Below are 72089 nucleotides of genomic sequence, written 5' to 3' on the forward strand. Positions count from 1 at the left end.
AAATGTTAACAGTAAACTCGGCATTTGAGACTTGTTTCAACCTATGTTCACTGTATTTTTATTCCCCGGTTTGTAATAAGGTTCTTTTGACTTGTTATTCAAGTGTTCCATTTACATCACAGAAACATTCCAATGTTTATGATTGTGAATTCTTAGAACAGTAACCACATTGACAGAGTGTTCTGAGATCAAATTTCTTATATTCTGAAGGATTCTAAGTACTTTCTTTAAACACGCCATCACAATGACGGGGATTGTAATTTTAAATAGTAAACTAACCATTACAGAGTTATCTGAACGTGTGTTCAGTGTATTTTTGTTCCCCGTTTTGTAATAAGGTTCTTTTGACTTGTTATTCAAGTGTTCCATTTACATCACAGAACAATTCCAGTGTGTATTATTGTGAATTCTTAGAACAGTAACCGCATTTACACAGAGTTCTGAGCTCTTTTAACTTATATACTTTAGTATTCTAAGGAGTTTCTTTTAAAACGCCATCTGAATGACGGGAATTGGAAATGTAAACAGTAAACTCGGCATTTGAGACCTGTTTGAACCTATGTTCACTGTATATTTATTCCTGGGTTTGTAATAAGGTTCTTTTGACTTGTTATTCAAGTGTTCCATTTACATCACAGAACAATTCCAGTGTTTATTATTGTGAATTCTTAGAACAGTAACCACATTTAGAGAGTGTTCTGAGCACTTTTAACTTATATACTTTAGTATTCTAAGGAGTTTCTTTTGAAACGCCATCAGAATGACGGGAATAGGAAATATAAACAGTAAACTCGGCATTTGAGACCTGTTTCAACCTATGTCCACTGCATTTTTACTCCCTGATTTGTAATAAGGTTCTTTTGACTTGTTATTCAAGTGTTCCATTTACATCACAGAAACATTCCAATGTTTATGATTGTGAAATCTTAGAACAGTAACCACAGTTAGAGAGTGTTCTGTGCTCTTTTAACTTATATACTTTAGTATTCTAAGGAGTTTCTTTAAAAACACCATCAGAGTGACGGGAATAGGAAATGTTAACAGTAAACTCGGCATTTGAGACTTGTTTCAACCTATGTTCACTGTATTTTTATTCCCCGGTTTGTAATAAGGTTCTTTTGACTTGTTATTCAAGTGTTCCATTTACATCACAGAAACATTCCAATGTTTATGATTGTGAATTCTTAGAACAGTAACCACATTGACAGAGTGTTCTGAGATCAAATTTCTTATATTCTGAAGGATTCTAAGTACTTTCTTTAAACACGCCATCAGAATGACGGGGATTATAATTTTAAATAGTAAACTCACCATTACAGAGATATCTGAACGTGTGTTCAGTGTATTTTTGTTCCCCGTTTTGTAATAAGGTTCTTTTGACTTGTTATTCAAGTGTTCCATTTACATCCCAGAACAATTCCAGTGTGTATTATTGTTAATTCTTAGAACAGTAACCGCATTTACACAGTGTTCTGAGCTCTTTTAACTCATATTCTTTGGTATTCTAAGGAGTTTCTTTAAAAACACCATCAGAATGACGGGAATAGGAAATGTAAACAGTGAACTCGGCATTTCAGAGTAATCTGAACGTTTGTTCAGTGTATTTTTGTTCCCCGTTGTGTAATAAGGTTCTTTTGACTTGTTATTCAAGTGTTCCATTTACATCACAGAACAATTCCAGTGTTTATTATTGTGAATTCTTAGAACAGTAACCACATTTAGAGAGTGTTCTGAGCACTTTTAACTTATATACTATAGTATTCTAAGGAGTTTCTTTTGAAACGCCATCAGAATGACGGGAATAGGAAATATAAACAGTAAACTCGGCATTTGAGACCTGTTTCAACCTATGTTCACTGTATTTTTAGTCCCCGGTTTGTAATAAGGTTCTTTTGACTTGTTATTCAAGTGTTCCATTTACATCACAGAAACATTCCAATGTTTATGATTGTGAATTCTTAGAACAGTAACCACAGTTAGAGAGTGTTCTGTGCTCTTTTAACTTATATACTTTAGTATTCTAAGGAGTTTCTTTAAAAACACCATCAGAGTGACGGGAATAGGAAATGTTAACAGTAAACTCGGCATTTGAGACTTGTTTCAACCTATGTTCACTGTATTTTTATTCCCCGGTTTGTAATAAGGTTCTTTTGACTTGTTATTCAAGTGTTCCATTTACATCACAGAAACATTCCAATGTTTATGATTGTGAATTCTTAGAACAGTAACCACATTGACAGAGTGTTCTGAGATCAAATTTCTTATATTCTGAAGGATTCTAAGTACTTTCTTTAAACACGCCATCAGAATGACGGGGATTGTAATTTTAAATAGTAAACTAACCATTACAGAGTTATCTGAACGTGTGTTCAGTGTATTTTTGTTCCCCGTTTTGTAATAAGGTTCTTTTGACTTGTTATTCAAGTGTTCCATTTACATCACAGAACAATTCCAGTGTGTATTATTGTGAATTCTTAGAACAGTAACCGCATTTACACAGTGTTCTGAGCTCTTTTAACTTATATACTTTAGTATTCTAAGGAGTTTCTTTTAAAACGCCATCTGAATGACGGGAATTGGAAATGTAAACAGTAAACTCGGCATTTGAGACCTGTTTGAACCTATGTTCACTGTATATTTATTCCTGGGTTTGTAATAAGGTTCTTTTGACTTGTTATTCAAGTGTTCCATTTACATCACAGAACAATTCCAGTGTTTATTATTGTGAATTCTTAGAACAGTAACCACATTTAGAGAGTGTTCTGAGCACTTTTAACTTATATACTTTAGTATTCTAAGGAGTTTCTTTTGAAACGCCATCAGAATGACGGGAATAGGAAATATAAACAGTAAACTCGGCATTTGAGACCTGTTTCAACCTATGTCCACTGCATTTTTACTCCCTGATTTGTAATAAGGTTCTTTTGACTTGTTATTCAAGTGTTCCATTTACATCACAGAAACATTCCAATGTTTATGATTGTGAAATCTTAGAACAGTAACCACAGTTAGAGAGTGTTCTGTGCTCTTTTAACTTATATACTTTAGTATTCTAAGGAGTTTCTTTAAAAACACCATCAGAGTGACGGGAATAGGAAATGTTAACAGTAAACTCGGCATTTGAGACTTGTTTCAACCTATGTTCACTGTATTTTTATTCCCCGGTTTGTAATAAGGTTCTTTTGACTTGTTATTCAAGTGTTCCATTTACATCACAGAAACATTCCAATGTTTATGATTGTGAATTCTTAGAACAGTAACCACATTGACAGAGTGTTCTGAGATCAAATTTCTTATATTCTGAAGGATTCTAAGTACTTTCTTTAAACACGCCATCAGAATGACGGGGATTATAATTTTAAATAGTAAACTCACCATTACAGAGATATCTGAACGTGTGTTCAGTGTATTTTTGTTCCCCGTTTTGTAATAAGGTTCTTTTGACTTGTTATTCAAGTGTTCCATTTACATCCCAGAACAATTCCAGTGTGTATTATTGTTAATTCTTAGAACAGTAACCGCATTTACACAGTGTTCTGAGCTCTTTTAACTCATATTCTTTGGTATTCTAAGGAGTTTCTTTAAAAACACCATCAGAATGACGGGAATAGGAAATGTAAACAGTGAACTCGGCATTTCAGAGTAATCTGACCGTTTGTTCAGTGTATTTTTGTTCCCCGTTGTGTAATAAGGTTCTTTTGACTTGTTATTCATGTGTTCCATTTACATCACAGAACAATTCCAGTGTTTATTATTGTGAACTCTTAGAACGGTAACCACATTTACAGAGTGTTCTGAGCTCTTTTAACTTATATTCTTTAGTATTCTAAGGAGTTTCTTTAAAAACGCCATCAGAATGACGGGAATTGGAAATGTAAACAGTAAACTCGGCATTTTAGACCTGTTTGAACCTATTTTCACTGTATTTTTATTCCCCGGTTTGTAATAAGGTTCTTTTGACTTGTTATTCAAGTGTTCCATTTACATCACAGAACAATTCCAGTGTGTATTATTGTGAATTCTTAGAACAGTAACCGCATTTACACAGTGTTCTGAGCTCTTTTAACTCATATTCTTTGGTATTCTAAGGATTTTCTTTAAAAACACCATCAGAATGACGGGAATAGGAAATGTAAACAGTGAACTCGGCATTTCAGAGTAATCTGAACGTTTGTTCAGTGTATTTTTGTTCCCCGTTGTGTAATAAGGTTCTTTTGACTTGTTATTCAAGTGTTCCATTTACATCACAGAACAATTCCAGTGTTTATTATTGTGAATTCTTAGAACAGTAACCACATTTAGAGAGTGTTCTGAGCACTTTTAACTTATATACTATAGTATTCTAAGGAGTTTCTTTTGAAACGCCATCAGAATGACGGGAATAGGAAATATAAACAGTAAACTCGGCATTTGAGACCTGTTTCAACCTATGTTCACTGTATTTTTAGTCCCCGGTTTGTAATAAGGTTCTTTTGACTTGTTATTCAAGTGTTCCATTTACATCACAGAAACATTCCAATGTTTATGATTGTGAATTCTTAGAACAGTAACCACAGTTAGAGAGTGTTCTGCGCTCTTTTAACTTATATACTTTAGTATTCTAAGGAGTTTCTTTAAAAACACCATCAGAGTGACGGGAATAGGAAATGTTAACAGTAAACTCGGCATTTGAGACTTGTTTCAACCTATGTTCACTGTATTTTTATTCCCCGGTTTGTAATAAGGTTCTTTTGACTTGTTATTCAAGTGTTCCATTTACATCACAGAAACATTCCAATGTTTATGATTGTGAATTCTTAGAACAGTAACCACATTGACAGAGTGTTCTGAGATCAAATTTCTTATATTCTGAAGGATTCTAAGTACTTTCTTTAAACACGCCATCAGAATGACGGGGATTGTAATTTTAAATAGTAAACTAACCATTACAGAGTTATCTGAACGTGTGTTCAGTGTATTTTTGTTCCCCGTTTTGTAATAAGGTTCTTTTGACTTGTTATTCAAGTGTTCCATTTACATCACAGAACAATTCCAGTGTGTATTATTGTGAATTCTTAGAACAGTAACCGCATTTACACAGTGTTCTGAGCTCTTTTAACTTATATACTTTAGTATTCTAAGGAGTTTCTTTTAAAACGCCATCTGAATGACGGGAATTGGAAATGTAAACAGTAAACTCGGCATTTGAGACCTGTTTGAACCTATGTTCACTGTATATTTATTCCTGGGTTTGTAATAAGGTTCTTTTGACTTGTTATTCAAGTGTTCCATTTACATCACAGAACAATTCCAGTGTTTATTATTGTGAATTCTTAGAACAGTAACCACATTTAGAGAGTGTTCTGAGCACTTTTAACTTATATACTTTAGTATTCTAAGGAGTTTCTTTTGAAACGCCATCAGAATGACGGGAATAGGAAATATAAACAGTAAACTCGGCATTTGAGACCTGTTTCAACCTATGTCCACTGCATTTTTACTCCCTGATTTGTAATAAGGTTCTTTTGACTTGTTATTCAAGTGTTCCATTTACATCACAGAAACATTCCAATGTTTATGATTGTGAAATCTTAGAACAGTAACCACAGTTAGAGAGTGTTCTGTGCTCTTTTAACTTATATACTTTAGTATTCTAAGGAGTTTCTTTTAAAACACCATCAGAGTGACGGGAATAGGAAATGTTAACAGTAAACTCGGCATTTGAGACTTGTTTCAACCTATGTTCACTGTATTTTTATTCCCCGGTTTGTAATAAGGTTCTTTTGACTTGTTATTCAAGTGTTCCATTTACATCACAGAAACATTCCAATGTTTATGATTGTGAATTCTTAGAACAGTAACCACATTGACAGAGTGTTCTGAGATCAAATTTCTTATATTCTGAAGGATTCTAAGTACTTTCTTTAAACACGCCATCAGAATGACGGGGATTATAATTTTAAATAGTAAACTCACCATTACAGAGTTATCTGAACGTGTGTTCAGTGTATTTTTGTTCCCCGTTTTGTAATAAGGTTCTTTTGACTTGTTATTCAAGTGTTCCATTTACATCCCAGAACAATTCCAGTGTGTATTATTGTTAATTCTTAGAACAGTAACCGCATTTACACAGTGTTCTGAGCTCTTTTAACTCATATTCTTTGGTATTCTAAGGAATTTCTTTAAAAACACCATCAGAATGACGGGAATAGGAAATGTAAACAGTGAACTCGGCATTTCAGAGTAATCTCACCGTTTGTTCAGTGTATTTTTGTTCCCCGTTGTGTAATAAGGTTCTTTTGACTTGTTATTCAAGTGTTCCATTTACATCACAGAACAATTCCAGTGTTTATTATTGTGAACTCTTAGAACGGTAACCACATTTACAGAGTGTTCTGAGCTCTTTTAACTTATATTCTTTAGTATTCTAAGGAGTTTCTTTAAAAACGCCATCAGAATGACGGGAATTGGAAATGTAAACAGTAAACTCGGCATTTTAGACCTGTTTGAACCTATTTTCACTGTATTTTTATTCCCCGGTTTGTAATAAGGTTCTTTTGACTTGTTTTTCAAGTGTTCCATTTACATCACAGAACAATTCCAGTGTGTATTATTGTGAATTCTTAGAACAGTAACCGCATTTACACAGTGTTCTGAGCTCTTTTAACTCATATTCTTTGGTATTCTAAGGATTTTCTTTAAAAACACCATCAGAATGACGGGAATAGGAAATGTAAACAGTGAACTCGGCATTTCAGAGTAATCTGACCCTTTGTTCAGTGTATTTTTGTTCCCCGTTGTGTAATAAGGTTCTTTTGACTTGTTATTCAAGTGTTCCATTTACATCACAGAACAATTCCAGTGTTTATTATTGTGAATTCTTAGAACAGTAACCACATTTAGAGAGTGTTCTGAGCACTTTTTACTGATATACTTTAGTATTCTAAGGAGTTTCTTTTGAAACGCCATCAGAATGATGGGAATAGGAAATATAAACAGTAAACTCGGCATTTGAGACCTGTTTCAACCTATGTTCACTGTATTTTTATTCCCCGGTTTGTAATAAGGTTCTTTTGACTTGTTATTCAAGTGTTCCATTTACATCACAGAAACATTCCAATGTTTATGATTGTGAATTCTTAGAACAGTAACCACATTGACAGAGTGTTCTGAGATCAAATTTCTTATATTCTGAAGGATTCTAAGTACTTTCTTTAAACACGCCATCAGAATGACGGGGATTGTAATTTTAAATAGTAAACTCACCATTACAGAGTTATCTGAACGTGTGTTCAGTGTATTTTTGTTCCCCGTTTTGTAATAAGGTTCTTTTGACTTGTTATTCAAGTGTTCCATTTACATCACAGAACAATTCCAGTGTGTATTATTGTGAATTCTTAGAACAGTAACCGCATTTACACAGTGTTCTGAGCTCTTTTAACTCATATTCTTTGGTATTCTAATGAGTTTCTTTAAAAACGCCATCAGAATGACGGGAATAGGAAATGTAATCCGTAAACTCAGCATTTAAGACCTGTTTGAACCTATGTTCACTGTATTTTTATTCCCCGGTTTGTAATAAGGTTCTTTTGACTTGTTATTCAAGTGTTCCATTTACATCACAGAACAATTCCAGTGTTTATTATTGTGAATTCTTAGAACAGTAACCACATTTAGAGAGTGTTCTGAGCACTCTTAACTTATATACTTTAGTATTCTAAGGAGTTTCTTTTGAAACGCCATCAGAATGATGGGAATAGGAAATATAAACAGTAAACTCGGCATTTGAGACCTGTTTCAACCTATGTTCACTGTATTTTTATTCCCCGGTTTGTAATAAGGTTCTTTTGACTTGTTATTCAAGTGTTCCATTTACATCACAGAAACATTCCAATGTTTATGATTGTGAAATCTTAGAACAGTAACCACAGTTAGAGAGTGTTCTGTGCTCTTTTAACTTATATACTTTAAGATTCTTAGGAGTTTCTTTAAAAACACCATCAGAGTGACGGGAATAGGAAATGTTAACAGTAAACTCGGCATTTGAGACTTGTTTCAACCTATGTTCACTGTATTTTTATTCCCCGGTTTGTAATAAGGTTCTTTTGACTTGTTATTCAAGTGTTCCATTTACATCACAGAAACATTCCAATGTTTATGATTGTGAATTCTTAGAACAGTAACCACATTGACAGAGTGTTCTGAGATCAAATTTCTTATATTCTGAAGGATTCTAAGTACTTTCTTTAAACACGCCATCAGAATGACGGGGATTATAATTTTAAATAGTAAACTCACCATTACAGAGTTATCTGAACGTGTGTTCAGTGTATTTTTGTTCCCCGTTTTGTAATAAGGTTCTTTTGACTTGTTATTCAAGTGTTCCATTTACATCCCAGAACAATTCCAGTGTGTATTATTGTGAATTCTTAGAACAGTAACCGCATTTACACAGTGTTCTGAGCTCTTTTAACTCATATTCTTTGGTATTCTAAGGAGTTTCTTTAAAAACACCATCAGAATGACGGGAATAGGAAATGTAAACAGTGAACTCGGCATTTCAGAGTAATCTGACCGTTTGTTCAGTGTATTTTTGTTCCCCGTTGTGTAATAAGGTTCTTTTGACTTGTTATTCAAGTGTTCCATTTACATCACAGAACAATTCCAGTGTTTATTATTGTGAATTCTTAGAACAGTAACCACATTTAGAGAGTGTTCTGAGCACTTTTAACTTATATACTTTAGTATTCTAAGGAGTTTCTTTTGAAACGCCATCAGAATGACGGGAATAGGAAATATAAACAGTAAACTCGACATTTGAGACCTGTTTCAACCTATGTTCACTGTATTTTTATTCCCCGGTTTGTAATAAGGTTCTTTTCACTTGTTATTCAAGTATTCCATTTACATCACAGAAACATTCCAATGTTTATGATTGTTAATTCTTAGAACAGTAACCACATTTAGAGAGTGTTCTGAGCTCTTTTAACTTATATACTTTAGTATTCTAAGGAGTTTCTTTTAAAACGCCATCAGAATGAAGGGAATAGGAAATGTAAACAGTAAACTCGGCATTTGAGACCTGTTTCAACCTATGTTCACTGTATTATTATTCCCCGGTTTTTAATAAGGTTCTTTTGACTTATTATTCAAGTGTTCCATTTACATCACAGAAACATTCCAATGTTTATGATTGTGAATTCTTAGAACAGTAACCACATTTAGAGAGTGTTCTGAGCTCTTTTAAATTATATACTTTAGTATTCTAAGGAGTTTCTTTTAAAACACCATCAGAATGACGGGAATGGGAAATGTAAATAGTAAACTCGGCATTTGAGACCTGTTTCAACCTATGTTCACTGTATTTTTATTCCTCGGTTTGTAATAAGGTTCTTTTGACTTGTTATTCAAGTGTTCCATTTACATCACAGAAACATTCCAATGTTTATGATTGTGAATTCTTAGAACAGTAACCACATTTAGAGAGTGTTCTGAGCTCTTTTAAATTATATACTTTAGTATTCTAAGGAGTTTCTTTTAAAACACCATCAGAATGACGGGAATAGGAAATGTAAATAGTAAACTCGGCATTTGAGACCTGTTTCAACCTATGTTCACTGTATTTTTATTCCTCGGTTTGTAATAAGGTTCTTTTGACTTGTTATTCAAGTGTTCCATTTACATCACAGAAACATTCCAATGTTTATGATTGTGAATTCTTAGAACAGTAACCACAGTTAGAGAGTGTTCTGTGCTCTTTTAACTTATATACTTTAAGATTCTTAGGAGTTTCTTTAAAAACACCATCAGAGTGACGGGAATAGGAAATGTTAATAGTAAACTCGGCATTTGAGACTTGTTTCAACCTATGTTCACTGTATTTTTATTCCCCGGTTTGTAATAAGGTTCTTTTGACTTGTTATTCAAGTGTTCCATTTACATTACAGAAACATTCCAGTGTTTATGATTGTGAATTCTTCGAACAGTAACCACATTGACAGTGTTCTGAGATCTAATTTCTTATATTCTGAAGGATTCTAAGTACTTTCTTTAAACACGCCATCAGAATGACGGGGATTGTAATTGTAAAGAGTAAACTCACCATTACAGAGTTATCTGAACGTGTGTTCAGTGTATTTTTGTTCCCCGTTTTGTAATAAGGTTCTTTTGACTTGTTATTCAAGTGTTCCATTTACATCACAGAACAATTCCAGTGTGTATTATTGTGAATTCTTAGAACAGTAACCGCACTTACACAGTGTTCTGAGCTCTTTTAACCTATATTCTTTAGTATTCTAAGGAGTTTCTTTAAAAACGTCATCAGAATGACGGGAATTGGAAATGTAAACAGTAAACTCGGCATTTTAGACCTGTTTGAACCTATGTTCACTGTAATTTTATTCCCCGGTTTGTAATAAGGTTCTTTTGACTTGTTATTCAAGTGTTCCATTTACATCACAGATCAATTCCAGTGTTTATTATTGTGAATTCTTAGAACAGTAACCACATTTAGAGAGTGTTCTGAGCTCTTTTAACTTATATACTTTAGTATTCTAAGGAGTTTCTTTTAAAACGCCATCAGAATGACGGGAATTGGATATGTAAACAGTAAACTCGGCATTTGAGACCTGTTTCAACCTATGTTCACTGTATTTTTATTCCCCGGTTTGTAATAAGGTTCTTTTGACTTGTTATTCAAGTGTTCCATTTACATCACAGAAACATTCCAATGTTTATGATTGTGAATTCTTAGAACAGTAACCACATTTAGAGAGTGTTCTGAGCACTTTTAACTTATATACTTTAGTATTCTAAGGAGTTTCTTTTAAAACGCCATCAGAATGACGGGAATAGGAAATGTAAACATTAAACTCGGCATTTGAGACCTGTTTCAACCTATGTTCACTGTATTTTTATTCCACGGTTTGTAATAAGGTTCTTTTGAATTGTTATTCAAGTGTTCCATTTACATCACAGAAACATTCCAATGTTTATGATTGTGAATTCTTAGAACAGTCACCACATTGACAGAGTGTTCTGAGATCAAATTTCTTATATTCTGAAGGATTCTAAGTACTTTCTTTAAACACGCCATCAGAATGACGGGGATTGTAATTTTAAATAGTAAACTCACCATTACAGAGTTATCTGAACGTGTGTTCAGTGTATTTTTTTTCCCCGTTTTGTAATAAGGTTCTTTTGACTTGTTATTCAAGTGTTCCATTTACATCACAGAACAATTCCAGTGTGTTTTATTGTGAATTCTTAGAACAGTAACCGCATTTACACAGTGTTCTGAGCTCTTTTAACTCATATTCTTTGGTATTCTAATGAGTTTCTTTAAAAACGCCATCAGAATGACGGGAATAGGAAATGTAATCCGTAAACTCAGCATTTAAGACCTGTTTGAACCTATGTTCACTGTATTTTTATTCCCCGGTTTGTAATAAGGTTCTTTTGACTTGTTATTCAAGTGTTCCATTTACATCACAGAACAATTCCAGTGTTTATTATTGTGAATTCTTAGAACAGTAACCACATTTAGAGAGTGTTCTGAGCACTCTTAACTTATATACTTTAGTATTCTAAGGAGTTTCTTTTGAAACGCCATCAGAATGATGGGAATAGGAAATATAAACAGTAAACTCGGCATTTGAGACCTGTTTCAACCTATGTTCACTGTATTTTTATTCCCCGGTTTGTAATAAGGTTCTTTTGACTTGTTATTCAAGTGTTCCATTTACATCACAGAAACATTCCAATGTTTATGATTGTGAAATCTTAGAACAGTAACCACAGTTAGAGAGTGTTCTGTGCTCTTTTAACTTATATACTTTAAGATTCTTAGGAGTTTCTTTAAAAACACCATCAGAGTGACGGGAATAGGAAATGTTAACAGTAAACTCGGCATTTGAGACTTGTTTCAACCTATGTTCACTGTATTTTTATTCCCCGGTTTGTAATAAGGTTCTTTTGACTTGTTATTCAAGTGTTCCATTTACATCACAGAAACATTCCAATGTTTATGATTGTGAATTCTTAGAACAGTAACCACATTGACAGAGTGTTCTGAGATCAAATTTCTTATATTCTGAAGGATTCTAAGTACTTTCTTTAAACACGCCATCAGAATGACGGGGATTATAATTTTAAATAGTAAACTCACCATTACAGAGTTATCTGAACGTGTGTTCAGTGTATTTTTGTTCCCCGTTTTGTAATAAGGTTCTTTTGACTTGTTATTCAAGTGTTCCATTTACATCCCAGAACAATTCCAGTGTGTATTATTGTGAATTCTTAGAACAGTAACCGCATTTACACAGTGTTCTGAGCTCTTTTAACTCATATTCTTTGGTATTCTAAGGAGTTTCTTTAAAAACACCATCAGAATGACGGGAATAGGAAATGTAAACAGTGAACTCGGCATTTCAGAGTAATCTGACCGTTTGTTCAGTGTATTTTTGTTCCCCGTTGTGTAATAAGGTTCTTTTGACTTGTTATTCAAGTGTTCCATTTACATCACAGAACAATTCCAGTGTTTATTATTGTGAATTCTTAGAACAGTAACCACATTTAGAGAGTGTTCTGAGCACTTTTAACTTATATACTTTAGTATTCTAAGGAGTTTCTTTTGAAACGCCATCAGAATGACGGGAATAGGAAATATAAACAGTAAACTCGACATTTGAGACCTGTTTCAACCTATGTTCACTGTATTTTTATTCCCCGGTTTGTAATAAGGTTCTTTTCACTTGTTATTCAAGTATTCCATTTACATCACAGAAACATTCCAATGTTTATGATTGTTAATTCTTAGAACAGTAACCACATTTAGAGAGTGTTCTGAGCTCTTTTAACTTATATACTTTAGTATTCTAAGGAGTTTCTTTTAAAACGCCATCAGAATGAAGGGAATAGGAAATGTAAACAGTAAACTCGGCATTTGAGACCTGTTTCAACCTATGTTCACTGTATTATTATTCCCCGGTTTTTAATAAGGTTCTTTTGACTTATTATTCAAGTGTTCCATTTACATCACAGAAACATTCCAATGTTTATGATTGTGAATTCTTAGAACAGTAACCACATTTAGAGAGTGTTCTGAGCTCTTTTAAATTATATACTTTAGTATTCTAAGGAGTTTCTTTTAAAACACCATCAGAATGACGGGAATGGGAAATGTAAATAGTAAACTCGGCATTTGAGACCTGTTTCAACCTATGTTCACTGTATTTTTATTCCTCGGTTTGTAATAAGGTTCTTTTGACTTGTTATTCAAGTGTTCCATTTACATCACAGAAACATTCCAATGTTTATGATTGTGAATTCTTAGAACAGTAACCACATTTAGAGAGTGTTCTGAGCTCTTTTAAATTATATACTTTAGTATTCTAAGGAGTTTCTTTTAAAACACCATCAGAATGACGGGAATAGGAAATGTAAATAGTAAACTCGGCATTTGAGACCTGTTTCAACCTATGTTCACTGTATTTTTATTCCTCGGTTTGTAATAAGGTTCTTTTGACTTGTTATTCAAGTGTTCCATTTACATCACAGAAACATTCCAATGTTTATGATTGTGAATTCTTAGAACAGTAACCACAGTTAGAGAGTGTTCTGTGCTCTTTTAACTTATATACTTTAAGATTCTTAGGAGTTTCTTTAAAAACACCATCAGAGTGACGGGAATAGGAAATGTTAATAGTAAACTCGGCATTTGAGACTTGTTTCAACCTATGTTCACTGTATTTTTATTCCCCGGTTTGTAATAAGGTTCTTTTGACTTGTTATTCAAGTGTTCCATTTACATTACAGAAACATTCCAGTGTTTATGATTGTGAATTCTTCGAACAGTAACCACATTGACAGTGTTCTGAGATCTAATTTCTTATATTCTGAAGGATTCTAAGTACTTTCTTTAAACACGCCATCAGAATGACGGGGATTGTAATTGTAAAGAGTAAACTCACCATTACAGAGTTATCTGAACGTGTGTTCAGTGTATTTTTGTTCCCCGTTTTGTAATAAGGTTCTTTTGACTTGTTATTCAAGTGTTCCATTTACATCACAGAACAATTCCAGTGTGTATTATTGTGAATTCTTAGAACAGTAACCGCACTTACACAGTGTTCTGAGCTCTTTTAACCTATATTCTTTAGTATTCTAAGGAGTTTCTTTAAAAACGTCATCAGAATGACGGGAATTGGAAATGTAAACAGTAAACTCGGCATTTTAGACCTGTTTGAACCTATGTTCACTGTAATTTTATTCCCCGGTTTGTAATAAGGTTCTTTTGACTTGTTATTCAAGTGTTCCATTTACATCACAGATCAATTCCAGTGTTTATTATTGTGAATTCTTAGAACAGTAACCACATTTAGAGAGTGTTCTGAGCTCTTTTAACTTATATACTTTAGTATTCTAAGGAGTTTCTTTTAAAACGCCATCAGAATGACGGGAATTGGATATGTAAACAGTAAACTCGGCATTTGAGACCTGTTTCAACCTATGTTCACTGTATTTTTATTCCCCGGTTTGTAATAAGGTTCTTTTGACTTGTTATTCAAGTGTTCCATTTACATCACAGAAACATTCCAATGTTTATGATTGTGAATTCTTAGAACAGTAACCACATTTAGAGAGTGTTCTGAGCACTTTTAACTTATATACTTTAGTATTCTAAGGAGTTTCTTTTAAAACGCCATCAGAATGACGGGAATAGGAAATGTAAACATTAAACTCGGCATTTGAGACCTGTTTCAACCTATGTTCACTGTATTTTTATTCCACGGTTTGTAATAAGGTTCTTTTGAATTGTTATTCAAGTGTTCCATTTACATCACAGAAACATTCCAATGTTTATGATTGTGAATTCTTAGAACAGTCACCACATTGACAGAGTGTTCTGAGATCAAATTTCTTATATTCTGAAGGATTCTAAGTACTTTCTTTAAACACGCCATCAGAATGACGGGGATTGTAATTTTAAATAGTAAACTCACCATTACAGAGTTATCTGAACGTGTGTTCAGTGTATTTTTTTTCCCCGTTTTGTAATAAGGTTCTTTTGACTTGTTATTCAAGTGTTCCATTTACATCACAGAACAATTCCAGTGTGTTTTATTGTGAATTCTTAGAACAGTAACCGCATTTACACAGTGTTCTGAGCTCTTTTAACTCATATTCTTTGGTATTCTAAGGAGTTTCTTTAAAAACACCATCAGAATGACGGGAATAGGAAATGTAAACAGTGAACTCGGCATTTCAGAGTAATCTGACCGTTTGTTCAGTGTATTTTTGTTCCCTGTTGTGTAATAAGGTTCTTTTGACTTGTTATTCAAGTGTTCCATTTACATCACAGAACAATTCCAGTGTTTATTATTGTGAATTCTTAGAACAGTAACCACATTTAGAGAGTGTTCTGAGCACTTTTAACTTATATACTTTAGTATTCTAAGGAGTTTCTTTTGAAACGCCATGAGAATGACGGGAATAGGAAATATAAACAGTAAACTCGGCATTTGAGACCTGTTTCAACCTATGTTCACTGTATTTTTATTCCCCGGTTTGTAATAAGGTTCTTTTGACTTGTTATTCAAGTGTTCCATTTACATCACAGAAACATTCCAATGTTTTTGATTGTGAAATCTTAGAACAGTAACCACAGTTAGAGAGTGTTCTGTGCTCTTTTAACTTATATACTTTAGTATTCTAAGGAGTTTCTTTTGAAACGCCATCAGAATGACGGGAATAGGAAATATAAACAGTAAACTCGACATTTGAGACCTGTTTCAACCTATGTTCACTGTATTTTTATTCCCCGGTTTGTGATAAGGTTCTTTTCACTTGTTATTCAAGTGTTCCATTTACATCACAGAAACATTCCAATGTTTATGATTGTTAATTCTTAGAACAGTAACCACATTTAGAGAGTGTTCTGAGCTCTTTTAACTTATATACTTTAGTATTCTAAGGAGGTTCTTTTAAAACGCCATCAGAATGAAGGGAATAGGAAATGTAAACAGTAAACTCGGCATTTGAGACCTGTTTCAACCTATGTTCACTGTATTTTTATTCCCCGGTTTTTAATAAGGTTCTTTTGACTTATTATTAAAGTGTTCCATTTACATCACAGAAACATTCCAATGTTTATGATTGTGAATTCTTAGAACAGTAACCACATTTAGAGAGTGTTCTGAGCTCTTTTAAATTATATACTTTAGTATTCTAAGGAGTTTCTTTTAAAACACCATCAGAATGACGGGAATAGGAAATGTAAATAGTAAACTCGGCATTTGAGACCTGTTTCAACCTATGTTCACTGTATTTTTATTCCTCGGTTTGTAATAAGGTTCTTTTGACTTGTTATTCAAGTGTTCCATTTACATCACAGAAACATTCCAATGTTTATGATTGTGAATTCTTAGAACAGTAACCACAGTTAGAGAGTGTTCTGTGCTCTTTTAACTTATATACTTTAGTATTCTTAGGAGTTTCTTTAAAAACACCATCAGAGTGACGGGAATAGGAAATGTTAATAGTAAACTCGGCATTTGAGACTTGTTTCAACCTATGTTCACTGTATTTTTATTCCCCGGTTTGTAATAAGGTTCTTTTGACTTGTTATTCAAGTGTTCCATTTACATTACAGAAACATTCCAGTGTTTATGATTGTGAATTCTTCGAACAGTAACCACATTGACAGTGTTCTGAGATCTAATTTCTTATATTCTGAAGGATTCTAAGTACTTTCTTTAAACACGCCATCAGAATGACGGGGATTGTAATTGTAAAGAGTAAACTCACCATTACAGAGTTATCTGAACGTGTGTTCAGTGTATTTTTGTTCCCCGTTTTGTAATAAGGTTCTTTTGACTTGTTATTCAAGTGTTCCATTTACATCACAGAACAATTCCAGTGTGTATTATTGTGAATTCTTAGAACAGTAACCGCACTTACACAGTGTTCTGAGCTCTTTTAACCTATATTCTTTAGTATTCTAAGGAGTTTCTTTAAAAACGTCATCAGAATGACGGGAATTGGAAATGTAAACAGTAAACTCGGCATTTGAGACCTGTTTCAACCTATGTTCACTGTATTTTTATTCCCCGGTTTGTAATAAGGTTCTTTTGACTTGTTATTCAATTGTTCCATTTACATCACAGAAACATTCCAATGTTTATGATTGTGAATTCTTAGAACAGTAACCACATTTAGAGAGTGTCCTGAGCTCTTTTAACTTATATACTTTAGTATTCTAAGGAGTTTCTTTTAAAACGCCATCAGAATGACGGGAATAGGAAATGTAAACAGTAAACTCGGCATTTGAGACCTGTTTGAACCTATGTTCAGTGTATTTTTATTCCCCGGTTTGTAATAAGGTTCTTTTGACTTGTTATTCAAGTGTTCCATTTACATCAAAGAAACATTCCAGTGTTTATGATTGTGAATTCTAGAACAGTAACCACATTTAGAGAGTGTTCTGTGCTCTTTTAACTTATATACTTTAGTATTCTAAGGAGTTTCTTTAAAAACACCATCGGAGTGACGGGAATAGGAAATGTTAACAGTAAACTCGGCATTTGAGACTTGTTTCAACCTATGTTCACTGTATTTTTATTCCCCGGTTTGTAATAAGGTTCTTTTGACTTGTTATTCAAGTGTTCCATTTACATCACAGAAACATTCCAATGTTTATGATTGTGAATTCTTAGAACAGTAACCACATTGACAGAGTGTTCTGAGATCAAATTTCTTATATTCTGAAGGATTCTAAGTACTTTCTTTAAACACGCCATCAGAATGACGGGGATTATAATTTTAAATAGTAAACTCACCATTACAGAGTTATCTGAACGTGTGTTCAGTGTATTTTTGTTCCCCGTTTTGTAATAAGGTTCTTTTGACTTGTTATTCAAGTGTTCCATTTACATCCCAGAACAATTCCAGTGTGTATTATTGTGAATTCTTAGAACAGTAACCGCATTTACACAGTGTTCTGAGCTCTTTTAACTCATATTCTTTGGTATTCTAAGGAGTTTCTTTAAAAACACCATCAGAATGACGGGAATAGGAAATGTAAACAGTGAACTCGGCATTTCAGAGTAATCTGACCGTTTGTTCAGTGTATTTTTGTTCCCCGTTGTGTAATAAGGTTCTTTTGACTTGTTATTCAAGTGTTCCATTTACATCACAGAACAATTCCAGTGTTTATTATTGTGAATTCTTAGAACAGTAACCACATTTAGAGAGTGTTCTGAGCACTTTTAACTTATATACTTTAGTATTCTAAGGAGTTTCTTTTGAAACGCCATCAGAATGACGGGAATAGGAAATATAAACAGTAAACTCGGCATTTGAGACCTGTTTCAACCTATGTTCACTGTATTTTTATTCCCCGGTTTGTAATAAGGTTCTTTTGACTTGTTATTCAAGTGTTCCATTTACATCACAGAAACATTCCAATGTTTTTGATTGTGAAATCTTAGAACAGTAACCACAGTTAGAGAGTGTTCTGTGCTCTTTTAACTTATATACTTTAGTATTCTAAGGAGTTTCTTTTGAAACGCCATCAGAATGACGGGAATAGGAAATATAAACAGTAAACTCGACATTTGAGACCTGTTTCAACCTATGTTCACTGTATTTTTATTCCCCGGTTTGTAATAAGGTTCTTTTCAATTGTTATTCAAGTGTTCCATTTACATCACAGAAACATTCCAATGTTTATGATTGTTAATTCTTAGAACAGTAACCACATTTAGAGAGTGTTCTGAGCTCTTTTAACTTATATACTTTAGTATTCTAAGGAGTTTCTTTTAAAACGCCATCAGAATGAAGGGAATAGGAAATGTAAACAGTAAACTCGGCATTTGAGACCTGTTTCAACCTATGTTCACTGTATTTTTATTCCCCGGTTTTTAATAAGGTTCTTTTGACTTATTATTCAAGTGTTCCATTTACATCACAGAAACATTCCAATGTTTATGATTGTGAATTCTTAGAACAGTAACCACATTTAGAGAGTGTTCTGAGCTCTTTTAACTTATATACTTTAGTATTCTAAGGAGTTTCTTTTAAAACGCCATCAGAATGACGGGAATAGGAAATGTAAACAGTAAACTCGGCATTTGAGACCTGTTTGAACCTATGTTCACTGTATTTTTATTCCCCGGTTTGTAATAAGGTTCTTTTGACTTGTTATTCAAGTGTTCCATTTACATCAAAGAAACATTCCAGTGTTTATGATTGTGAATTCTAGAACAGTAACCACATTTAGAGAGTGTTCTGTGCTCTTTTAACTTATATACTTTAGTATTCTAAGGAATTTCTTTAAAAACACCATCAGAGTGACGGGAATAGGAAATGTTAACAGTAAACTCGGCATTTGAGACTTGTTTCAACCTATGTTCACTGTATTTTTATTCCCCGGTTTGTAATAAGGTTCTTTTGACTTGTTATTCAAGTGTTCCATTTACATCACAGAAACATTCCAATGTTTATGATTGTGAATTCTTAGAACAGTAACCACATTGACAGAGTGTTCTGAGATCAAATTTCTTATATTCTGAAGGATTCTAAGTACTTTCTTTAAACACGCCATCAGAATGACGGGGATTATAATTTTAAATAGTAAACTCACCATTACAGAGTTATCTGAACGTGTGTTCAGTGTATTTTTGTTCCCCATTTTGTAATAAGGTTCTTTTGACTTGTTATTCAAGTGTTCCATTTACATCCCAGAATAATTCCAGTGTGTATTATTGTGAATTCTTAGAACAGTAACCGCATTTACACAGTGTTCTGAGCTCTTTTAACTCATATTCTTTGGTATTCTAAGGAGTTTCTTTAAAAACACCATCAGAATGACGGGAATAGGAAATGTAAACAGTGAACTCGGCATTTCAGAGTAATCTGACCGTTTGTTCAGTGTATTTTTGTTCCCCGTTGTGTAATAAGGTTCTTTTGACTTGTTATTCAAGTGTTCCATTTACATCACAGAACAATTCCAGTGTTTATTATTGTGAATTCTTAGAACAGTAACCACATTTAGAGAGTGTTCTGAGCACTTTTAACTTATATACTTTAGTATTCTAAGGAGTTTCTTTTGAAACGCCATCAGAATGACGGGAATAGGAAATATAAACAGTAAACTCGGCATTTGAGACCTGTTTCAACCTATGTTCACTGTATTTTTATTCCCCGGTTTGTAATAAGGTTCTTTTGACTTGTTATTCAAGTGTTCCATTTACATCACAGAAACATTCCAATGTTTTTGATTGTGAAATCTTAGAACAGTAACCACAGTTAGAGAGTGTTCTGTGCTCTTTTAACTTATATACTTTAGTATTCTAAGGAGTTTCTTTTGAAACGCCATCAGAATGACGGGAATAGGAAATATAAACAGTAAACTCGACATTTGAGACCTGTTTCAACCTATGTTCACTGTATTTTTATTCCCCGGTTTGTAATAAGGTTCTTTTCAATTGTTATTCAAGTGTTCCATTTACATCACAGAAACATTCCAATGTTTATGATTGTTAATTCTTAGAACAGTAACCACATTTAGAGAGTGTTCTGAGCTCTTTTAACTTATATACTTTAGTATTCTAAGGAGTTTCTTTTAAAACGCCATCAGAATGAAGGGAATAGGAAATGTAAACAGTAAACTCGGCATTTGAGACCTGTTTCAACCTATGTTCACTGTATTTTTATTCCCCGGTTTTTAATAAGGTTCTTTTGACTTATTATTCAAGTGTTCCATTTACATCACAGAAACATTCCAATGTTTATGATTGTGAATTCTTAGAACAGTAACCACATTTAGAGAGTGTTCTGAGCTCTTTTAACTTATATACTTTAGTATTCTAAGGAGTTTCTTTTAAAACGCCATCAGAATGACGGGAATAGGAAATGTAAACAGTAAACTCGGCATTTGAGACCTGTTTGAACCTATGTTCACTGTATTTTTATTCCCCGGTTTGTAATAAGGTTCTTTTGACTTGTTATTCAAGTGTTCCATTTACATCAAAGAAACATTCCAGTGTTTATGATTGTGAATTCTAGAACAGTAACCACATTTAGAGAGTGTTCTGTGCTCTTTTAACTTATATACTTTAGTATTCTAAGGAATTTCTTTAAAAACACCATCAGAGTGACGGGAATAGGAAATGTTAACAGTAAACTCGGCATTTGAGACTTGTTTCAACCTATGTTCACTGTATTTTTATTCCCCGGTTTGTAATAAGGTTCTTTTGACTTGTTATTCAAGTGTTCCATTTACATCACAGAAACATTCCAATGTTTATGATTGTGAATTCTTAGAACAGTAACCACATTGACAGAGTGTTCTGAGATCAAATTTCTTATATTCTGAAGGATTCTAAGTACTTTCTTTAAACACGCCATCAGAATGACGGGGATTATAATTTTAAATAGTAAACTCACCATTACAGAGTTATCTGAACGTGTGTTCAGTGTATTTTTGTTCCCCATTTTGTAATAAGGTTCTTTTGACTTGTTATTCAAGTGTTCCATTTACATCCCAGAATAATTCCAGTGTGTATTATTGTGAATTCTTAGAACAGTAACCGCATTTACACAGTGTTCTGAGCTCTTTTAACTCATATTCTTTGGTATTCTAAGGAGTTTCTTTAAAAACACCATCAGAATGACGGGAATAGGAAATGTAAACAGTGAACTCGGCATTTCAGAGTAATCTGACCGTTTGTTCAGTGTATTTTTGTTCCCCGTTGTGTAATAAGGTTCTTTTGACTTGTTATTCAAGTGTTCCATTTACATCACAGAACAATTCCAGTGTTTATTATTGTGAATTCTTAGAACAGTAACCACATTTAGAGAGTGTTCTGAGCACTTTTAACTTATATACTTTAGTATTCTAAGGAGTTTCTTTTGAAACGCCATCAGAATGACGGGAATAGGAAATATAAACAGTAAACTCGGCATTTGAGACCTGTTTCAACCTATGTTCACTGTATTTTTATTCCCCGGTTTGTAATAAGGTTCTTTTGACTTGTTATTCAAGTGTTCCATTTACATCACAGAAACATTCCAATGTTTTTGATTGTGAAATCTTAGAATAGTAACCACAGTTAGAGAGTGTTCTGTGCTCTTTTAACTTATATACTTTAGTATTCTAAGGAGTTTCTTTTGAAACGCCATCAGAATGACGGGAATAGGAAATATAAACAGTAAACTCGACATTTGAGACCTGTTTCAACCTATGTTCACTGTATTTTTATTCCCCGGTTTGTAATAAGGTTCTTTTGACTTGTTATTCAAGTGTTCCATTTACATCACAGAAACATTCCAATGTTTATGATTGTTAATTCTTAGAACAGTAACCACATTTAGAGAGTGTTCTGAGCTCTTTTAACTTATATACTTTAGTATTCTAAGGAGTTTCTTTTAAAACGCCATCAGAATGAAGGGAATAGGAAATGTAAACAGTAAACTCGGCATTTGAGACCTGTTTCAACCTATGTTCACTGTATTTTTATTCCCCGGTTTTTAATAAGGTTCTTTTGACTTATTATTCAAGTGTTCCATTTACATCACAGAAACATTCCAATGTTTATGATTGTGAATTCTTAGAACAGTAACCACATTTAGAGAGTGTTCTGAGCTCTTTTAAATTATATACTTTAGTATTCTAAGGAGTTTCTTTTAAAACACCATCAGAATGACGGGAATAGGAAATGTAAATAGTAAACTCGGCATTTGAGACCTGTTTCAACCTATGTTCACTGTATTTTTATTCCTCGGTTTGTAATAAGGTTCTTTTGACTTGTTATTCAAGTGTTCCATTTACATCACAGAAACATTCCAATGTTTATGATTGTGAATTCTTAGAACAGTAACCACAGTTAGAGAGTGTTCTGTGCTCTTTTAACTTATATACTTTAAGATTCTTAGGAGTTTCTTTAAAAACACCATCAGAGTGACGGGAATAGGAAATGTTAATAGTAAACTCGGCATTTGAGACTTGTTTCAACCTATGTTCACTGTATTTTTATTCCCCGGTTTGTAATAAGGTTCTTTTGACTTGTTATTCAAGTGTTCCATTTACATTACAGAAACATTCCACTGTTTATGATTGTGAATTCTTCGAACAGTAACCACATTGACAGTGTTCTGAGATCTAATTTCTTATATTCTGAAGGATTCTAAGTACTTTCTTTAAACACGCCATCAGAATGACGGGGATTGTAATTGTAAAGAGTAAACTCACCATTACAGAGTTATCTGAACGTGTGTTCAGTGTATTTTTGTTCCCCGTTTTGTAATAAGGTTCTTTTGACTTGTTATTCAAGTGTTCCATTTACATCACAGAACAATTCCAGTGTGTATTATTGTGAATTCTTAGAACAGTAACCGCACTTACACAGTGTTCTGAGCTCTTTTAACCTATATTCTTTAGTATTCTAAGGAGTTTCTTTAAAAACGTCATCAGAATGACGGCAATTGGAAATGTAAACAGTAAACTCGGCATTTTAGACCTGTTTGAACCTATGTTCACTGTATTTTTATTCCCCGGTTTGTAATAAGGTTCTTTTGACTTGTTATTCAAGTGTTCCATTTACATCAAAGAAACATTCCAGTGTTTATGATTGTGAATTCTAGAACAGTAACCACATTTAGAGAGTGTTCTGTGCTCTTTTAACTTATATACTTTAGTATTCTAAGGAGTTTCTTTAAAAACACCATCAGAGTGACGGGGATAGGAAATGTTAACAGTAAACTCGGCATTTGAGACTTGTTTCAACCTATGTTCACTGTATTTTTATTCCCCGGTTTGTAATAAGGTTCTTTTGACTTGTTATTCAAGTGTTCCATTTACATCACAGAAACATTCCAATGTTTATGATTGTGAATTCTTAGAACAGTAACCACATTGACAGAGTGTTCTGAGATCAAATTTCTTATATTCTGAAGGATTCTAAGTACTTTCTTTAAACACGCCATCAGAATGACGGGGATTATAATTTTAAATAGTAAACTCACCATTACAGAGTTATCTGAACGTGTGTTCAGTGTATTTTTGTTCCCCGTTTTGTAATAAGGTTCTTTTGACTTGTTATTCAAGTGTTCCATTTACATCCCAGAACAATTCCAGTGTGTATTATTGTGAATTCTTAGAACAGTAACCGCATTTACACAGTGTTCTGAGCTCTTTTAACTCATATTCTTTGGTATTCTAAGGAGTTTCTTTAAAAACACCATCAGAATGACGGGAATAGGAAATGTAAACAGTGAACTCGGCATTTCAGAGTAATCTGACCGTTTGTTCAGTGTATTTTTGTTCCCCGTTGTGTAATAAGGTTCTTTTGACTTGTTATTCAAGTGTTCCATTTACATCACAGAACAATTCCAGTGTTTATTATTGTGAATTCTTAGAACAGTAACCACATTTAGAGAGTGTTCTGAGCACTTTTAACTTATATACTTTAGTATTCTAAGGAGTTTCTTTTGAAACGCCATCAGAATGACGGGAATAGGAAATATAAACAGTAAACTCGGCATTTGAGACCTGTTTCAACCTATGTTCACTGTATTTTTATTCCCCGGTTTGTAATAAGGTTCTTTTGACTTGTTATTCAAGTGTTCCATTTACATCACAGAAACATTCCAATGTTTTTGATTGTGAAATCTTAGAATAGTAACCACAGTTAGAGAGTGTTCTGTGCTCTTTTAACTTATATACTTTAGTATTCTAAGGAGTTTCTTTTGAAACGCCATCAGAATGACGGGAATAGGAAATATAAACAGTAAACTCGACATTTGAGACCTGTTTCAACCTATGTTCACTGTATTTTTATTCCCCGGTTTGTAATAAGGTTCTTTTGACTTGTTATTCAAGTGTTCCATTTACATCACAGAAACATTCCAATGTTTATGATTGTTAATTCTTAGAACAGTAACCACATTTAGAGAGTGTTCTGAGCTCTTTTAACTTATATACTTTAGTATTCTAAGGAGTTTCTTTTAAAACGCCATCAGAATGAAGGGAATAGGAAATGTAAACAGTAAACTCGGCATTTGAGACCTGTTTCAACCTATGTTCACTGTATTTTTATTCCCCGGTTTTTAATAAGGTTCTTTTGACTTATTATTCAAGTGTTCCATTTACATCACAGAAACATTCCAATGTTTATGATTGTGAATTCTTAGAACAGTAACCACATTTAGAGAGTGTTCTGAGCTCTTTTAAATTATATACTTTAGTATTCTAAGGAGTTTCTTTTAAAACACCATCAGAATGACGGGAATAGGAAATATAAATAGTAAACTCGGCATTTGAGACCTGTTTCAACCTATGTTCACTGTATTTTTATTCCTCGGTTTGTAATAAGGTTCTTTTGACTTGTTATTCAAGTGTTCCATTTACATCACAGAAACATTCCAATGTTTATGATTGTGAATTCTTAGAACAGTAACCACAGTTAGAGAGTGTTCTGTGCTCTTTTAACTTATATACTTTAGTATTCTTAGGAGTTTCTTTAAAAACACCATCAGAGTGACGGGAATAGGAAATGTTAATAGTAAACTCGGCATTTGAGACTTGTTTCAACCTATGTTCACTGTATTTTTATTCCCCGGTTTGTAATAAGGTTCTTTTGACTTGTTATTCAAGTGTTCCATTTACATTACAGAAACATTCCAGTGTTTATGATTGTGAATTCTTCGAACAGTAACCACATTGACAGTGTTCTGAGATCTAATTTCTTATATTCTGAAGGATTCTAAGTACTTTCTTTAAACACGCCATCAGAATGACGGGGATTGTAATTGTAAAGAGTAAACTCACCATTACAGAGTTATCTGAACGTGTGTTCAGTGTATTTTTGTTCCCCGTTTTGTAATAAGGTTCTTTTGACTTGTTATTCAAGTGTTCCATTTACATCACAGAACAATTCCAGTGTGTATTATTGTGAATTCTTAGAACAGTAACCGCACTTACACAGTGTTCTGAGCTCTTTTAACCTATATTCTTTAGTATTCTAAGGAGTTTCTTTAAAAACGTCATCAGAATGACGGCAATTGGAAATGTAAACAGTAAACTCGGCATTTTAGACCTGTTTGAACCTATGTTCACTGTATTTTTATTCCCCGGATTGTAATAAGGTTCTTTTGACTTGTTATTCAAGTGTTCCATTTACATCACAGATCAATTCCAGTGTTTATTATTGTGAATTCTTAGAACAGTAACCACATTTAGAGAGTGTTCTGAGCTCTTTTAACTTATATACTTTAGTATTCTAAGGAGTTTCTTTTAAAACGCCATCAGAATGACGGGAATTGGATATGTAAACAGTAAACTCGGCATTTGAGACCTGTTTCAACCTATGTTCACTGTATTTTTATTCCCCGGTTTGTAATAAGGTTCTTTTGACTTGTTATTCAAGTGTTCCATTTACATCACAGAAACATTCCAATGTTTATGATTGTGAATTCTTAGAACAGTAACCACATTTAGAGAGTGTTCTGAGCACTTTTAACTTATATACTTTAGTATTCTAAGGAGTTTCTTTTAAAACGCCATCAGAATGACGGGAATAGGAAATGTAAACATTAAACTCGGCATTTGAGACCTGTTTCAACCTATGTTCACTGTATTTTTATTCCACGGTTTGTAATAAGGTTCTTTTGAATTGTTATTCAAGTGTTCCATTTACATCACAGAAACATTCCAATGTTTATGATTGTGAATTCTTAGAACAGTCACCACATTGACAGAGTGTTCTGAGATCAAATTTCTTATATTCTGAAGGATTCTAAGTACTTTCTTTAAACACGCCATCAGAATGACGGGGATTGTAATTGTAAATAGTAAACTCACCATTACAGAGTTATCTGAACGTGTGTTCAGTGTATTTTTGTTCCCCGTTTTGTAATAAGGTTCATTTGACTTGTTATTCAAGTGTTCCATTTACATCACAGAACAATTCCAGTGTGTTTTATTGTGAATTCTTAGAACAGTAATCGCATTTACACAGTGTTCTGAGCTCTTTTAACTCATATTCTTTGGTATTCTAAGGAGTTTCTTTAAAAACGCCATCAGAATGACGGGAATTGGAAATGTAAACAGTAAACTCGGCATTTGAGACCTGTTTCAACCTATGTTCACTGTATTTTTATTCCCCGGTTTGTAATAAGGTTCTTTTGACTTGTTATTCAAGTGTTCCATTTACATCACAGAAACATTCCAATGTTTATGATTGTGAATTCTTAGAACAGTAACCACATTTAGAGAGTGTTCTGAGCTCTTTTAACTTATATACTTTAGTATTCTAAGGAGTTTCTTTTAAAACGCCATCAGAATGACGGGAATAGGAAATGTAAACAGTAAACTCGGCATTTGAGACCTGTTTGAACCTATGTTCACTGTATTTTTATTCCCCGGTTTGTAATAAGGTTCTTTTGACTTGTTATTCAAGTGTTCCATTTACATCAAAGAAACATTCCAGTGTTTATGATTGTGAATTCTAGAACAGTAACCACATTTAGAGAGTGTTCTGTGCTCTTTTAACTTATATACTTTAGTATTCTAAGGAGTTTCTTTAAAAACACCATCAGAGTGACGGGAATAGGAAATGTTAACAGTAAACTCGGCATTTGAGACTTGTTTCAACCTATGTTCACTGTATTTTTATTCCCCGGTTTGTAATAAGGTTCTTTTGACTTGTTATTCAAGTGTTCCATTTACATCACAGAAACATTCCAATGTTTATGATTGTGAATTCTTAGAACAGTAACCACATTGACAGAGTGTTCTGAGATCAAATTTCTTATATTCTGAAGGATTCTAAGTACTTTCTTTAAACACGCCATCAGAATGACGGGGATTATAATTTTAAATAGTAAACTCACCGTTACAGAGTTATCTGAACGTGTGTTCAGTGTATTTTTGTTCCCCGTTTTGTAATAAGGTTCTTTTGACTTGTTATTCAAGTGTTCCATTTACATCCCAGAACAATTCCAGTGTGTATTATTGTGAATTCTTAGAACAGTAACCGCATTTACACAGTGTTCTGAGCTCTTTTAACTCATATTCTTTGGTATTCTAAGGAGTTTCTTTAAAAACACCATCAGAATGACAGGAATAGGAAATGTAAACAGTGAACTCGGCATTTCAGAGTAATCTGACCGTTTGTTCAGTGTATTTTTGTTCCCCGTTGTGTAATAAGGTTCTTTTGACTTGTTATTCAAGTGTTCCATTTACATCACAGAACAATTCCAGTGTTTATTATTGTGAATTCTTAGAACAGTAACCACATTTAGAGAGTGTTCTGAGCACTTTTAACTTATATACTTTAGTATTCTAAGGAGTTTCTTTTGAAACGCCATCAGAATGACGGGAATAGGAAATATAAACAGTAAACTCGGCATTTGAGACCTGTTTCAACCTATGTTCACTGTATTTTTATTCCCCGGTTTGTAATAAGGTTCTTTTGACTTGTTATTCAAGTGTTCCATTTACATCACAGAAACATTCCAATGTTTTTGATTGTGAAATCTTAGAACAGTAACCACAGTTAGAGAGTGTTCTGTGCTCTTTTAACTTATATACTTTAGTATTCTAAGGAGTTTCTTTTGAAACGCCATCAGAATGACGGGAATAGGAAATATAAACAGTAAACTCGACATTTGAGACCTGTTTCAACCTATGTTAACTGTATTTTTATTCCCCGGTTTGTAATAAGGTTCTTTTCACTTGTTATTCAAGTGTTCCATTTACATCACAGAAACATTCCAATGTTTATGATTGTTAATTCTTAGAACAGTAACCACATTTAGAGAGTGTTCTGAGCTCTTTTAACTTATATACTTTAGTATTCTAAGGAGTTTCTTTTAAAACGCCATCAGAATGAAGGGAATAGGAAATGTAAACCGTAAACTCGGCATTTGAGACTTGTTTCAACCGATGTTCACTGTATTTTTATTCCCCGGTTTGTAATAAGGTTCTTTTGACTTGTTATTCAAGTGTTCCATTTACATTACAGAAACATTCCAGTGTTTATGATTGTGAATTCTTCGAACAGTAACCACATTGACAGTGTTCTGAGATCTAATTTCTTATATTCTGAAGGATTCTAAGTACTTTCTTTAAACACGCCATCAGAATGACGGGGATTGTAATTGTAAAGAGTAAACTCACCATTACAGAGTTATCTGAACGTGTGTTCAGTGTATTTTTGTTCCCCGTTTTGTAATAAGGTTCTTTTGACTTGTTATTCAAGTGTTCCATTTACATCACAGAACAATTCCAGTGTGTTTTATTGTGAATTCTTAGAACAGTAATCGCATTTACACAGTGTTCTGAGCTCTTTTAACTCATATTCTTTGGTATTCTAAGGAGTTTCTTTAAAAACGCCATCAGAATGACGGGAATTGGAAATGTAAACAGTAAACTCGGCATTTGAGACCTGTTTCAACCTATGTTCACTGTATTTTTATTCCCCGGTTTTTAATAAGGTTCTTTTGACTTGTTATTCAAGTGTTCCATTTCCATCACAGAAACATTCCAATGTTTATGATTGTGAATTCTTAGAACAGTAACCACATTTAGAGAGTGTTCTGAGCTCTTTTAACTTATATACTTTAGTATTCTAAGGAGTTTCTTTTAAAACGCCATCAGAATGAAGGGAATAGGAAATGTAAACAGTAAACTCGGCATTTGAGACCTGTTTCAACCTATGTTCACTGTATTTTTATTCCCCGGTTTTAAATAAGGTTCTTTTGACTTATTATTCAAGTGTTCCATTTACATCACAGAAACATTCCAATGTTTATGATTGTGAATTCTTAGAACAGTAACCACATTTAGAGAGTGTTCTGAGCTCTTTTAAATTATATACTTTAGTATTCTAAGGAGTTTCTTTTAAAACACCATCAGAATGACGGGAATAGGAAATGTAAATAGTAAACTCGGCATTTGAGACCTGTTTCAACCTATGTTCACTGTATTTTTATTCCTCGGTTTGTAATAAGGTTCTTTTGACTTGTTATTCAAGTGTTCCATTTACATCACAGAAACATTCCAATGTTTATGATTGTGAATTCTTAGAACAGTAACCACAGTTAGAGAGTGTTCTGTGCTCTTTTAACTTATATACTTTAGTATTCTTAGGAGTTTCTTTAAAAACACCATCAGAGTGACGGGAATAGGAAATGTTAATAGTAAACTCGGCATTTGAGACTTGTTTCAACCTATGTTCACTGTATTTTTATTCCCCGGTTTGTAATAAGGTTCTTTTGACTTGTTATTCAAGTGTTCCATTTACATTACAGAAACATTCCAGTGTTTATGATTGTGAATTCTTCGAACAGTAACCACATTGACAGTGTTCTGAGATCTAATTTCTTATATTCTGAAGGATTCTAAGTACTTTCTTTAAACACGCCATCAGAATGACGGGGATTGTAATTGTAAAGAGTAAACTCACCATTACAGAGTTATCTGAACGTGTGTTCAGTGTATTTTTGTTCCCCGTTTTGTAATAAGGTTCTTTTGACTTGTTATTCAAGTGTTCCATTTACATCACAGAACAATTCCAGTGTGTTTTATTGTGAATTCTTAGAACAGTAATCGCATTTACACAGTGTTCTGAGCTCTTTTAACTCATATTCTTTGGTATTCTAAGGAGTTTCTTTAAAAACGCCATCAGAATGACGGGAATTGGAAATGTAAACAGTAAACTCGGCATTTGAGACCTGTTTGAACCTATGTTCACTGTATTTTTATTCCCCGGTTTGTAATAAGGTTCTTTTGACTTGTTATTCAAGTGTTCCATTTACATCAAAGAAACATTCCAGTGTTTATGATTGTGAATTCTAGAACAGTAACCACATTTAGAGAGTGTTCTGTGCTCTTTTAACTTATATACTTTAGTATTCTAAGGAGTTTCTTTAAAAACACCATCAGAGTGATGGGAATAGGAAATGTTAACAGTAAACTCGGCATTTGAGACTTGTTTCAACCTATGTTCACTGTATTTTTATTCCCCGGTTTGTAATAAGGTTCTTTTGACTTGTTATTCAAGTGTTCCATTTACATCACAGAAACATTCCAATGTTTATGATTGTGAATTCTTAGAACAGTAACCACATTGACAGAGTGTTCTGAGATCAAATTTCCTATATTCTGAAGGATTCTAAGTACTTTCTTTAAACACGCCATCAGAATGACGGGGATTGTAATTTTAAATAGTAAACTCACCATTACAGAGTTATCTGAACGTGTGTTCAGTGTATTTTTGTTCCCCGTTTTGTAATAAGGTTCTTTTGACTTGTTATTCATGTGTTCCATTTACATCACAGAACAATTCCAGTGTGTATTATTGTGAATTCTTAGAACAGTAACCGCATTTACACAGTGTTCTGAGCTCTTTTAACTCATATTCTTTGGTATTCTAAGGAGTTTCTTTAAAAACACCATCAGAATGACGGGAATCAAAAATGTAAACAGTGAACTCAGCATTTCAAAGTAATCTGAACGTTTGTTCAGTGTATTTTTGTTCCCCGTTGTTTAATAAGGTTTTGACTTGTTATTCAAGTGTTCCATTTACATCACAGAACAATTCCAGTGTTTATTATTGTGAACTCTAAGAACGGTAACCACATTTACAGAGTGTTCTGAGCTCTTTTAACTTATATTCTTTAGTATTCTAAGGAGTTTCTTTAAAAACGCCATCAGAATGACGGGAATTGGAAATGTAAACAGTAAACTCGGCATTTTAGACCTGTTTGAACCTATTTTCACTGTATTTTTATTCCCAGGTTTGTAATAAGGTTCTTTTGACTTGTTATTCATGTGTTCCATTTACATCACAGAACAATTCCAGTGTGTATTATTGTGAATTCTTAGAACAGTAACCGCATTTACACAGGGTTCTGAGCTCTTTTAACTCATATTCTTTGGTATTCTAAGGAGTTTCTTTAAAAACACCATAAGAATGACGGGAATAGGAAATGTAAACAGTGAACTCGGCATTTCAGAGTAATCTGAACGTTTGTTCAGTGTATTTTTGTTCCCCGTTGTGTAATAAGGTTCTTTTGACTTGTTATTCAAGTGTTCCATTTACATCACAGAACAATTCCAGTGTTTATTATTGTGAATTCTTAGAACAGTAACCACATTTAGAGAGTGTTCTGAGCACTTTTAACTTATATACTTTAGTATTATAAGGAGTTTCTTTTGAAACGCCATCAGAATGACGGGAATAGGTAATATAAACAGTAAACTCGACATTTGAGACCTGTTTCAACCTATGTTCACTGTATTTTTATTCCCCGGTTTGTAATAAGGTTCTTTTCACTTGTTATTCAAGTGTTCCATTTACATCACAGAAACATTCCAATGTTTATGATTGTGGATTCTTAGAACAGTAACCACATTTAGAGAGTGTTCTGAGCTCTTTTAAATTATATACTTTAGTATTCTAAGGAGTTTCTTTTAAAACGCCATCAGAATGAAGGGAATAGGAAATGTAAACAGTAAACTCGGCATTTGAGACCTGTTTCAACCTATGTTCACTGTATTTTTATTCCCCGGTTTGTAATAAGGTTCTTTTGACTTGTTATTCAAGTGTTCCATTTACATCACAGAAACATTCCAATGTTTATGATTGTGAATTCTTAGAACAGTAACCACATTTAGAGAGTGTTCTGAGCTCTTTTAACTTATATACTTTAGTATTCTAAGGAGTTTCTTTTAAAACGCCATCAGAATGACGGGAATAGGAAATGTAAATAGTAAACTCGGCATTTGAGACCTGTTTCAACCTATGTTCACTGTATTTTTATTAATCGGTTTGTAATAAGATTCTTTTGACTTGTTATTCAAGTGTTCCATTTACATCACAGAAACATTCCAATGTTTATGATTGTGAATTCTTAGAACAGTAACCACAGTTAGAGAGTGTTCTGTGCTCTTTTAACTTATATACTTTAGTATTCTTAGGAGTTTCTTTAAAAACACCATCAGAGTGACGGGAATAGGAAATGTTAATAGTAAACTCGGCACTTGAGACTTGTTTCAACCTATGTTCACTGTATTTTTATTCCCCGGTTTGTAATAAGGTTCTTTTGACTTGTTATTCAAGTGTTCCATTTACATCACAGAAACATTCCAATGTTTATGATTGTGAATTCTTAGAACAGTAACCACATTGACAGAGTGTTCTGATATCAAATTTCTTATATTCTGACGGATTCTAAGTACTTTCTTTAACACGTCATCAGAATGACGGGGATTGTAATTTTAAATAGTAAACTCACCATTACAGAGTTATCTGATCGTCTGTTCAGTGTATTTTTGTTCCCCGTTTTGTAATAAGGTTCTTTTGACTTGTTATTCAAGTGTTCCATTTACATCACAGAACAATTCCAGTGTTTATTATTGTGAACTCTTAGAACGTTAACCACATTTACAGAGTGTTCTGAGCTCTCTTAACTTATATTCTTTAGTATTCTAAGGAGTTTCTTTAAAAACGCCATCAGAATCACGGGAATTAGAAATGTAAACAGTAAACTCGGCATTTTAGACCTGTTTTAACCTATGTTCACTGTATTTTTATTCCCCGGTTTGTAATAAGGTTCTTTTGACTTGTTATTCAAGTGTTCCATTTACATCACAGAAACATTCCAGTGTTTATGATTGTGAATTCTTCGAACAGTAACCATATTGACAGTGTTCTGAGATCTAATTTCTTATATTCTGAAGGATTCTAAGTACTTTCTTTAAACACGCCATCAGAATGACGGGGATTGTAATTGTAAAGAGTAAACTCACCATTACAGAGTTATCTGAACGTGTGTTCAGTGTATTTTTGTTCCCCGTTTTGTAATAAGGTTCTTTTGACTTGTTATTCAAGTGTTCCATTTACATCACAGAACAATTCCAGTGTGTATTATTGTGAATTCTTAGAACAGTAACCGCATTTACACAGTGTTCTGAGCTCTTTTAACCTATATTCTTTAGTATTCTAAGGAGTTTCTTTAAAAACGCCATCAGAATGACGGGAATTGGAAATGTAAACAGTAAACTCGGCATTTTAGACCTGTTTGAACCTATGTTCACTGTATTTTTATTCCCCGGTTTGTAATAAGGTTCTTTTGACTTGTTATTCAAGTGTTCCATTTACATCACAGATCAATTCCAGTGTTTATTATTGTGAATTCTTAGAACAGTAACCACATTTAGAGAGTGTTCTGAGCTCTATTAACTTATATACTTTAGTATTCTAAGGAGTTTCTTTTAAAACGCCATCAGAATGAAGGGAATTGGATATGTAAACAGTAAACTCGGCATTTGAGACCTGTTTCAACCTATGTTCACTGTATTTTTATTCCCCGGTTTGTAATAAGGTTCTTTTGACTTGTTATTCAAGTGTTCCATTTACATCACAGAAACATTCCAATGTTTATGATTGTGAATTCTTAGAACAGTAACCACATTTAGAGAGTGTTCTGAGCACTTTTAACTTATATACTTTAGTATTCTAAGGAGTTTCTTTTAAAACGCCGTCAGAATGACGGGAATAGGAAATGTAAACAGTAAACTCGGCATTTGAGACCTGTTTCAACCTATGTTCACTGTATTTTTATTCCCCGGTTTGTAATAAGGTTCTTTTGAATTGTTATTCAAGTGTTCCATTTACATCACAGAAACATTCCAATGTTTATGATTGTGAATTCTTAGAACAGTCACCACATTGACAGAGTGTTCTGAGATCAAATTTCTTATATTCTGAAGGATTCTAAGTACTTTCTTTAAACACGCCATCAGAATGATGGGGATTGTAATTTTAAATAGTAAACTCACCATTACAGAGTTATCTCAACGTGTGTTCAGTGTATTTTTGTTCCCCGTTTTGTAATAAGGTTCTTTTGACTTGTTATTCAAGTGTTCCATTTACATCACAGAACAATTCCAGTGTGTATTATTGTGAATTCTTAGAACAGTAACCGCACTTACACAGTGTTCTGAGCTCTTTTAACTCATATTCTTTGGTATTCTAAGGAGTTTCTTTAAAAACACCATCAGAATGACGGGAATCGGAAATGTAAAGAGTGAACTCAGCATTTCAGAGTAATCTGAACGTTTGTTCAGTGTATTTTTGTTCCCCGTTGTTTAATAAGGTTCTTTTGACTTGTTATTCAAGTGTTCCATTTACATCACAGAAACATTCCAATGTTTATGATTGTGAATTCTTAGAACAGTAACCACATTTAGAGAGTGTTCTGAGCTCTTTTAACTTATATACTTTAGTATTCTAAGGAGTTTCTTTTAAAACGCCATCAGAATGACGGGAATAGGAAATGTAAATAGTAAACTCGGCATTTGAGACCTGTTTCAACCTATGTTCACTGTATTTTTATTAATCGGTTTGTAATAAGATTCTTTTGACTTGTTATTCAAGTGTTCCATTTACATCACAGAAACATTCCAATGTTTATGATTGTGAATTCTTAGAACAGTAACCACAGTTAGAGAGTGTTCTGTGCTCTTTTAACTTATATACTTTAGTATTCTTAGGAGTTTCTTTAAAAACACCATCAGAGTGACGGGAATAGGAAATGTTAATAGTAAACTCGGCACTTGAGACTTGTTTCAACCTATGTTCACTGTATTTTTATTCCCCGGTTTGTAATAAGGTTCTTTTGACTTGTTATTCAAGTGTTCCATTTACATCACAGAAACATTCCAATGTTTATGATTGTGAATTCTTAGAACAGTAACCACATTGACAGAGTGTTCTGATATCAAATTTCTTATATTCTGACGGATTCTAAGTACTTTCTTTAACACGTCATCAGAATGACGGGGATTGTAATTTTAAATAGTAAACTCACCATTACAGAGTTATCTGATCGTGTGTTCAGTGTATTTTTGTTCCCCGTTTTGTAATAAGGTTCTTTTGACTTGTTATTCAAGTGTTCCATTTACATCACAGAACAATTCCAGTGTTTATTATTGTGAACTCTTAGAACGTTAACCACATTTACAGAGTGTTCTGAGCTCTCTTAACTTATATTCTTTAGTATTCTAAGGAGTTTCTTTAAAAACGCCATCAGAATCACGGGAATTAGAAATGTAAACAGTAAACTCGGCATTTTAGACCTGTTTTAACCTATGTTCACTGTATTTTTATTCCCCGGTTTGTAATAAGGTTCTTTTGACTTGTTATTCAAGTGTTCCATTTACATCACAGAAACATTCCAGTGTTTATGATTGTGAAATCTTCGAACAGTAACCATATTGACAGTGTTCTGAGATCTAATTTCTTATATTCTGAAGGATTCTAAGTACTTTCTTTAAACACGCCATCAGAATGACGGGGATTGTAATTGTAAAGAGTAAACTCACCATTACAGAGTTATCTGAACGTGTGTTCAGTGTATTTTTGTTCCCCGTTTTGTAATAAGGTTCTTTTGACTTGTTATTCAAGTGTTCCATTTACATCACAGAACAATTCCAGTGTGTATTATTGTGAATTCTTAGAACAGTAACCGCATTTACACAGTGTTCTGAGCTCTTTTAACCTATATTCTTTAGTATTCTAAGGAGTTTCTTTAAAAACGCCATCAGAATGACGGGAATTGGAAATGTAAACAGTAAACTCGGCATTTTAGACCTGTTTGAACCTATGTTCACTGTATTTTTATTCCCCGGTTTGTAATAAGGTTCTTTTGACTTGTTATTCAAGTGTTCCATTTACATCACAGATCAATTCCAGTGTTTATTATTGTGAATTCTTAGAACAGTAACCACATTTAGAGAGTGTTCTGAGCTCTATTAACTTATATACTTTAGTATTCTAAGGAGTTTCTTTTAAAACGCCATCAGAATGAAGGGAATTGGATATGTAAACAGTAAACTCGGCATTTGAGACCTGTTTCAACCTATGTTCACTGTATTTTTATTCCCCGGTTTGTAATAAGGTTCTTTTGACTTGTTATTCAAGTGTTCCATTTACATCACAGAAACTTTCCAATGTTTATGATTGTGAATTCTTAGAACAGTAACCACATTTAGAGAGTGTTCTGAGCACTTTTAACTTATATACTTTAGTATTCTAAGGAGTTTCTTTTAAAACGCCATCAGAATGACGGGAATAGGAAATGTAAACAGTAAACTCGGCATTTGAGACCTGTTTCAACCTATGTTCACTGTATTTTTATTCCCCGGTTTGTAATAAGGTTCTTTTGAATTGTTATTCAAGTGTTCCATTTACATCACAGAAACATTCCAATGTTTATGATTGTGAATTCTTAGAACAGTCACCACATTGACAGAGTGTTCTGAGATCAAATTTCTTATATTCTGAAGGATTCTAAGTACTTTCTTTAAACACGCCATCAGAATGATGGGGATTGTAATTTTAAATAGTAAACTCACCATTACAGAGTTATCTCAACGTGTGTTCAGTGTATTTTTGTTCCCCGTTTTGTAATAAGGTTCTTTTGACTTGTTATTCAAGTGTTCCATTTACATCACAGAACAATTCCAGTGTGTATTATTGTGAATTCTTAGAACAGTAACCGCACTTACACAGTGTTCTGAGCTCTTTTAACTCATATTCTTTGGTATTCTAAGGAGTTTCTTTAAAAACACCATCAGAATGACGGGAATCGGAAATGTAAAGAGTGAACTCAGCATTTCAGAGTAATCTGAACGTTTGTTCAGTGTATTTTTGTTCCCCGTTGTTTAATAAGGTTCTTTTGACTTGTTATTCAAGTGTTCCATTTACATCACAGAACAATTCCAGTGTTTATCATTGTGAACTCTTAGAACGGTAACCACATTTACAGAGTGTTCTGAGCTCTTTTAACTTATATTCTTTAGTATTCTAAGGAGTTTCTTTAAAAACGCCATCAGAATGACGGGAATTGGAAATGTAAACAGTAAACTCGGCATTTTAGACCTGTTTGAACCTATTTTCACTGTATTTTTATTCCCCGGTTTGTAATAAGGTTCTTTTGACTTGTTATTCAAGTGTTCCATTTACATCACAGAACAATTCCAGTGTGTATTATTGTGAATTCTTAGAACAGTAACCGCATTTACACAGTGTTCTGAGCTCTTTTAACTCATATTCTTTGGTATTCTAAGGAGTTTCTTTAAAAACACCATCAGAATGACGGGAATAGGAAATGTAAACAGTGAACTCGGCATTTCAGAGTAACCTGAACGTTTGTTCAGTGTATTTTTGTTCCCCGTTGTGTAATAAGGTTCTTTTGACTTGTTATTCAAGTGTTCCATTTACATCACAGAACAATTCCAGTGTTTATTATTGTGAATTCTTAGAACAGTAACCACATTGACAGTGTTCTGAGATCTAATTTCTTATATTCTGAAGGATTCTAAGTACTTTCTTTAAACACACCATCAGAATGACGGGAATTGTAACTGTAAACAGTAAACTCACCATTACAGAGTTATCTGAACGTGTGTTCACTGTATTTTTGTTCCCCGTTTTGTAATAAGGTTCTTTTGACTTGTTATTCAAGTGTTCCATTTACATCACAGAACAATTCCAGTGTTTATTATTGTGAATTCTTAGAACAGTAACCACATTTACAGAGTGTTCTGAGCTCTTTTAACTTATATTCTTTAGTATTCTAAGGAGTTTCTTTAAAAACGCCATCAAAATGACGGGAATAGGAAATGTAAAGAGTAACTCGGCATTTGAGACCTGTTTGAACCTAGGGTCACTGTATTTTTGTTACCCGTTTTGTAATAAGGTTCTTTTGACTTGTTATTCAAGTGTTCCATTTACATCACAGAAACATTCCAATGTTTATGATTGTGAATTCTTAGAATAGTAACCACATTGACAGAGGGTTCTGAGATCAAATTTCTTATATTCTCTAGGTTTCTAAGTACTTTCTATAAACACGCCATCAGCATGACGGGAATTGTAATTGTAAACAGTAAACTCGCCATTTCAGAGTTATCTGAACGTGTGTTCAGTGTATTTTTGTTCCCAGTTTTGTAATAAGGTTCTTTTGACTTGTTATTCAAGTGTTCCATTTACATCACAGAACAATTCCAGTGTTTATTATTGTGAATTCTTAGAACAGTAACCACATTTACAGAGTGTTCTGAGCTCTTTTAACTTATATTCTTTAGTATTCTAAGGAGTTTCTTTAAAAACGTCATGAGAATGACAGAATAGGAAATGGAAACAGTAAACTCGCCATTACAGTTATCTGAACGTTTGTTCAGTGTATTTTTGTTCCCGTTTTGTAATAAGGTTGTATTTACTTGTTATTCAAGTGTTCCATTTACATCACAGAACAATTCCAGTGTTTATTATTGTGAATTCTTAGAACAGTCATCACATTTACAGAGTGTTCAGAGCTCCCTTAATCGATATTCTTTAGTATTCTAAGGAGAATCTTTAAAAACGCCATCAGAATGACGGGAATTGGAAATGTAAACAGTAAACTCGGCATTTGAGACCTGTTTGAACCTATGTTCACTGTATTCTTGTTCCCCGTTTTGTAATAAGGTTCTTTTGACTTGTTATTCAAGTGTTCCATTTACATCACAGAACAATTCCAGTGTTTATTATTGTGAATTCTTAGAACAGTAACCACATTTAGAGAGTGTTGTGAGCACTTTTAACTTGTATACTTTAGTATTCTAAGGAGTTTCTTTAAAAACGCCATCAGAAGGACGGGAATTGGAAATGTAAACAGTAAACTCGGCATTTGAGACCTGTTGGAACCTATGTTCACTGCATTATTTCTCCCTTATTTGTAATACGGTTCTTTGGACTTGTTAGTCAAGTGTTTCATTTCCATCAAAGAAACATTCCAATGTTTATGATTGTGAATTCTTAGAACAGTAACCACATTGACAGAGTGTTCTGTGATCAAATTTCTTATATTCTCTAGGATTCTAAGTACTTTCTTTAAACACGCCATCAGCATGACGGGAATTGTAATTGTAAACAGTAAACTCGCCATTTCAGAGTTATCTGAATGTGTGTTCAGTGTATTTTTGTTCCCCGTTTTGTAATAAGGTTCTTTTTACTTGTTATTCAAGTGTTCCATTTTCATCACAGAACAATTCCAGTGTTTATTATGTGAATTCTTAGAACAATAACCACATTTACAGAGTGTTCTGAGCTCTTTTAACTTATATTCTTTAGTATTCTAAGGAGTTTCTTTAAAAACGTCATGAGAATGATGGGAATAGGAAATGTAAACAGTAAACTCGCCAATACAGTTATCTGAACGTTTGTTCAGTGTATTTTTGTTCCCCGTTTTGTAATAAGGTTGTTTTTAGTTGTTATTCAAGTGTTCCATTTACTTCACAGAACAATTCCAGTTTTTATTATTGTGAATTCTTAGAACAGTCATCACATTTACAGAGTGTTCGGAGCTCCTTTAACCGATTTTCTTTAGTATTCTAAGGAGTTTCTTTAAAAACGCCATCAGAATGACGGAAATTGGAAATGTAAACAGTAAACTCAGCATTTGAGACGTGTTTGAACCTATGTTCACTATATTTTTGTTCCCCGTTTTGTAATAAGGTTCTTTTGACTTGTTATTCAAGGGTTCCATTTACATCACAGAACAATTCCAGTGTTTATTATTGTGAATTCTTAGAACGGTACCCACATTTAGAGAGTGTTCTGAGCACTTTGAACTTGTATACTTTAGTATTCTAAGGAGTTTCTTTAAAAACGCCATCAGAAAGACGGGATTTGGAAATGTAAACAGTAAACTCGGCATTTGAGACCACTTTGAACCTATGTTCACTGCATTTTTACTCCCTGATTTGTAATACGGTTCTTTTGACTTGTTATTCAAGTGTTCCATTTACATCACAGAAACATTCCAATGTTTATGATTGTGAATTCTTAGAACAGTAACCACATTGACAGAGTGTTCTGAGATCAAATTTCTTATATTCTGAAGGATTCTAAGTACTTCCTTTAAACACACCATCAGAATGACGGGAATTGTAACTGTGAACAGTAAACTCACCATTACAGAGTTATCTGAATGTGTGTTCACTGTATTTTTGTTCCCCGTTTTGTAATAAGGTTCTTTTGACTTGTTATTCAAGTGTTCCATTTACATCACAGAACAATTCCAGTGTTTATTATTGTGAATGCTTAGAACAGTAACCACATTTACAGAGTGTTCTGAGCTCTTTTAACTTATATTCTTTAGTATTCTAAGGAGTTTCCTTAAAAACGCCATCAGAATGACGGGAATAGGAAACGTAAACAGTAACTCGGCATTTGAGACCTGTTTGAACCTAGGGTCACTGTATTTTTGTTACCCGTTTTGTAATTAGGTTCTTTTGACTTGTTATTCAAGTGTTCCATTTACATCACAGAAACATTCCAATGTGTATGATTTTGAATTCTTAGAATAGTAACCACATTGACAGAGGGTTCTGAGATCAAATTTCTTATATTCTCTAGGATTCTAAGTACTTTCTTTAAACACGCCATCAGCATGACTGGCATTGTAATTGTAAAGAGTAAACTCACCATTTCAGAGTTATCTGAACGTGTGTTCAGTGTATTTTTGTTCCCCGTTTTGCAATAAGATTCTTTTGACTTGTTATTCAAGTGTTCCATTTACATCACAGAACAATTCCAGTGGTTATTATTGTGAATTCTTAGAACAGTAACCACATTTACAGAGTGTTCGGAGCTCTTTTAACTTATATTCTTTAGTATTCTAAGGAGTTTCTTTAAAAACGTCATGAGAATGACAGAATAGGAAATGTAAACAGTAAACTCGCCATTACAATTTTCTGAACGTTTGTTCAGTGTATTTTTGTTCCCGTTTTGTAATAAGGTTGTATTTACTTGTTATTCAAGTGTTCCATTTACATCACAGAACAATTCCAGTTGTTATTATTGTGAATTCTTAGAACAGTCATCACATTTACAGAGTGTTCGGAGCTCCTTTAAGCGATATTCTTTAGTATTCTAAGGAGATTCTTTAAAAACGCCATCAGAATGACGGGAATTGGAATTGTAAACAGTAAACTCGGCATTTGAGACCTGTTTGAACCTCTGTTCACTGTATTTTTGTTCCCCGTTTTAATAAGGTTCTTTTGACTTGTTATTCAAGTGTTCCATTTACATCACAGAACAATTCCAGTGTTTATTATTGTGAATTCTTAGAACAGTAACCACATTTACCGAGTGTTCTGGTTCTTTTAACTTATATACTTTAGTATTCTAAGGAGTTTCTTTAAAAACGCCATCAGAATGACCGGAATAGGAAATGTAAACAGTAAACTCGCCAATACAGTTATCTGACCGTTTGTTCAGTGTATTTTTTTTCCCCCTTTTGTAATAAGGTTGTTTTTACTTGTTATTCAAGTGTTCCATTTACATCACAGAACAATTCCAGTTTTTATTATTGTGAATTCTTAGAACAGTCATCACATTTACAGAGTGTTCCGAGCTCCTTTAACCGATATTCTTTAGTATTCTAAGGAGTTTCTTTAAAAACGCCATCAGAATGACGGAAATTGGAAATGTAAACAGTAAACTCAGCATTTGAGACCTGTTTGAACCTATGTTCACTGTATTTTTGTTCCCCGTTTTGTAATAAGGTTCTTTTGACTTGTTATTCAAGTGTTCCATTTACATCACAGAACAATTCTAGTGTTTATTATTGTGAATTCTTAGAACGGTAACCACATTTAGAGAGTATTCTGAGCACTTTTAACTTGTATACTTTAGTATTCTAAGGAGTTTCTTTAAAAACGCCATCAGAAAGACGGGATTTGGAAATTAAACAGTAAACTCGGCATTTGAGACCACTTTGAACCTATGTTCACTGCATTTTTACTCCCTGATTTGTAATACGGTTCTTTTGACTTGTTATTCAAGTGTTCCATTTACATCACAGAAACATTCCAATGTTTATGATTGTGAATTCTTAGAACAGTAACCACATTGACAGAGTGTTCTGAGATCAATTTTCTTATATTCTGAAGGATTCTAAGTACTTTCTTTAAACACACCATCAGAATGACGGGAATTGAAACTGTAAACAGTAAACTCACCATTACAGAGTTATCTGAACGTGTGTTCACTGTATTTTTGTTCACCGTTTTGTAATAAGGTTCTTTTGACTTGTTATTCAAGTGTTCCATTTACATCACAGAACAATTCCAGTGTTTATTATTGTGAATTCTTAGAGCAGTAACCACATTTACAGAGTGTTCGGAGCTCCTTTAACCGATATTCTTTAGTATTCTAAGGAGTTTCTTTAAAAACGCCATCAGAATGACGGAAATTGGAAATGTAAACAGTAAACTCAGCATTTGAGACCTGTTTGAACCTATGTTCACTGTATTTTTGTTCCCCGTTTTGTAATAAGGTTCTTTTGACTTGTTATTCAAGTGTTCCATTTACATCACAGAACAATTTTAGTGTTTATTATTGTGAATTCTTAGAACGAAACCACATTTAGAGAGTGCTCTGAGCACTTTTAACTTGTATACTTTAGTATTCTAAGGAGTTTCTTTAAAAACGCCATCAGAAAGACGGGATTTGGAAATGTAAACAGTAAACTCGGCATTTGAGTCCTGTTTCAACCTATGTTCACTGCGTTTTTACTCCCTGATTTGTAATACGGTTCTTTTGACTTGTTATTCAAGTGTTCCATTTACAACACAGAAACATTCCTATGTTTATGATTGTGAATTCTTAGAACAGTAACCACATTGACAGAGTGTTCTGAGATCAAATTTCTTATATTCTGAAGGATTCTAAGTACTTTCTTTAAACACACCATCAGAACGACGGGAATTGTAACTGTAAACAGTAAACTCACCATTACAGAGTTATCTGAACGTGTGTTCACTGTATTTTTGTTCCCCGTTTTGTAATAAGGTTCTTTTGACTTGTTATTCAAGTGTTCCATTTACATCACAGAACAATTCCAGTGTTTATTATTGTGAATTCTTAGAACGGTACCCACATTTAGAGAGTGTTCTGAGCACTTTTAACTTGTATACTTTAGTATTCTAAGGAGTTTCTTTAAAAACGCCATCAGAAAGACGGGATTTGGAAATGTAAACAGTAAACTCGGCATTTGAGACCACTTTGAACCTATGTTCACTGCATTTTTACTCCCTGATTTGTAATACGGTTCTTTTGACTTGTTATTCAAGTGTTCCATTTACATCACAGAAACATTCCAATGTTTATGATTGTGAATTCTTAGAACAGTAACCACATTGACAGAGTGTTCTGAGATCAAATTTCTTATATTCTGAAGGATTCTAAGTACTTCCTTTAAACACACCATCAGAATGACGGGAATTGTAACTGTAAACAGTAAACTCACCATTACAGAGTTATCTGAATGTGTGTTCACTGTATTTTTGTTCCCCGTTTTGTAATAAGGTTCTTTTGACTTGTTATTCAAGTGTTCCATTTACATCACAGAACAATTCCAGTGTTTATTATTGTGAATGCTTAGAACAGTAACCACATTTACAGAGTGTTCTGAGCTCTTTTAACTTATATTCTTTAGTATTCTAAGGAGTTTCTTTAAAAACGCCATCAGAATGACGGGAATAGGAAATGTAAACAGTAACTCGGCATTTGAGACCTGTTTGAACCTAGGGTCACTGTATTTTTGTTACCCGTTTTGTAATTAGGTTCTTTTGACTTGTTATTCAAGTGTTCCATTTACATCACAGAAACATTCCAATGTGTATGATTTTGAATTCTTAGAATAGTAACCACATTGACAGAGGGTTCTGAGATCAAATTTCTTATATTTTCTAGGATTCTAAGTACTTTCTTTAAACACGCCATCAGCATGACGGGCATTGTAATTGTAAAGAGTAAACTCACCATTTCAGAGTTATCTGAACGTGTGTTCAGTGTATTTTTGTTCCCCGTTTTGCAATAAGGTTCTTTTGACTTGTTATTCAAGTGTTCCATTTACATCACAGAACAATTCCAGTGGTTATTATTGTGAATTCTTAGAACAGTAACCACATTTACAGAGTGTTCTGAGCTCTTTTAACTTATATTCTTTAGTATTCTAAGGAGTTTCTTTAAAAACGCCATCAAAATGACGGGAATAGGAAATGTAAACAGTAACTCGGCATTTGAGACCTGTTTGAACCTAGGGTCACTGTATTTTTGTTACCCGTTTTGTAATAAGGTTCTTTTGACTTGTTATTCAAGTGTTCCATTTACATCACAGAAACATTCCAATGTTTATGATTGTGAATTCTTAGAATAGTAACCACATTGACAGAGGGTTCTGAGATCAAATTTCTTATATTCTCTAGGATTCTAAGTACTTTCTTTAAACACGCCATCAGCATGACGGGAATTGTAATTGTAAACAGTAAACTCGCCATTTCAGAGTTATCTGTACGTGTGTTCAGTGAATTTTTGTTCCCAGTTTTGTAATAAGGTTCTATTGACTTGTTATTCAAGTGTTCCATTTACATCACAGAACAATTCCAGTGTTTATTATTGTGAATTCTTAGAACAGTAACCACATTTACAGAGTGTTCTGAGCTCTTTTAACTTATATTCTTTAGTATTCTAAGGAGTTTCTTTAAAAACGTCATGAGAATGACAGAATAGGAAATGGAAACAGTAAACTCGCCATTACAGTTATCTGAACGTTTGTTCAGTGTATTTATGTTTCCGTTTTGTAATAAGGTTGTATTTACTTGTTATTCAAGTGTTCCATTTACATCACAGAACAATTCCAGTTGTTATTATTGTGAATTCTTAGAACAGTCATCACATTTACAGAGTGTTCAGAGCTCCCTTAAGCGATATTCTTTAGTATTCTAAGGAGAATCTTTAAAAACGCCATCAGAATGACGGGAATTGGAAATGTAACCAGTAAACTCGGCATTTGAGACCTGTTTGAACCTATGTTCACTGTATTCTTGTTCCCCGTTTTGTAATAAGGTTCTTTTGACTTGTTATTCAAGTGTTCCATTTACATCACAGAACAATTCCAGTGTTTATTATTGTGAATTCTTAGAACAGTAACCACATTTAGGGAGTGTTCTGAGCACTTTTAACTTGTATACTTTAGTATTCTAAGGAGTTTCTTTAAAAACGCCATCAGAGGGACGGGAATTGGAAATGTAAACAGTAAACTCGGCATTTGAGACCTGTTGGAACCTATGTTCACTGCATTTTTTCTCCCTTATTTGTAATACGGTTCTTTGGACTTGTTAGTCAAGTGTTTCGTTTCCATCAAAGAAACATTCCAATGTTTATGATTGTGAATTCTTAGAACAGTAACCACATTGACAGAGTGTTCTGAGATCAAATTTCTTATATTCTCTAGGATTCTAAGTACTTTCTTTAAACACGCCATCAGCATGACGGGAATTGTAATTGTAAAAGTAAACTCGCCATTTCAGAGTTATCTGAATGTGTGTTCAGTGTATTTTTGTTCCCCGTTTTGTAATAAGGTTCTTTTTACTTGTTATTCAAGTGTTCCATTTTCATCACAGAACAATTGCAGTGTTTATTATGTGAATTCTTAGAAAAATAACCACATTTACAGAGTGTTCTGAGCTCTTTTAACTTATATTCTTTAGTATTCTAAGGAGTTTCTTTAAAAACGTCATGAGAATGATGGGAATAGGAAATGTAAACAGTACACTCGCCAATACAGTTATCTGAACGTTTGTTCAGTGTATTTTTGTTCCCCGTTTTGTAATAAGGTTGTTTTTACTTGTTATTCAAGTGTTCCATTTACTTCACAGAACAATTCCAGTTTTTATTATTGTGAATTCTTAGAACAGTCATCACATTTACAGAGTGTTCGGAGCTCCTTTAACCGATATTCTTTAGTATTCTAAGGAGTTTCTTTAAAAACGCCATCAGAATGACGGAAATTGGAAATGTAAACAGTAAACTCAGCATTTGAGACCTGTTTGAACCTATGTTCACTGTATTTTTGTTCCCCGTTTTGTAATAAGGTTCTTTTGACTTGTTATTCAAGTGTTCCATTTACATCACAGAACAATTCCAGTGTTTATTATTGTGAATTCTTAGAACGGTACCCACATTTAGAGAGTGTTCTGAGCACTTTTAACTTGTATACTTTAGTATTCTAAGGAGTTTCTTTAAAAACGCCATCAGAAAGACGGGATTTGGAAATGTAAACAGTAAACTCGGCATTTCAGACCACTTTGAACCTATGTTCACTGCATTTTTACTCCCTGATTTGTAATACGGTTCTTTTGACTTGTTATTCAAGTGTTCCATTTACATCACAGAAACATTCCAATGTTTATGATTGTGAATTCTTAGAACAGTAACCACATTGACAGAGTGTTCTGAGATCAAATTTCTTATATTCTGAAGGATTCTAAGTACTTCCTTTAAACACACCATCAGAATGACGGGAATTGTAACTGTAAACAGTAAACTCACCATTACAGAGTTATCTGAATGTGTGTTCACTGTATTTTTGTTCCCCGTTTTGTAATAAGGTTCTTTTGACTTGTTATTCAAGTGTTCCATTTAGAGCACAGAACAATTCCAGTGTTTATTATTGTGAATGCTTAGAACAGTAACCACATTTACAGAGTGTTCTGAGCTCTTTTAACTTATATTCTTTAGTATTCTAAGGAGTTTCTTTAAAAACGCCATCAGAATGACGGGAATAGGAAATGTAAACAGTAACTCGGCATTTGAGACCTGTTTGAACTTAGGGTCACTGTATTTTTGTTACCCGTTTTGTAATAAGTTTCTTTTGACTTGTTATTCAAGTGTTTCATTTACATCACAGAAACATTCCAATGTTTATGATTGTGAATTCTTAGAATAGTAACCACATTGACATTGGGTTCTGAGATCAAATTTCTTATATTCTCTAGGATTCTAAGTACTTTCTTTAAACACGCCATCAGCATGACGGGCATTGTAATTGTAAAGAGTAAACTCGCCATTTCAGAGTTATCTGAACGTGTGTTCAGTGTATTTTTGTTCCCCGTTTTGCAATAAGGTTCTTTTGACTTGTTATTCAAGTGTTCCATTTACATCACAGAACAATTCCAGTGGTTATTATTGTGAATTCTTAGAACATTAACCACATTTACAGAGTGTTCGGAGCTCTTTTAACTTATATTCTTTAGTATTCTACGGAGTTTCTTTAAAAGCGTCATGAGAATGACAGAATAGGAAATGTAAACCGTAAACTCGCCATTACAGTTATCTGAACGTTTGTTCAGTGTATTTTTGTTCCCGTTTTGTAATAAGGTTGTATTTACTTGTTATTCAAGTGTTCCATTTACATCACAGAACAATTCCAGTTGTTATTATTGTGAATTCTTAGAACAGTCATCACATTTACAGAGTGTTCGGAGCTCCTTTAAGCGATATTCTTTAGTATTCTAAGGAGATTCTTTAAAAACGCCATCAGAATGAAGGGAATTGGAATTGTAAACAGTAAACTCGGCATTTGAGACCTGTTTGAACCTATGTTCACTGTATTTTTGTTCCCCGTTTAAATAAGGTTCTTTTGACTTGTTATTCAAGTGTTCCATTTACATGACAGAACAATTCCAGTGTTTATTATTGTGAATTCTTAGAACAGTAACCACATTTACAGAGTGTTCTGGTTCTTTTAACTTATGTACTTTAGTATTCTAAGGAGTTTCTTTAAAAACGCCATCAGAATGACGGGAATAGGAAATGTAAACAGTAACTCGGCATTTGAGACTTGTTTGAACCTAGGGTCACAGTATTTTTGTTACTTGTTTTGTAATAAGGTTCTTTTGACTTGTTATTCAAGTGTTCCATTTACATCACAGAAACATTCCAATGTTTATGATTGTGAATTTTTAGAACAGTAACCACATTGACAGAGGGTTCTGAGATCAAATTTCTTATATTCTCTAGGATTCTAAGTACTTTCTTTAAACACGCCATCAGCATGACGGGAATTGTAATTGTAAACAGTAAACTCGCCATTTCAGAGTTATCTGAATGTGTGTTCAGTGTATTTTTGTTCCCCGTTTTGTAATAAGGTTCTTTTTACTTGTTATTCCAATGTTCCATTTACATCACAGAACAATTCCAGTGTTTATTATGTGAATTCTTAGAACAGTAACCACATTTACAGGGTGTTCTGGTTCTTTTAACTTATATACTTTAGTATTCTAAGGAGTTTCTTTAAAAACGCCATCAGAATGACGGGAATAGGAAATGTAAACAGTAAACTCGCCAATACAGTTATCTGAACGTTTGTTCAGTGTATTTTTGTTCCCCCTTTTGTAATAAGGTTGTTTTTACTTGTTATTCAAGTGTTCCATTTACATCACAGAACAATTCCAGTTTTCATTATTGTGAATTCTTAGAACAGTCATCACATTTACAGAGTGTTCGGAGCTCCTTTAACCGATATTCTTTAGTATTCTAAGGAGTTTCTTTAAAAACGCCATCAGAATGACGGAAATTGGAAATGTAAACAGTAAACTCAGCATTTGAGACCTGTTTGAACCTATGTTCACTGTATTTTTGTTCCCCGTTTTGTAATAAGGTTCTTTTGACTTGTTATTCAAGTGTTCCATTTACATCACAGAACAATTCTAGTGTTTATTATTGTGAATTCTTAGAACGGTAACGACATTTAGAGAGTGTTCTGAGCACTTTTAACTTGTATACTTTAGTATTCTAAGGAGTTTCTTTAAAAACGCCATCAGAAAGACGGGATTTGGAAATGTAAACAGTAAACTCGGCATTTGAGACCACTTTGAACCTATGTTCACTGCATTTTTACTCCCTGATTTGTAATAAGGTTCTTTTGACTTGTTATTCAAGTGTTCCATTTACATCACAGAAACATTCCAATGTTTATGATTGTGAATTTTTAGAACAGTAACCACATTGACAGAGTGTTCTGAGATCAAATTTCTTATATTCTGAAGGATTCTAAGTACTTTCTTTAAACACACCATCAGAATGACGGGAATTGTAAGTGTAAACAGTAAACTCACCATTACAGAGTTATCTGAACGTGTGTTCACTGTATTTTTGTTCCCCGTTTTGTAATAAGGTTCTTTTGACTTGTTATTCAGGTGTTCCATTTACATCACAGAACAATTCCAGTGTTTATTATTGTGAATTCTTAGAACAGTAACCACATTTACAGAGTGTTCTGAGCTCTTTTAACTTATATTCTTTACTATTCTAAGGAGTTTCTTTAAAAACGCCATCAGAATGACGGGAATAGGAAATGTAAACAGTAACTCGGCATTTGAGACCTGTTTGAACTTAGGGTCACTGTATTTTTATTACCCGTTTTGTAATAAGTTTCTTTTGACATGTTATTCAAGTGTTCCTTTTACATCACAGAAACATTCCAATGTTTATGATTGTGAATTCTTAGAATAGTAACCACATTGACAGAGGGTTCTGAGATCAAATTTCTTATATTCTCTAGGATTCTAAGTACTTTCTTTAAACACGCCATCAGCATGACGGGAATTGTAATTGTAAACAGTAAACTCGCCATTTCAGAGTTATCTGAATGTGTGTTCAGTGTATTTTTGTTCCCCGTTTTGCAATAAGGTTCTTTTGACTTGTTATTCAAGTGTTCCATTTACATCACAGAACAATTCCAGTGGTTAATATTGTGAATTCTTAGAACAGTAACCACATTTACAGAGTGTTCGGAGCTCTTTTAACTTATATTCTTTCGTATTCTACGGAGTTTCTTTAAAAACGTCATGTGAATGACAGAATAGGAAATGTAAACAGTAAACTCGCCATTACAGTTATCTGAACGTTTGTTCAGTGTATTTTTGTTCCCGTTTTGTAATAAGGTTGTATTTACTTGTTATTCAAGTGTTCCATTTACATCACAGAACAATTCCAGTTGTTATTATTGTGAATTCTTAGAACAGTCATCACATTTACAGAGTGTTCAGAGCTCCTTTAAGCGATATTCTTTAGTATTCTAAGGAGATTCTTTAAAAACGCCATCAGAATGAAGGGAATTGGAATTGTAAACAGTAAACTCGGCATTTGAGACCTGTTTGAACCTATGTTCACTGTATTTTTGTTCCCCATTTTAATAAGGTTCTTTTGACTTGTTATTCAAGTGTTCCATTTACATCACAGAACAATTCCAGTGTTTATTATTGTGAATTCTTAGAACAGTAACCACATTTACAGAGTGTTCTGGTTCTTTTAACTTATATACTTTAGTATTCTAAGGAGTTTCTTTAAAAACGCCATCAGAATGACGGGAATAGGAAATGTAAACAGTAACTCGGCATTTGAGACTTGTTTGAACCTAGGGTCACAGTATTTTTGTTACCAGTTTTGTAATAAGGTTCTTTTGACTTGTTATTCAAGTGTTCCATTTACATCACAGAAACATTCCAATGTTTATGATTGTGAATTTTTAGAACAGTAACCACATTGACAGAGTGTTCTGAGATCAAATTTCTTATATTCTCTAGGATTCTAAGTACTTTCTTTAAACACGCCGTCAGCATGACGGGAATTGTAATTGTAAACAGTAAACTCGCCATTTCAGAGTTATCTGAATGTGTGTTCAGTGTATTTTTGTTCCCCGTTTTGTAATAAGGTTCTTTTTACTTGTTATTCAAGTGTTCCATTTACATCACAGAACAATTCCAGTGTTTATTATGTGAATTCTTAGAACAGTAACCACATTTACAGAGTGTTCTGGTTCCTTTAACTTATATACTTTAGTATTCTAAGGAGTTTCTTTGAAAACGCCTTCAGAATGACGGGAATAGGAAATGTAAACAGTAAACTCGCCAATACAGTTATCTGAACGTTTGTTCAGTGTATTTTTGTTCCCCCTTTTGTAATAAGGTTGTTTTTACTTGTTATTCAAGTGTTCCATTTACATCACAGAAAATTCCAGTTTTCATTATTGTGAATTCTTAGAACAGTCATCACATTTACAGAGTGTTCGGAGCTCCTTTAACCGATATTCTTTAGTATTCTAAGGAGTTTCTTTAAAAACGCCATCAGAATGACGGAAATTGGAAATGTAAACAGTAAACTCAGCATTTGAGACCTGTTTGAACCTATGTTCACTGTATTTTTGATCCCCGTTTTGTAATAAGGTTCTTTTGACTTGTTATTCAAGTGTTCCATTTACATCACAGAACAATTCTAGTGTTTATTATTTTGAATTCTTAGAAAGGTAACCACATTTAGAGAGTGTTCTGAGCACTTTTAACTTGTATACTTTAGTATTCTAAGGAGTTTCTTTAAAAACGCCATCAGAAAGACGACATTTGGAAATGTAAACAGTAAACTCGGCATTTGAGACCACTTTGAACCTATGTTCACTGCATTTTTACTCCCTGATTTGTAATACGGTTATTTTGACTTGTTATTCAAGTGTTCCATTTACATCACAGAAACATTCCAATGTTTATGATTGTGAATTTTTAGAACAGTAACCACATTGACAGAGTGTTCTGAGATCAAATTTCTTATATTCTGAAGGATTCTAAGTACTTTCTTTAAACACACCATCAGAATGACGGGAATTTTAAGTGTAAACAGTAAACTCACCATTACAGAGTTATCTGAACGTGTGTTCACTGTATTTTTGTTCCCCGTTTTGTAATAAGGTTCTTTTGACTTGTTATTCAAGTGTTCCATTTACATCACAGAACAATTCCAGTGTTTATTATTGTGAATTCTTAGAACAGTAACCACATTTACAGAGTGTTCTGAGCTCTTTTAACTTATACTCTTTACTATTCTAAGGAGTTTCTTTAAAAACGCCATCAGAATGACGGGAATAGGAAATGTAAACAGTAACTCGGCATTTGAGACCTGTTTGAACTTAGGGTCACTGTATTTTTGTTACCCGTTTTGTAATAAGTTTCTTTTGACTTGTTATTCAAGTGTTCCTTTTACATCACAGAAACATTCCAATGTTTATGATTGTGAATTCTTAAAATAGTAACCACATTGACAGAGGGTTCTGAGATCAAATTTATTATATTCTCTAGGATTCTAAGTACTTTCTTTAAACACGCCATCAGCATGACGGGCATTGTAATTGTAAAGAGAAACTCGCCATTTCAGAGTTATCTGAACGTGTGTTCAGTGAATATTTGTTCCCCGTTTTGTAATAAGGTTCTTTTGACTTGTTATTCAAGTGTTCCATTTACATCACAGAACAATTCCAGTGGTTATTATTGTGAATTTTTAGAACAGTAACCACATTTACAGAGTGTTCGGAGCTCTTTTAACTTATATTCTTTCGTATTCTACGGAGTTTCTTTAAAAACGTCATGAGAATGACAGAATAGGAAATGTAAACAGTAAACTCGCCATTACAGTTATCTGAACGTTTGTTCAGTGTATTTTTGTTCCCGTTTTGTAATAAGGTTGTATTTACTTGTTATTCAAGTGTTCCATTTACATCACAGAACAATTCCAGTTGTTATTATTGTGAATTCTTAGAACAGTCATCACATTTACAGAGTGTTCGGAGCTCCTTTAAGCGATATTCTTTAGTATTCTAAGGAGATTCTTTAAAAACGCCATCAGAATGACGGGAATTGGAATTGTAAACAGTAAACTCGGCATTTGAGACCTGTTTGAACCTATGTTCACTGTATTTTTGTTCCCCGTTTTAATAAGGTTCTTTTGACTTGTTATTCAAGTGTTCCATTTACATCACAGAACAATTCCAGTGTTTATTATTGTGAATTCTTAGAACAGTAACCACATTTACAGAGTGTTCTGGTTCTTTTAACTTATATACTTTAGTATTCTAAGGAGTTTCTTTAAAAACGCCATCAGAATGACGGGAATAGGAAATGTAAACAGTAACTCGGCATTTGAGACCTGTTTGAACCTAGGGTGACAGTATTTTTGTTACCAGTTTTGTAATAAGGTTCTTTTGACTTGTTATTCAAGTGTTCCATTTACATCACAGAAACATTCCAATGTTTATGATTGTGAATTTTTAGAACAGTAACCACATTGACAGAGGGTTCTGAGATCAAATTTCTTATATTCTCTAGGATTCTAAGTACTTTCTTTAAACACGCCATCAGCATGACGGGAATTGTAATTGTAAACAGTAAACTCGCCATTTCAGAGTTATCTGAATGTGTGTTCAGTGTATTTTTGTTCCCCGTTTTGTAATAAGGTTCTTTTTACTTGTTATTCAAGTGTTCCATTTACATCACAGAACAATTCCAGTGTTTATTATTGTGAATGCTTAGAACAGTAACCACATTTACAGAGTGTTCTGGTTCTTTTAACTTGTATACTTTAGTATTCTAAGGAGTTTCTTTAAAAACGCCATCAGAATGACGGGAATAGGAAATGTAAACAGTAAACTCGCCAATACAGTTATCTGAACGTTTGTTCAGTGTATTTTTGTTCCCCCTTTTGTAATAAGGTTGTTTTTACTTGTTATTCAAGTGTTCCATTTACATCACAGAACAATTCCAGTTTTTATTATTGTGAATTCTTAGAACAGTCATCACATTTACAGAGTGTTCGGAGCTCCTTTAACCGATATTCTTTAGTATTCTAAGGAGTTTCTTTAAAAACGCCATCAGAATGACGGAAATTGGAAATGTAAACAGTAAACTCAGCATTTGAGACCTGTTTGAACCTATGTTCACTGTATTTTTTTTCCCCGTTTTGTAATAAGGTTCTTTTGACTTGTTATTCAAGTGTTCCATTTACATCACAGAACAATTCTAGTGTTTATTATTGTGAATTCTTAGAACGGTAACCACATTTAGAGAGTATTCTGAGCACCTTTAACTTGTATACTTTAGTATTCTAAGGAGTTTCTTTAAAAACGCCATCAGAAAGACGGGATTTGGAAATTAAACAGTAAACTCGGCATTTGAGACCACTTTGAACCTATGTTCACTGCATTTTTACTCCCTGATTTGTAATACGGTTCTTTTGACTTGTTATTCAAGTGTTCCATTTACATCACAGAAACATTCCAATGTTTATGATTGTGAATTCTTAGAACAGTAACCACATTGACAGAGTGTTCTGAGATCAAATTTCTTATATTCTGAAGGATTCTAAGTACTTTCTTTAAACACACCATCAGAATGACGGGAATTAGAACTGTAAACAGTAAACTCACCATTACAGAGTTATCTGAACGTGTGTTCACTGTATTTTTGTTCACCGTTTTGTAATAAGGTTCTTTTGACTTGTTATTCAAGTGTTCCATTTACATCACAGAACAATTCCAGTGTTTATTATTGTGAATTCTTAGAGCAGTAACCACATTTACAGAGTGTTCTGAGCTCTTTTAACTTATATTCTTTACTATTCTAAGGAGTTTCTTTAAAAACGCCATCAGAATGACGGGAATAGGAAATGTAAACAGTAACTCGGCATTTGAGACCTGTTTGAACTTAGGGTCACTGTATTTTTATTACCCGTTTTGTAATAAGTTTCTTTTGACATGTTATTCAAGTGTTCCTTTTACATCACAGAAACATTCCAATGTTTATGATTGTGAATTCTTAGAATAGTAACCACATTGACAGAGGGTTCTGAGATCAAATTTCTTATATTCTCTAGGATTCTAAGTACTTTCTTTAAACACGCCATCAGCATGACGGGCATTGTAATTGTAAAGAGTAAACTCGCCATTTCAGAGTTATCTGAATGTGTGTTCAGTGTATTTTTGTTCCCCGTTTTGCAATAAGGTTCTTTTGACTTGTTATTCAAGTGTTCCATTTACATCACAGAACAATTCCAGTGGTTAATATTGTGAATTCTTAGAACAGTAACCACATTTACAGAGTGTTCGGATCTCTTTTAACTTATATTCTTTCGTATTCTACGGAGTTTCTTTAAAAACGTCATGAGAATGACAGAATAGGAAATGTAAACAGTAAACTCGCCATTACAGTTATCTGAACGTTTGTTCAGTGTATTTTTGTTCCCGTTTTGTAATAAGGTTGTATTTACTTGTTATTCAAGTGTTCCATTTACATCACAGAACAATTCCAGTTGTTATTATTGTGAATTCTTAGAACAGTCATCACATTTACAGAGTGTTCAGAGCTCCTTTAAGCGATATTCTTTAGTATTCTAAGGAGATTCTTTAAAAACGCCATCAGAATGAAGGGAATTGGAATTGTAAACAGTAAACTCGGCATTTGAGACCTGTTTGAACCTATGTTCACTGTATTTTTGTTCCCCATTTTAATAAGGTTCTTTTGACTTGTTATTCAAGTGTTCCATTTACATCACAGAACAATTCCAGTGTTTATTATTGTGAATTCTTAGAACAGTAACCACATTTACAGAGTGTTCTGGTTCTTTTAACTTATATACTTTAGTATTCTAAGGAGTTTCTTTAAAAACGCCATCAGAATGACGGGAATAGGAAATGTAAACAGTAACTCGGCATTTGAGACTTGTTTGAACCTAGGGTCACAGTATTTTTGTTACCAGTTTTGTAATAAGGTTCTTTTGACTTGTTATTCAAGTGTTCCATTTACATCACAGAAACATTCCAATGTTTATGATTGTGAATTTTTAGAACAGTAACCACATTGACAGAGTGTTCTGAGATCAAATTTCTTATATTCTCTAGGATTCTAAGTACTTTCTTTAAACACGCCGTCAGCATGACGGGAATTGTAATTGTAAACAGTAAACTCGCCATTTCAGAGTTATCTGAATGTGTGTTCAGTGTATTTTTGTTCCCCGTTTTGTAATAAGGTTCTTTTTACTTGTTATTCAAGTGTTCCATTTACATCACAGAACAATTCCAGTGTTTATTATGTGAATTCTTAGAACAGTAACCACATTTACAGAGTGTTCTGGTTCCTTTAACTTATATACTTTAGTATTCTAAGGAGTTTCTTTGAAAACGCCTTCAGAATGACGGGAATAGGAAATGTAAACAGTAAACTCGCCAATACAGTTATCTGAACGTTTGTTCAGTGTATTTTTGTTCCCCCTTTTGTAATAAGGTTGTTTTTACTTGTTATTCAAGTGTTCCATTTACATCACAGAAAATTCCAGTTTTCATTATTGTGAATTCTTAGAACAGTCATCACATTTACAGAGTGTTCGGAGCTCCTTTAACCGATATTCTTTAGTATTCTAAGGAGTTTCTTTAAAAACGCCATCAGAATGACGGAAATTGGAAATGTAAACAGTAAACTCAGCATTTGAGACCTGTTTGAACCTATGTTCACTGTATTTTTGATCCCCGTTTTGTAATAAGGTTCTTTTGACTTGTTATTCAAGTGTTCCATTTACATCACAGAACAATTCTAGTGTTTATTATTGTGAATTCTTAGAAAGGTAACCACATTTAGAGAGTGTTCTGAGCACTTTTAACTTGTATACTTTAGTATTCTAAGGAGTTTCTTTAAAAACGCCATCAGAAAGACGACATTTGGAAATGTAAACAGTAAACTCGGCATTTGAGACCACTTTGAACCTATGTTCACTGCATTTTTACTCCCTGATTTGTAATACGGTTCTTTTGACTTGTTATTCAAGTGTTCCATTTACATCACAGAAACATTCCAATGTTTATGATTGTGAATTCTTAGAACAGTAACCACATTGACAGAGTGTTCTGAGATCAAATTTCTTATATTCTGAAGGATTCTAAGTACTTTCTTTAAACACACCATCAGAATGACGGGAATTTTAAGTGTAAACAGTAAACTCACCATTACAGAGTTATCTGAACGTGTGTTCACTGTATTTTTGTTCACCGTTTTGTAATAAGGTTCTTTTGACTTGTTATTCAAGTGTTCCATTTACATCACAGAACAATTCCAGTGTTTATTATTGTGAATTCTTAGAACAGTAACCACATTTACAGAGTGTTCTGAGCTCTTTTAACTTATACTCTTTACTATTCTAAGGAGTTTCTTTAAAAACGCCATCAGAATGACGGGAATAGGAAATGTAAACAGTAACTCGGCATTTGAGACCTGTTTGAACTTAGGGTCACTGTATTTTTGTTACCCGTTTTGTAATAAGTTTCTTTTGACTTGTTATTCAAGTGTTCCTTTTACATCACAGAAACATTCCAATGTTTATGATTGTGAATTCTTAAAATAGTAACCACATTGACAGAGGGTTCTGAGATCAAATTTCTTATATTCTCTAGGATTCTAAGTACTTTCTTTAAACACGCCATCAGCATGACGGGCATTGTAATTGTAAAGAGAAACTCGCCATTTCAGAGTTATCTGAACGTGTGTTCAGTGAATATTTGTTCCCCGTTTTGCAATAAGGTTCTTTTGACTTGTTATTCAAGTGTTCCATTTACATCACAGAACAATTCCAGTGGTTATTATTGTGAATTTTTAGAACAGTAACCACATTTACAGAGTGTTCGGAGCTCTTTTAACTTATATTCTTTCGTATTCTACGGAGTTTCTTTAAAAACGTCATGAGAATGACAGAATAGGAAATGTAAACAGTAAACTCGCCATTACAGTTATCTGAACGTTTGTTCAGTGTATTTTTGTTCCCGTTTTGTAATAAGGTTGTATTTACTTGTTATTCAAGTGTTCCATTTACATCACAGAACAATTCCAGTTGTTATTATTGTGAATTCTTAGAACAGTCATCACATTTACAGAGTGTTCGGAGCTCCTTTAAGCGATATTCTTTAGTATTCTAAGGAGATTCTTTAAAAACGCCATCAGAATGACGGGAATTGGAATTGTAAACAGTAAACTCGGCATTTGAGACCTGTTTGAACCTATGTTCACTGTATTTTTGTTCCCCGTTTTAATAAGGTTCTTTTGACTTGTTATTCAAGTGTTCCATTTACATCACAGAACAATTCCAGTGTTTATTATTGTGAATTCTTAGAACAGTAACCACATTTACAGAGTGTTCTGGTTCTTTTAACTTATATACTTTAGTATTCTAAGGAGTTTCTTTAAAAACGCCATCAGAATGACGGGAATAGGAAATGTAAACAGTAACTCGGCATTTGAGACCTGTTTGAACCTAGGGTGACAGTATTTTTGTTACCAGTTTTGTAATAAGGTTCTTTTGACTTGTTATTCAAGTGTTCCATTTACATCACAGAAACATTCCAATGTTTATGATTGTGAATTTTTAGAACAGTAACCACATTGACAGTGGGTTCTGAGATCAAATTTCTTATATTCTCTAGGATTCTAAGTACTTTCTTTAAACACGCCATCAGCATGACGGGAATTGTAATTGTAAACAGTAAACTCGCCATTTCAGAGTTATCTGAATGTGTGTTCAGTGTATTTTTGTTCCCCGTTTTGTAATAAGGTTCTTTTTACTTGTTATTCAAGTGTTCCATTTACATCACAGAACAATTCCAGTGTTTATTATTGTGAATGCTTAGAACAGTAACCACATTTACAGAGTGTTCTGGTTCTTTTAACTTGTATACTTTAGTATTCTAAGGAGTTTCTTTAAAAACGCCATCAGAATGACGGGAATAGGAAATGTAAACAGTAAACTCGCCAATACAGTTATCTGAACGTTTGTTCAGTGTATTTTTGTTCCCCCTTTTGTAATAAGGTTGTTTTTACTTGTTATTCAAGTGTTCCATTTACATCACAGAACAATTCCAGTTTTTATTATTGTGAATTCTTAGAACAGTCATCACATTTACAGAGTGTTCGGAGCTCCTTTAACCGATATTCTTTAGTATTCTAAGGAGTTTCTTTAAAAACGCCATCAGAATGACGGAAATTGGAAATGTAAACAGTAAACTCAGCATTTGAGACCTGTTTGAACCTATGTTCACTGTATTTTTTTTCCCCGTTTTGTAATAAGGTTCTTTTGACTTGTTATTCAAGTGTTCCATTTACATCACAGAACAATTCTAGTGTTTATTATTGTGAATTCTTAGAACGGTAACCACATTTAGAGAGTATTCTGAGCACCTTTAACTTGTATACTTTAGTATTCTAAGGAGTTTCTTTAAAAACGCCATCAGAAAGACGGGATTTGGAAATTAAACAGTAAACTCGGCATTTGAGACCACTTTGAACCTATGTTCACTGCATTTTTACTCCCTGATTTGTAATACGGTTCTTTTGACTTGTTATTCAAGTGTTCCATTTACATCACAGAAACATTCCAATGTTTATGATTGTGAATTCTTAGAACAGTAACCACATTGACAGAGTGTTCTGAGATCAAATTTCTTATATTCTGAAGGATTCTAAGTACTTTCTTTAAACACACCATCAGAATGACGGGAATTAGAACTGTAAACAGTAAACTCACCATTACAGAGTTATCTGAACGTGTGTTCACTGTATTTTTGTTCACCGTTTTGTAATAAGGTTCTTTTGACTTGTTATTCAAGTGTTCCATTTACATCACAGAACAATTCCAGTGTTTATTATTGTGAATTCTTAGAGCAGTAACCACATTTACAGAGTGTTCTGAGCTCTTTTAACTTATATTCTTTACTATTCTAAGGAGTTTCTTTAAAAACGCCATCAGAATGACGGGAATAGGAAATGTAAACAGTAACTCGGCATTTGAGACCTGTTTGAACTTAGGGTCACTGTATTTTTATTACCCGTTTTGTAATAAGTTTCTTTTGACATGTTATTCAAGTGTTCCTTTTACATCACAGAAACATTCCAATGTTTATGATTGTGAATTCTTAGAATAGTAACCACATTGACAGAGGGTTCTGAGATCAAATTTCTTATATTCTCTAGGATTCTAAGTACTTTCTTTAAACACGCCATCAGCATGACGGGCATTGTAATTGTAAAGAGTAAACTCGCCATTTCAGAGTTATCTGAATGTGTGTTCAGTGTATTTTTGTTCCCCGTTTTGCAATAAGGTTCTTTTGACTTGTTATTCAAGTGTTCCATTTACATCACAGAACAATTCCAGTGGTTAATATTGTGAATTCTTAGAACAGTAACCACATTTACAGAGTGTTCGGAGCTCTTTTAACTTATATTCTTTCGTATTCTACGGAGTTTCTTTAAAAACGTCATGAGAATGACAGAATAGGAAATGTAAACAGTAAACTCGCCATTACAGTTATCTGAACGTTTGTTCAGTGTATTTTTGTTCCCGTTTTGTAATAAGGTTGTATTTACTTGTTATTCAAGTGTTCCATTTACATCACAGAACAATTCCAGTTGTTATTATTGTGAATTCTTAGAACAGTCATCACATTTACAGAGTGTTCAGAGCTCCTTTAAGCGATATTCTTTAGTATTCTAAGGAGATTCTTTAAAAACGCCATCAGAATGAAGGGAATTGGAATTGTAAACAGTAAACTCGGCATTTGAGACCTGTTTGAACCTATGTTCACTGTATTTTTGTTCCCCATTTTAATAAGGTTCTTTTGACTTGTTATTCAAGTGTTCCATTTACATCACAGAACAATTCCAGTGTTTATTATTGTGAATTCTTAGAACAGTAACCACATTTACAGAGTGTTCTGGTTCTTTTAACTTATATACTTTAGTATTCTAAGGAGTTTCTTTAAAAACGCCATCAGAATGACGGGAATAGGAAATGTAAACAGTAACTCGGCATTTGAGACTTGTTTGAACCTAGGGTCACTGTATTTTTGTTACCAGTTTTGTAATAAGGTTCTTTTGACTTGTTATTCAAGTGTTCCATTTACATCACAGAAACATTCCAATGTTTATGATTGTGAATTTTTAGAACAGTAACCACATTGACAGAGTGTTCTGAGATCAAATTTCTTATATTCTGAAGGATTCTAAGTACTTTCTTTAAACACGCCATCAGCATGACGGGAATTGTAATTGTAAACAGTAAACTCGCCATTTCAGAGTTATCTGAATGTGTGTTCAGTGTATTTTTGTTCCCCGTTTTGTAATAAGGTTCTTTTTACTTGTTATTCAAGTGTTCCATTTACATCACAGAACAATTCCAGTGTTTATTATGTGAATTCTTAGAACAGTAACCACATTTACAGAGTGTTTGGTTCCTTTAACTTATTTACTTTAGTATTCTAAGGAGTTTCTTTGAAAACGCCTTCAGAATGACGGGAATAGGAAATGTAAACAGTAAACTCGCCAATACAGTTATCTGAACGTTTGTTCAGTGTATTTTTGTTCCCCCTTTTGTAATAAGGTTGTTTTTACTTGTTATTCAAGTGTTCCATTTACATCACAGAAAATTCCAGTTTTCATTATTGTGAATTCTTAGAACAGTCATCACATTTACAGAGTGTTCGGAGCTCCTTTAACCGATATTCTTTAGTATTCTAAGGAGTTTCTTTAAAAACGCCATCAGAATGACGGAAATTGGAAATGTAAACAGTAAACTCAGCATTTGAGACCTGTTTGAACCTATGTTCACTGTATTTTTGATCCCCGTTTTGTAATAAGGTTCTTTTGACTTGTTATTCAAGTGTTCCATTTACATCACAGAACAATTCTAGTGTTTATTATTGTGAATTCTTAGAAAGGTAACCACATTTAGAGAGTGTTCTGAGCACTTTTAACTTGTATACTTTAGTATTTTAAGGAGTTTCTTTAAAAACGCCATCAGAAAGACGGGATTTGGAAATGTAAACAGTAAACTCGGCATTTGAGACCACTTTGAACCTATGTTCACTGCATTTTTACTCCCTGATTTGTAATACGGTTCTTTTGACTTGTTATTCAAGTGTTCCATTTACATCACAGAAACATTCCAATGTTTATGATTGTGAATTTTTAGAACAGTAACCACATTGACAGAGTGTTCTGAGATCAAATTTCTTATATTCTGAAGGATTCTAAGTACTTTCTTTAAACACACCATCAGAATGACGGGAATTTTAAGTGTAAACAGTAAACTCACCATTACAGAGTTATCTGAACGTGTGTTCACTGTATTTTTGTTCCCCGTTTTGTAATAAGGTTCTTTTGACTTGTTATTCAAGTGTTCCATTTACATCACAGAACAATTCCAGTGTTTATTATTGTGAATTCTTAGAACAGTAACCACATTTACAGAGTGTTCTGAGCTCTTTTAACTTATACTCTTTACTATTCTAAGGAGTTTCTTTAAAAACGCCATCAGAATGACGGGAATAGGAAATGTAAACAGTAACTCGGCATTTGAGACCTGTTTGAACTTAGGGTCACTGTATTTTTGTTACCCGTTTTGTAATAAGTTTCTTTTGACTTGTTATTCAAGTGTTCCTTTTACATCACAGAAACATTCCAATGTTTATGATTGTGAATTCTTAAAATAGTAACCACATTGACAGAGGGTTCTGAGATCAAATTTCTTATATTCTCTAGGATTCTAAGTACTTTCTTTAAACACGCCATCAGCATGACGGGCATTGTAATTGTAAAGAGAAACTCGCCATTTCAGAGTTATCTGAACGTGTGTTCAGTGAATATTTGTTCCCCGTTTTGCAATAAGGTTCTTTTGACTTGTTATTCAAGTGTTCCATTTACATCACAGAACAATTCCAGTGGTTATTATTGTGAATTTTTAGAACAGTAACCACATTTACAGAGTGTTCGGAGCTCTTTTAACTTATATTCTTTCGTATTCTACGGAGTTTCTTTAAAAACGTCATGAGAATGACAGAATAGGAAATGTAAACAGTAAACTCGCCATTACAGTTATCTGAACGTTTGTTCAGTGTATTTTTGTTCCCGTTTTTTAATAAGGTTGTATTTACTTGTTATTCAAGTGTTCCATTTACATCACAGAACAATTCCAGTTGTTATTATTGTGAATTCTTAGAACAGTCATCACATTTACAGAGTGTTCGGAGCTCCTTTAAGCGATATTCTTTAGTATTCTAAGGAGATTCTTTAAAAACGCCATCAGAATGACGGGAATTGGAATTGTAAACAGTAAACTCGGCATTTGAGACCTGTTTGAACCTATGTTCACTGTATTTTTGTTCCCCGTTTTAATAAGGTTCTTTTGACTTGTTATTCAAGTGTTCCATTTACATCACAGAACAATTCCAGTGTTTATTATTGTGAATTCTTAGAACAGTAACCACATTTACAGAGTGTTCTGGTTCTTTTAACTTATATACTTTAGTATTCTAAGGAGTTTCTTTAAAAACGCCATCAGAATGACGGGAATAGGAAATGTAAACAGTAACTCGGCATTTGAGACCTGTTTGAACCTAGGGTGACAGTATTTTTGTTACCAGTTTTGTAATAAGGTTCTTTTGACTTGTTATTCAAGTGTTCCATTTACATCACAGAAACATTCCAATGTTTATGATTGTGAATTTTTAGAACAGTAACCACATTGACAGAGGGTTCTGAGATCAAATTTCTTATATTCTCTAGGATTCTAAGTACTTTCTTTAAACACGCCATCAGCATGACGGGAATTGTAATTGTAAACAGTAAACTCGCCATTTCAGAGTTATCTGAATGTGTGTTCAGTGTATTTTTGTTCCCCGTTTTGTAATAAGGTTCTTTTTACTTGTTATTCAAGTGTTCCATTTACATCACAGAACAATTCCAGTGTTTATTATTGTGAATGCTTAGAACAGTAACCACATTTACAGAGTGTTCTGGTTCTTTTAACTTGTATACTTTAGTATTCTAAGGAGTTTCTTTAAAAACGCCATCAGAATGACGGGAATAGGAAATGTAAACAGTAAACTCGCCAATACAGTTATCTGAACGTTTGTTCAGTGTATTTTTGTTCCCCCTTTTGTAATAAGGTTGTTTTTACTTGTTATTCAAGTGTTCCATTTACATCACAGAACAATTCCAGTTTTTATTATTGTGAATTCTTAGAACAGTCATCACATTTACAGAGTGTTCGGAGCTCCTTTAACCGATATTCTTTAGTATTCTAAGGAGTTTCTTTAAAAACGCCATCAGAATGACGGAAATTGGAAATGTAAACAGTAAACTCAGCATTTGAGACCTGTTTGAACCTATGTTCACTGTATTTTTGTTCCCCGTTTTGTAATAAGGTTCTTTTGACTTGTTATTCAAGTGTTCCATTTACATCACAGAACAATTCTAGTGTTTATTATTGTGAATTCTTAGAACGGTAACCACATTTAGAGAGTATTCTGAGCACTTTTAACTTGTATACTTTAGTATTCTAAGGAGTTTCTTTAAAAACGCCATCAGAAAGACGGGATTTGGAAATTAAACCGTAAACTCGGCATTTGAGACCACTTTGAACCTATGTTCACTGCATTTTTACTCCCTGATTTGTAATACGGTTCTTTTGACTTGTTATTCAAGTGTTCCATTTACATCACAGAAACATTCCAATGTTTATGATTGTGAATTCTTAGAACAGTAACCACATTGACAGAGTGTTCTGAGATCAAATTTCTTATATTCTGAAGGATTCTAAGTACTTTCTTTAAACACACCATCAGAATGACGGGAATTAGAACTGTAAACAGTAAACTCACCATTACAGAGTTATCTGAACGTGTGTTCACTGTATTTTTGTTCACCGTTTTGTAATAAGGTTCTTTTGACTTGTTATTCAAGTGTTCCATTTACATCACAGAACAATTCCAGTGTTTATTATTGTGAATTCTTAGAGCAGTAACCACATTTACAGAGTGTTCTGAGCTCTTTTAACTTATATTCTTTAGTATTCTAAGGAGTTTCTTTAAAAACGCCATCAGAATGACGGGAATAGGAAATGTAAACAGTAACTCGGCATTTGAGACCTGTTTGAACTTAGGGTCACTGTATTTTTGTTACCCGTTTTGTAATAAGTTTCTTTTGACTTGTTATTCAAGTGTTTCATTTACATCACAGAAACATTCCAATGTTTATGATTGTGAATTCTTAGAATAGTAACCACATTGACATTGGGTTCTGAGATCAAATTTCTTATATTCTCTAGGATTCTAAGTACTTTCTTTAAACACGCCATCAGCATGACGGGCATTGTAATTGTAAAGAGTAAACTCGCCATTTCAGAGTTATCTGAACGTGTGTTCAGTGTATTTTTGTTCCCCGTTTTGCAATAAGGTTCTTTTGACTTGTTATTCAAGTGTTCCATTTACATCACAGAACAATTCCAGTGGTTATTATTGTGAATTCTTAGAACATTAACCACATTTGAAGAGTGTTCGGAGCTCTTTTAACTTATATTCTTTAGTATTCTACGGAGTTTCTTTAAAAGCGTCATGAGAATGACAGAATAGGAAATGTAAACCGTAAACTCGCCATTACAGTTATCTGAACGTTTGTTCAGTGTATTTTTGTTCCCGTTTTGTAATAAGGTTGTATTTACTTGTTATTCAAGTGTTCCATTTACATCACAGAACAATTCCAGTTGTTATTATTGTGAATTCTTAGAACAGTCATCACATTTACAGAGTGTTTGGAGCTCCTTTAAGCGATATTCTTTAGTATTCTAAGGAGATTCTTTAAAAACGCCATCAGAATGAAGGGAATTGGAATTGTAAACAGTAAACTCGGCATTTGAGACCTGTTTGAACCTATGTTCACTGTATTTTTGTTCCCCGTTTAAATAAGGTTCTTTTGACTTGTTATTCAAGTGTTCCATTTACATGACAGAACAATTCCAGTGTTTATTATTGTGAATTCTTAGAACAGTAACCACATTTACAGAGTGTTCTGGTTCTTTTAACTTATATACTTTAGTATTCTAAGGAGTTTCTTTAAAAACGCCATCAGAATGACGGGAATAGGAAATGTAAACAGTAACTCGGCATTTGAGATTTTTTTGAACCTAGGGTCACAGTATTTTTGTTACTTGTTTTGTAATAAGGTTCTTTTGACTTGTTATTCAAGTGTTCCTTTTCCATCACAGAAACATTCCAATGTTTATGATTGTGAATTTTTAGAACAGTAACCACATTGACAGAGGGTTCTGAGATCAAATTTCTTATATTCTCTAGGATTCTAAGTACTTTCTTTAAACACGCCATCAGCATGACGGGAATTGTAATTGTAAACAGTAAACTCGCCATTTCAGAGTTATCTGAATGTGTGTTCAGTGTATTTTTGTTCCCCGTTTTGTAATAAGGTTCTTTTTACTTGTTATTCCAATGTTCCATTTACATCACAGAACAATTCCAGTGTTTATTATGTGAATTCTTAGAACAGTAACCACATTTACAGAGTGTTCTGGTTCTTTTAACTTATATACTTTAGTATTCTAAGGAGTTTCTTTAAAAACGCCATCAGAATGACGGGAATAGGAAATGTAAACAGTAAACTCGCCAATACAGTTATCTGAACGTTTGTTCAGTGTATTTTTGTTCCCCCTTTTGTAATAAGGTTGTTTTTACTTGTTATTCAAGTGTTCCATTTACATCACAGAACAATTCCAGTTTTCATTATTGTGAATTCTTAGAACAGTCATCACATTTACAGAGTGTTCGGAGCTCCTTTAACCGATATTCTTTAGTATTCTAAGGAGTTTCTTTAAAAACGCCATCAGAATGACGGAAATTGGAAATGTAAACAGTAAACTCAGCATTTGAGACCTGTTTGAACCTATGTTCACTGTATTTTTGTTCCCCGTTTTGTAATAAGGTTCTTTTGACTTGTTATTCAAGTGTTCCATTTACATCACAGAACAATTCTAGTGTTTATTATTGTGAATTCTTAGAACGGTAACCACATTTAGAGAGTGTTCTGAGCACTTTTAACTTGTATACTTTAGTATTCTAAGGAGTTTCTTTAAAAACGCCATCAGAAAGACGGGATTTGGAAATGTAAACAGTAAACTCGGCATTTGAGACCACTTTGAACCTATGTTCACTGCATTTTTACTCCCTGATTTGTAATAAGGTTCTTTTGACTTGTTATTCAAGTGTTCCATTTACATCACAGAAACATTCCAATGTTTATGATTGTGAATTTTTAGAACAGTAACCACATTGACAGAGTGTTCTGAGATCAAATTTCTTATATTCTGAAGGATTCTAAGTACTTTCTTTAAACACACCATCAGAATGACGGGAATTGTAAGTGTAAACAGTAAACTCACCATTACAGAGTTATCTGAACGTGTGTTCACTGTATTTTTGTTCCCCGTTTTGTAATAAGGTTCTTTTGACTTGTTATTCAAGTGTTCCATTTACATCACAGAACAATTCCAGTGTTTATTATTGTGAATTCTTAGAACAGTAACCACATTTACAGAGTGTTCTGAGCTCTTTTAACTTATATTCTTTACTATTCTAAGGAGTTTCTTTAAAAACGCCATCAGAATGACGGGAATAGGAAATGTAAACAGTAACTCGGCATTTGAGACCTGTTTGAACTTAGGGTCACTGTATTTTTATTACCCGTTTTGTAATAAGTTTCTTTTGACATGTTATTCAAGTGTTCCTTTTACATCACAGAAACATTCCAATGTTTATGATTGTGAATTCTTAGAATAGTAACCACATTGACAGAGGGTTCTGAGATCAAATTTCTTATATTCTCTAGGATTCTAAGTACTTTCTTTAAACACGCCATCAGCATGACGGGCATTGTAATTGTAAAGAGTAAACTCGCCATTTCAGAGTTATCTGAATGTGTGTTCAGTGTATTTTTGTTCCCCGTTTTGCAATAAGGTTCTTTTGACTTGTTATTCAAGTGTTCCATTTACATCACAGAACAATTCCAGTGGTTAATATTGTGAATTCTTAGAACAGTAACCACATTTACAGAGTGTTCGGAGCTCTTTTAACTTATATTCTTTCGTATTCTACGGAGTTTCTTTAAAAACGTCATGAGAATGACAGAATAGGAAATGTAAACAGTAAACTCGCCATTACAGTTATCTGAACGTTTGTTCAGTGTATTTTTGTTCCCGTTTTGTAATAAGGTTGTATTTACTTGTTATTCAAGTGTTCCATTTACATCACAGAACAATTCCAGTTGTTATTATTGTGAATTCTTAGAACAGTCATCACATTTACAGAGTGTTCGGAGCTCCTTTAAGCGATATTCTTTAGTATTCTAAGGAGATTCTTTAAAAACGCCATCAGAATGACGGGAATTGGAATTGTAAACAGTAAACTCGGCATTTGAGACCTGTTTGAACCTATGTTCACTGTATTTTTGTTCCCCGTTTTAATAAGGTTTTTTTGACTTGTTATTCAAGTGTTCCATTTACATCACAGAACAATTCCAGTGTTTATTATTGTGAATTCTTAGAACAGTAACCACATTTACAGAGTGTTCTGGTTCTTTTAACTTATATACTTTAGTATTCTAAGGAGTTTCTTTAAAAACGCCATCAGAATGACGGGAATAGGAAATGTAAACAGTAACTCGGCATTTGAGACCTGTTTGAACCTAGGGTGACAGTATTTTTGTTACCAGTTTTGTAATAAGGTTCTTTTGACTTGTTATTCAAGTGTTCCATTTACATCACAGAAACATTCCAATGTTTATGATTGTGAATTTTTAGAACAGTAACCACATTGACAGAGGGTTCTGAGATCAAATTTCTTATATTCTCTAGGATTCTAAGTACTTTCTTTAAACACGCCATCAGCATGACGGGAATTGTAATTGTAAACAGTAAACTCGCCATTTCAGAGTTATCTGAATGTGTGTTCAGTGTATTTTTGTTCCCCGTTTTGTAATAAGGTTCTTTTTACTTGTTATTCAAGTGTTCCATTTACATCACAGAACAATTCCAGTGTTTATTATGTGAATTCTTAGAACAGTAACCACATTTACAGAGTGTTCTGGTTCTTTTAACTTATATACTTTAGTATTCTAAGGAGTTTCTTTAAAAACTCCTTCAGAATGACGGGAATAGGAAATGTAAACAGTAAACTCGCCAATACAGTTATCTGAACGTTTGTTCAGTGTATTTTTGTTCCCCCTTTTGTAATAAGGTTGTTTTTACTTGTTATTCAAGTGTTCCATTTACATCACAGAACAATTCCAGTTTTCATTATTGTGAATTCTTAGAACAGTCATCACATTTACAGAGTGTTCGGAGCTCCTTTAACCGATATTCTTTAGTATTCTAAGGAGTTTCTTTAAAAACGCCATCAGAATGACGGAAATTGGAAATGTAAACAGTAAACACAGCATTTGAGACCTGTTTGAACCTATGTTCACTGTATTTTTGTTCCCCGTTTTGTAATAAGGTTCTTTTGACTTGTTATTCAAGTGTTCCATTTACATCACAGAACAATTCTAGTGTTTATTATTGTGAATTCTTAGAACGGTAACCACATTTAGAGAGTGTTCTGAGCACTTTTAACTTGTATACTTTAGTATTCTAAGGAGTTTCTTTAAAAACGCCATCAGAAAGACGGGATTTGGAAATGTAAACAGTAAACTCGGCATTTGAGACCACTTTGAACCTATGTTCACTGCATTTTTACTCCCTGATTTGTAATAAGGTTCTTTTGACTTGTTATTCAAGTGTTCCATTTACATCACAGAAACATTCCAATGTTTATGATTGTGAATTTTTAGAACAGTAACCACATTGACAGAGTGTTCTGAGATCAAATTTCTTATATTCTGAAGGATTCTAAGTACTTTCTTTAAACACACCATCAGAATGACGGGAATTGTAAGTGTAAACAGTAAACTCACCATTACAGAGTTATCTGAACGTGTGTTCACTGTATTTTTGTTCCCCGTTTTGTAATAAGGTTCTTTTGACTTGTTATTCAAGTGTTCCATTTACATCACAGAACAATTCCAGTGTTTATTATTGTGAATTCTTAGAACAGTAACCACATTTACAGAGTGTTCTGAGCTCTTTTAACTTATATTCTTTACTATTCTAAGGAGTTTCTTTTAAAACGCCATCAGAATGACGGGAATAGGAAATGTAAACAGTAACTCGGCATTTGAGACCTGTTTGAACTTAGGGTCACTGTATTTTTATTACCCGTTTTGTAATAAGTTTCTTTTGACATGTTATTCAAGTGTTCCTTTTACATCACAGAAACATTCCAATGTTTATGATTGTGAATTCTTAGAATAGTAACCACATTGACAGAGGGTTCTGAGATCAAATTTCTTATATTCTCTAGGATTCTAAGTACTTTCTTTAAACACGCCATCAGCATGACGGGCATTGTAATTGTAAAGAGTAAACTCGCCATTTCAGAGTTATCTGAATGTGTGTTCAGTGTATTTTTGTTCCCCGTTTTGCAATAAGGTTCTTTTGACTTGTTATTCAAGTGTTCCATTTACATCACAGAACAATTCCAGTGGTTAATATTGTGAATTCTTAGAACAGTAACCACATTTACAGAGTGTTCGGAGCTCTTTTAACTTATATTCTTTCGTATTCTACGGAGTTTCTTTAAAAACGTCATGAGAATGACAGAATAGGAAATGTAAACAGTAAACTCGCCATTACAGTTATCTGAACGTTTGTTCAGTGTATTTTTGTTCCCGTTTTGTAATAAGGTTGTATTTACTTGTTATTCAAGTGTTCCATTTACATCACAGAACAATTCCAGTTGTTATTATTGTGAATTCTTAGAACAGTCATCACATTTACAGAGTGTTCGGAGCTCCTTTAAGCGATATTCTTTAGTATTCTAAGGAGATTCTTTAAAAACGCCATCAGAATGACGGGAATTGGAATTGTAAACAGTAAACTCGGCATTTGAGACCTGTTTGAACCTATGTTCACTGTATTTTTGTTCCCCGTTTTAATAAGGTTTTTTTGACTTGTTATTCAAGTGTTCCATTTACATCACAGAACAATTCCAGTGTTTATTATTGTGAATTCTTAGAACAGTAACCACATTTACAGAGTGTTCTGGTTCTTTTAACTTATATACTTTAGTATTCTAAGGAGTTTCTTTAAAAACGCCATCAGAATGACGGGAATAGGAAATGTAAACAGTAACTCGGCATTTGAGACCTGTTTGAACCTAGGGTGACAGTATTTTTGTTACCAGTTTTGTAATAAGGTTCTTTTGACTTGTTATTCAAGTGTTCCATTTACATCACAGAAACATTCCAATGTTTATGATTGTGAATTTTTAGAACAGTAACCACATTGACAGAGGGTTCTGAGATCAAATTTCTTATATTCTCTAGGATTCTAAGTACTTTCTTTAAACACGCCATCAGCATGACGGGAATTGTAATTGTAAACAGTAAACTCGCCATTTCAGAGTTATCTGAATGT

The sequence above is a fragment of the Myotis nattereri genome (genome assembly GCF_964212035.1).
Source record: "Myotis nattereri genome assembly, chromosome: 15".
In the NCBI taxonomy this organism is placed as follows: Eukaryota; Metazoa; Chordata; class Mammalia; order Chiroptera; family Vespertilionidae; genus Myotis; species Myotis nattereri.